General features: G+C 55.4%; 3 protein-coding genes across 6 annotated transcripts; 1 reads left to right on the forward strand and 2 right to left on the reverse strand.

Annotated features, from left to right (window-relative positions):
- Positions 1–3518: 3518 nt before the first annotated feature.
- On the forward strand, positions 3519–31384 carry BCL2L1 (BCL2 like 1). Of its 3 annotated transcripts, none has more exons than XM_075011925.1 (3): positions 3519–3662; positions 5478–6154; positions 28695–31384. In XM_075011925.1, the coding sequence occupies exons 2-3, from the start codon at positions 5603–5605 to the stop codon at positions 28830–28832; spliced, it is 690 nt and encodes a 229-aa protein (XP_074868026.1). In that variant the 5' UTR covers positions 3519–3662; positions 5478–5602; the 3' UTR covers positions 28833–31384. The 3 variants fall into 3 exon arrangements, with proteins under 3 accessions (XP_074868026.1, XP_074868029.1, XP_074868027.1); XM_075011928.1 differs by lacking the exon at positions 3519–3662 and adding an exon at positions 4969–5005; XM_075011926.1 differs by lacking the exon at positions 3519–3662 and adding an exon at positions 4973–5027.
- Positions 31385–32218: 834 nt separating this feature from the next.
- On the reverse strand, positions 32219–44150 carry COX4I2 (cytochrome c oxidase subunit 4I2). 2 transcript variants are annotated; one of them, XM_075011930.1, is made up of 5 exons: positions 44005–44150; positions 42240–42339; positions 36720–36881; positions 33799–33930; positions 32219–32661 (listed from the first exon to the last, which is right to left on the reverse strand). In XM_075011930.1, the coding sequence occupies exons 2-5, from the start codon at positions 42334–42336 to the stop codon at positions 32525–32527; spliced, it is 528 nt and encodes a 175-aa protein (XP_074868031.1). In that variant the 5' UTR covers positions 42337–42339; positions 44005–44150; the 3' UTR covers positions 32219–32524. The 2 variants fall into 2 exon arrangements, with proteins under 2 accessions (XP_074868031.1, XP_074868030.1); XM_075011929.1 differs by having other exon boundaries at positions 42240–42336; positions 44005–44144.
- Positions 44151–47163: 3013 nt separating this feature from the next.
- On the reverse strand, positions 47164–57649 carry LOC142022428 (bactericidal permeability-increasing protein-like). Its single transcript, XM_075012257.1, has 15 exons — positions 57547–57649; positions 56911–57025; positions 55545–55673; positions 54387–54542; positions 53879–53942; positions 52536–52596; positions 52101–52192; positions 51253–51429; positions 50598–50657; positions 50086–50253; positions 49827–49894; positions 49204–49246; positions 48185–48248; positions 47988–48064; positions 47164–47205 (listed from the first exon to the last, which is right to left on the reverse strand). The coding sequence occupies exons 1-15, from the start codon at positions 57647–57649 to the stop codon at positions 47164–47166; spliced, it is 1419 nt and encodes a 472-aa protein (XP_074868358.1).
- Positions 57650–68207: the final 10558 nt, after the last annotated feature.

Consider the following 68207-nt stretch of genomic DNA (forward strand, 5'->3'; position numbering starts at 1 on the left):
GATGATTTTTAATACCTGGCTAGACCAGGGGTGGGGAACCTCCAGCCCAGGGTTCATTGGGGTTAGCCGCTGACAAACCGCCAGGATGATTTGTTTACCTGAGGGTCCACAGGCACAGAGCCCCACAGTTTCCAGTAGTTGAAGTTTGCCATTCCTGGACAATAGGGGCTGCAGGAAGCAGAGGCCCAGCTCATGGTGCTTCCCGTACCACCCATTGGCCAAGAATGGAGACCCATTGCTATTGGGACCTGTAAGCTGGTGTGTCTGTGGACCTCCAGGTAAACAAACCATCTTATGGCCCACTAGCGACTCACCCTTACCAACCACATGCAGCCAGCAGCACACCAGCTGCACACCACTTAGAGATGGCCAATTTAGATGGCTTGGTGAGGGCCCTTCCAGAGCTACCCTCCTGACTCTTTGCCAATGATCCTTTGCACCCACCAGGCCCTGTCTGAGCCAGGGAAGAGTGGGCACACGCCATCTGTGACTGAGGTAGCCCAGCCCTGTGGCTCTTCAGCCTGGTGCTGCTGGCATGCTGCCATCTCAGTTTTGGCAATGGGAGCAGATGCCCGGTTGGGCTGTGGGCAAAGCTGGCCCAGGTAGGGCAAGTCTCACAGGACAGAGGCGCGGAGCGCCTGCTATTGGCCCAGTCCCTGCTGTTGGCCCACCCCCACAGCTGCCTTGTGACATCACCGGAACCGGAAGACACTGTCTCTTTAAATCGCCACTTCTTCAAGGCGGTCACACGGGGTCGCCAAAGTCTGCTCTGACACAGACCCCACTCCCCCCCAACTTCCGTTGCGATGCGCATGCTCTTTACTCCTGCGTGCGCGGGCGCACGCGTTTGAAAGACCTGACCGGATGTTTCCACTTCAGGCGCGTGACGCATTCGCGCGTGCGCACTCCCCTTCCGGCCCAGCCCAAAGAGGGGGGCTGAGGCAGCCGTTGGGGACGGGGTGGGGTAAACGGCCACTGAAGTCCAGCGGCTTCTCGGTAATCTCTGCTACAGCGTCTTCTCCCGCCTGTTGAGCGGGCCTGGCAGAGACCGGCGCGGGGCGGGGGTTAGGCTGAGGTGAGGCGTGAGTGACAACGGGGTGCTTCCAATGGGAAGATGCCTACTGGTCCCGCCCCGTCCTCACCCACGTGGGATCGGCCTGAGGGCAGGCGTGGGGGAGGGGAGGGTATTGCAACCTCTCTCCTTCCGCTGCTCGGTCCCCTCCCGTCCATCTGCCGTGCGCCCGGCGCTGGCTCTGACTCTGAGTTGGGGGTGCGGGGCGCTCTCCCTGGCAGGGTCTGTGGCTAGAGCTAATCGCGGGTCAGGGCTTACACGCGGCCATCCGCAGACCCCCTGGAAATCCACTGCTCTCTGTGCTGTACTCGAGGGTACAGATGCACGTTTTGTACCTGGAATCCTGCAAAGTTGCAGATACGCACTTTATCCCTAGGTATCCGGGTGCTTCAACCAGTTTTTGTATTCATGCAGGGCCCTACCCATAAGCCTCTGCATGTGTGTCCTTTTTCTCCATTTCATGACAAAAGAAAGGAAGGGATCTGTCAAATGACTTCCGAAGCCAAGAGAGTTGGTGTTGGGAAGGCAGAGGGGCCTGTGCTTAGCCCATTAGACCACCCTGCTGCTCTCAGTACTGAGCTGCTACTCTTTGGTCAGAAACCACACTAGCCGTTCAGCAAAGAAGCCAACTCCTGTGGGCAACCAAGTTAGAGGGAGTTTCTGGTAGCAGAGAGCCAGCAGCAGCCACTAATTGGTACTTCTCCCATAGCCATGGAATAAAGAAGGTCCCAACAGCCTGCCCTGGATGGTTCTTGGAGCACATGAAGAATCTGACCCCAGTAACAAACTTCCAGCTCCCAGCATCAGTGAGTTTCATCTGTAGGATTTTCTTCACAACAAAGCAGCGCAGTACAATAAGAATTCAAAGATCACCACACTTGTGGTTGTCTTTCCATATTTGCTGTATTATACAAAACTTTCTAGAGCCAGGCACTCCAAGCTACCCCTCCTGAATAAATGCCTGCCCGCCACCCCCCATTCTAATTCAATGTCAACGATTCACCAGAGACTCTGGAGCTGCTGCTGCTGGAGACTTCACTCTGACTGCTGCCACACACTTTTCCCACCAAGCAGCGGGGTGCATATGCAGAGCAGGTGGACTGTACTCCCCTCTTGTACGTCTCGGGAGGAGCCCCATTTAAAGGCTCCAAAAGCCGCAGGGGGTTGGCCACACCCCTGTTCACCACAGTGCAGTGTCCTATTCACCATCTGATGTGTGGTGAATGTGTTGAACCCTCCCTGCAATAAAGGATGCTGGAACTTCATCCTCCCTTTTTTCAAAAAGCAACCAAGACAAAAAAAAGTGTTGCTGATTCACATACAAGACTTAGCGGTATATAGGGGCATAATATTAAATGAGCTTTGTTAATCCCAACGGATTGTGCCACAATTACTTATCCTCAATCTCCCTTTCAAAATATATGTGAGACCCATTGGAAAGGTTATGAGATGCCATGAGATCTAATCATGCACACTGGTGCGGGTGGGTAGCATTCCTGTAGTCAGCAAAGAAGTATGAACTCTTGGTTTCTCTGAGGTATAAAGATTGCAACACAGGCAAGACAGGCCACTTTTTACCATCTTGCCATTTTTTGAATGAGTACTTACTGTAATCAACTCTTTCCTTGTTCCTCAGTTAACTTCTGTAACTCCAGTTGAGTCTGAAGCTGAAGGCTACACAGAAATGTGTCCAGTACACAGCAGATTTAAAACAAACAAACAAATAAATAAACAAACTGCCAAAAGCCAATCATTCTGAGATGTAAAATGATGCAATGGCTCCCAGTTCATTCTGGTATATAAGAACAACCATAGTGAGAAAGACCAATGGTCCATCTAGTCCAATGGCCTGTCTTCTTACAGTTGCCACTGTCAGATTCATAAGCACAAACAAACAGAGTGGGGCAGTTAATGAGCAGCTCATTCCTGTCATCCAGTCCCAGCTTTCAGCAGGCAGAGGTTTGGTGATACCCAGAGCCTGAGACTGCATCCCTGACCACTTTAGCTAATTGCCATTTGTGGACTTATCTTCAGGAATTCATCACAAGTATTTTTGAACCCAACTAATAAGTCAGACGTTTGAATATCAGTCTTTTAAGAAACACTAGTGCCCTAGGTGGCAGTCCAGATGCAACTTGCAAGAGCAAAGCCTCCTCAACAAAGTTTTCAAGTGGAATGCCTCATCAGAGGATCTAAGAACTAGTCCAAGCCTGTTTGCCAGGAGAATTAATGTAAAACAAAACTACATTTAAAACCTAGATCTTCCGTGCAAAGTCTATTTGGCACCCAAATGTTGTGTTGAGGGAATAACCACAAATGCTGGAGAGAAAAAAGCAGCTTGCTATGTATTGAGTTCAAAAGATCTGGGCGCTGGAAAGTGGGTGGGGCCAGGGAAGGGTTAGAAGACCAGTGGGGGAGGGACCTAAGGGATGGGGAGCTGTGCAATTCAATGCATCTTGTTGTGGGAGAGCCAGGGAGTAGCCTAGTGTGTGCTGAGTCAGTAGCTGTCTCTCCTTTGCAGCTGATCCATAAGAGGCATTGAACTGAGATTTCCCAGGCCAGACCTTTCTCCCAGTAACTACTTTAGAGAGTGAGTATAAACACGGATGTGTGTTCTGTCTCCTGTATGTGTTCTGTTGGGGAGCCTATGTATCCTGTCTATTGTTACAGATCCTTGTGCAAATGAGGCGAGGCCACCCTCTGCTGCTTCCCCTTGTGTAGGACCTAGGCTAGGCTTGGGTATGGTGGAAATGGGGCAGAGGAAAGCTGCTTTTGAGATAAAATGCTGTTAAGAAAGAGGATTGAGATGAAGGTCGCTTCTGTTAGTGACTCAGCTACCTGGTGGTTTCTCTATGGAACTATAAAATTTCTTAGTACAGCTGGTTTCAGAAAGCTCTGAATATTTACAATAACACAAAACCCTGGAACTCTTTCCCCTATAGATCGTGACTGTATCTTTGCGATGGTAACACATTGAAAAGGGATGTATGTGGGGCACATTTTGGTAGGATTATTTCTGTCCTTATTGCTCCTTGGTTCTTTGGTAATATTTCAGGGTTTCCCTCAAAACCCAAGTGTGCCAAATCTCTCTCACTTTTATATAGTGACAGAGAGATAGCCTTGTTAGTCTGTAGTCTATCAAAACAAAAAAGCAGTTGTGTAGCACTTTAAAGACTAACAAAATTAACTTATTAGGTGATGAGCTTTCCTGGGACAGAGACGCTTCTCCAGATCTGTAGCCTTACCAGAACAGACTCCATGTGTAGAGCACAGAGGTCCAAAAATGATCAAGGTTGACAAATCAGAAAAATTGTTTTGTATGTGAGTGTATGTATTCCTTTTCCCTTGGAATCCTCCCTCTGCACTTATTAACTGTATCTGAAGTAATGCAACATAGATTTAATGTGCTTCTAATCTATTACATGACTTCCTCTCCCAGTCTTTGCTAAGAGAGTAGCTTTGGGGGTGTGAACCTATAACTGGCATTCCAGTACAACACATAAGAAGTCTGTTACAGATTTGGCAAAGTTATAGTGGCACTCAGATCCGGAAAAGAGGAACTGTGCACCTTCAGTGCACCTGGAAACTGGTGAAACTCAAACCAGGGATAATCCTCTCTGGAATAGAAAAGGGGAAAATATGCTATAAAGCTTTAAACGCCTCCCAGTGCAGGCTGCCAGCTGCTATTGTTCATCTAGACTGAGCTGTTGTAATTATTGGAAAATGTTACTTGACAGGAGTGAGAGAGGGCTGCATTGTTCTTTTAGTGCGCAAGCAAATATTTCAAGGGCTCTCACCCCATAGTACCGGTCCCTTTAAAAAAAATCAGGAAGAGCTTTGATCTTCTCTGGGAGGCGGGGAGGAAAGGGGGCGTGAGGGAGGGTTCATTGCGTTACTGCAGCGGAGCGGAGCTGCATGCACCACTCAATCAAGGTAATGGAGGAACAAGCGGAGGGTGAGCTCTTGGGGCTTCAAAGCCTCTTTGCTTTCAAATATCCAGGCTGCAGGGTGGTGCCATCACTTCAGCAAGAGCTGCTTTTTCTTCTCAGTCTTAGGCTGAGACTCAGCAGCTGTGGCTGGCCGGTTACTGAGCCCTTGGTGACCTTATGCAGAGGTGTGGAGCTCCTCAACCCTCTGTGCAGCTACATCACAAAAGGGATCTCAGGCTTTCCTGGTTCCCGTAGAGGTGGCTGAACTGACTGCATTTCATGTGCATGTGACTTGTGGCTGTTTCAAAAGCAAGTCCCAGGGTTTTCAGCCAGTTCTCATAGAAATGGATGGTTTTCCATCAGTTTTCTGAGGTTCTGCCTAGTCTCAGTTTAGGAAGAAGCTAGTGATGTTTATGCTGCAAATGTGAGTATAATCTTGTGTTAATGGTTTACTTGCCTCTCTTTTCTCTCTGCAGATTGTCTGCTCAGCATTCTGATGTTTGCCTTGACCAGAGAGGAAAGCAGAGCGTGGAACTGGTAAGCACCTTGGTCAGCTTGTGTTCTGGACCATGGACTCAGTGAGAATCCACCTAATGTGAAAATGTCGAACACTAACAGGGAATTAGTGATTGACTTTCTCTCCTATAAGCTATCGCAGAGGGGACACAGTTGGAGCTGGTTTGAGCGGGAGGATGAGACCAGGACTGAGCCTGCAGAAGAGGCAGAGATGGCAGGCGTCCCTAATGGGAGTCCATCCTGGCATCCGGGTGCCAGCCACATAGTGAATGGGGCTGCTGGGCACAGTAGCAGCCTTGAAGCCCATGAAAGGGTTCCAGCACCTGAAGTGAGGCAGGCCCTGAGAGAGGCAGGAGACGAGTTTGAATTGAGGTATCGAAGGGCTTTCAGTGACCTCACTTCACAGCTCCACATCACCCCTGGCACAGCTTACCAGAGCTTCGAGCAGGTGGTGAATGAACTCTTCCGGGACGGAGTGAACTGGGGACGCATTGTGGCTTTTTTCTCCTTTGGAGGAGCCCTGTGCGTGGAGAGTGTCGACAAGGAGATGCAGGTATTGGTTGGACGCATCACCTCCTGGATGACCACTTACCTGACTGACCACCTTGATCCCTGGATTCAGGAGAACGGCGGTTGGGTAAGAACATGTCTGACGTCTAAGGGGGCCACGCTACCCACTCATATCACCTTATTGGAAGCTATAGTATGAGTCTGATTAAAACATAGCTGGCTGAATGCCTCGTGCATGCTAGTAATTGTTCTAGGTGGCAGTAGTGAAACAAACGCAACTGTAATTGGCCTTGTCCCGCACATTCAGTTTACCAGGAGGGGTCACTTCATTGTGGCAGAACAAAAGGAATTGGTACATGCCTTCCATTCAAGCTTGTCTGAATCCTTCTTGCTTCTTGGCTTCCTTGGAGGTTGGAGAAACCCTTTTGGCATCCCCCGTAATCCAGGCTTGCTCCTGAGATGGAAACCCTTGTTTCTTGTCATGTTTAACAATGGTTGGAAATTCAGCTCAGGCTGAATCTTCCTTCCACCTTAGTTAATGCAGCAGTCTTCAGATGCCCCAGGTGAGCTTCGAAGGCCTCCAACTCTGGAGACTAGAATTCAGCTATGATTTGCTCACCAATTAAGTGGGCCTTCTTTCCCAGGGCATCTGTCCTCCGCATAGGTAGAGAATTGAGGTGCATGTCTAGAATACAGAGACAGCAAAAACTTTTATTACTGTATACCTGGCTCCAGTCGGAGTTGATTTTCACTGCTGTTCTGTTCATCAAACTTGCATACCCTTGTAATGGAGTTGTGTGAAGATGAATAGGTGTTTGCACCAGATGGCTTGCACTCAGGAACTTGTTCAGTCCAGGGATTTTGCCAATGGAAAATGTATGGCCTGGTGCTCTCATTTACTCCTTGTTTTAACCCCTGCATTCTAGTGGCTGCCTGGTAGTGAAGCCTCACTTGGACAAGGAGGACAGTGGGGCCTGTACCAGGACAAGGAGGATGCTTACTAACATTTCAGCAGCGGAACGTTGTTTCCCTTCACCTTCACCTTCCCAGCCCAGCAGACATGATGAGTAGCTCCCCCGAAAGCTAGAGGAGACTTGAAGAGGTGTTGGGTAGTATGGAGATAAAATTCTTTAATCCCAGCCTTGCCCTGCACCTGCTTCTGGCACAGATGAATTTGAACTGTCCTTTTGGAGCTCATGGAAGGCCACCCACCATTGCCTCCAGGGTAAAGTAAAGTTGCTGAAGCGGCAGAGAGGATGTGCACCCAGGCCCCAGGAATGCTTGGAATGCAATTGCCCTGGGGCACTGCCTGGGGTGTAGCTGCCCAAACAGACTGAATTTTGTTTTGCTTTAATAACCAGGATTCTCATTGAGCTGCTCAGCAGGCTGTCTCTGGCCCATTAGCTCTCTGGCCTTGTAGATGGCTCTAGTAGCAGCTGAATGCTGGATTTCATCCCTCTCCTCTCCAGCTTTGGCTTTTAAAAACAGAGATTAGTCGTGGAATTGGGCGATCAAATGGAAGTTTCCCAGGCTCTATGGCTGTTGCTGTGGGTGACAATTGGGTGGTATCCTGGAGACCTAGGCGATAATGCAATCTGATTTTGTAAATGAACTCCATGGGAGATTTAGATTAAATCACTGATGGAAAGTCACTGGTCTCTGCTTGCTGGAAATGCAGTACCCCTCCCCCACCCCGGCCAAGTAGCACAGCTTGATTCCTTTTGGTCTGAGCACAAATTCATTGTTCAAAACAAATATTTGTTTAGTAGATTGCATGAGGGGCAGGATTCCTTGTGTCTGACACACCCACTAGCTCCTTCTCTTAAGATGGCTATTAGCCACTCTTTTAGGTAGACAGAGAGGCAGCTTTTGCTCTGTTGGTATCCTGTGTGGTGTTTCTACCTGCCCTGGCTGGTTCATTTGGTTTGTTGCAAGCTGGCCAAACTGTGTGACACAATTAGTTTTGAGTGGAGGTGGTGCAGATGCCCAAGGAGCAGTCGGGGCTGTTTCCATAGAAGAATGTGGGGTGAAGCTGTAACTGCCGACAGGTGGATTTGAACCTTCGACCTCTGGAGCTCAGTGCATGATCCTCTACAGTTTGAGCGACCCTCTACAATTAGAGCAAAAAGTCCTCTGGGTCTCAGCTAAGGCTGTAGAGGGGGACTCATGCTTTCTCTGTGTAAGTACCAGAGGGGTAGCAGAGTTAGTCTATATCTTCAGAAACAAGAAGTCCTGTGGCAGCTTACAGACTAAGAGATATTTTGGAGCATAAGATTTCATAGGCAAAGACCCTCTTCATCAGATGCATGAATAAGTGGTCCAAGTGCCACAATATGGGACAGTGACCTGCACCTAGAAGGTGTGTGGGTTAGACAGCTGTTGTGCAGTCCGTTACTGGGGCTTCAAACCAGACACCAGTCTAGGAATTTTGATGACACTAAGCAGTACTTTTGCCTGAAATTTCCTCATCTTGTTCCCCTTGTTCAGCTCTTCTGCTAACAATGGTGCCAGTGTTAAAACTGCATCACAGCTGATTGTAAAAGTTTGGTAATCCTCCTTATGGGGTGGAGAGTTATGGGTATCTTTGCTTTCACCTTCCCCTGATTTTAGCTTCAAAGGGAAATGTTTGACCTCTCCCTAGCTAGTTCTGCCATTAGCCTTTAACCTGTGAGTGCTCCTCCTGGCCCAGTGATGTAGTTTGTCTATAGCTGGCCCGTTTGCCCAGGACTACTGCTCACCTTCAGTGTGTGTGATACCTGCAGAGCTGCTATTGCTTGGCTGCTTCAAACAATGCTCTCACAAAAAGGTGCTGGAGCCAAGTCCCAAACAGAGGAACGCAAGTTCTGGCTGGCCTGTTCCTGGCATGTACCTAATGTTTGTTTTTTTTAAAGAATGGCAGCATTTCACTGCTGCCAGTCCCTGAGAGAGGGCAGGAGTGGTCGTATCACACAGACTTTTCAAACAGAGGTTCCTGGCTTCCTGGGGCTAGTGAAAATGAAAATGAAAGGGCTGCTGTGGAGCTTGGGGTGGAGGGCTGGGATGCCATTATCAGAGAGAAACCCCTGCTTTCTTATACTGGATATGAAGAATGCTTTTCTGAGAGGTCTGCCAGGGCTGCGAATGATTCATGATGAGTGACTTATTTCAATGTCAAACAGATCTGGTCAGAAAGCAAAGGCTGGAATTGGAGGCTCTGGCAACTTCTGTGCAATTCCATGAATAAGTGGGTATTGTCAAATATATTGCTGTTTGCTGATGCTGGCTGTCCTGTCTTGTGATTGGGGCATTGAGCTCTGTCCCATTGGAGTAACACAGTCCGTTCCCTCAGGTACCGGTTTCCTGGATGCTTCTGCCAGATGGCGTCACAAACTATCCCTAATGTGTAAAAACCAAGGCGGCAAAGAAATTGAGGATGGCTCGGGGGAGTATCCTGAGACATAATGGGCAAAGATTCAGCGAAGGAGAGGTTGCGGTTCAGATCTCTCACTGGAGAGAACTGTTAGTCTCTGCTATAGTGGAATAGTTTCTCAAGAAAAATTAAAGCCAAGAGAATTATCTGAAGTCCCCTTTCCTCTGACCTGCTCAGATTTTTCCAGTTACTGAATGGTAGCCAAAATGGGCAGAACCCTGCTGAGTCAGGGTGACCATATTTTCCCAGAGGAAAGACAGAATGCCCCATGGGCTAGCTGGAGGCTCCTCTCTACCCCCACCCCATTCAGAGCCAGCCCAAGCCCTGCCTCCCACTGGGTTCCCTCTCGCTCTCTTTGCACAAGGCCAGCCAGTCCAAGACACTTACTGCCCACGTGTTTCTCTGGCACTTGGGGATGGCTGGCTCCAGCCCCTCTCTCTAACGCTTTCTCTACGCCTGGCTAGTGTTGCCGCTCACCTGCCCTCTGCATGTTCATCCCTGCCCCACTAGGGGTCACATCCCACTTTTTGGCAAAACTGCATTTGTTCCAGTTTGCTCTTGTCATCATCAGCTGGCAAGAGCCATGGGATGAATGCCCAGTTGTGCCAAAGAAGCCAGAATGGCCTTAAAAAGGGGCCATCTGGTCACCCTATGCTGAGTTGCATTGTGGCAGGATGGCGTCCTCTGTCTCTGTGTTGAAAACCTTCTCCAAAATGGGATTATGGAGAGTCCATTTTCTATAATGTGTTTTTTTACTAATGCTGGGAAATGACAGACATTTGTTCACCCTGTCTTCTTTCAGAGAGAAAACTCGAGTCATTGCAGCTCACCCTTCAGGCAGGCTTTTTGCTCCTCTTGATGTTGACTCCTATAATTCAGTTCCACTCTGGGACTTGGGCATAACCAGGCTGAGGCATTCATCTCACCCTCTTAGAGACTGAAGGGGTGGACTCAGTGATAGAATTTGTGACTTCACTGTGTGCTGATGCTAAAGCCATACTTGTATTGGATGAGCAAAGCAGATATGTCTCAAGCTCACCCTATGCTGATCTCAGTTCCTAGCATGTAGAACTCCCATTGCAATCTAAGGAGCTTTGTGGCTTTAATTATGCCTATTTTGAGTTTTCTGTTTGTGCAGTGAGAGGTTCTGTGACTGATCAGACAGCTTGGATAACAAGGGTCTGGTGTGTAGTTTACACTGCAAGATTAACTCCAGTTAGAGTAAGTATTGATTTAAATAGCTATATTGCAAGTTTCAAAGAGCTTTATAGAGTCCACTACATTTTCAAGGAACTGCAGCTCTCTCTAGGTGGAATGCAGCTGTTCAAGACGCAGCAATACTGTACAACAGATCAATGACTTGGAATGAAGACTGAGCACTCAGATACCATGGTGGTAGAAGAATGCATTATTCTTATTAAGATACAAGGCAAACCCATGTGGGCCAAATACAATTATGCAAACTTCATTGCGGCCAGTGGCCAGTATCTGTACAAGAATTAATACTCAGACTTCTATATAGAAGTGCCATGGGATCTTTAGTGTCCATAAGTGGGTATCTTGGCCAAAAGAGAGTATCTCCAGGTACATTACCTTTGACTGGAGACAGGTGTAGGGTGTTCAGAAAACAGCACATCTTTCCTCTTCCTGACACTGAAGTGCTCTCTAACTGTAAGGCTCCTGCATTATCAGACAGTAGGCTCTCCCTAATAGCTTTCTGCTTCCTGTCTTTCCAACGAATATCCTGCTTGTTTGTCTAATCTGCATGCTATCTAGGGCTGGGGAAAGATGTTTCTGTAGGAATCACCTTTTAGGTCAAATAAATATTTTTCTGAGTACCAGATGGTTCTCTTCCTCCCAAGGCCTGAAGATAGTCTTCTCTTTGATTAGAGTCAGTCTTGTGGTCACCCTTGTGTGGAGCAGCAAGGGTAGATCCAGGCACTCCCTGCTTGACAGTTCTCTCTCCCAGAAGACCACATATGAGGTAGAGAAGCAGGGTGGCCGGTGGCAGATGGGGCACTCTGAAGAATGGAATTGTTTGAAATCTCTGCTCAGCATGCAGACCTTTGGCATCTTCTCAAACTGATTCTGAGATGGGAGCCTTTTCTGTACAGCTCTTCAGGAAATGCCATTGGAATGACTTCTATTGCTGCTTCCTGTCCCAGCCCAGCAGCAGAATTCCTGCCTGTTAAAAGTGAAAGATGGAAAGAAATCTTTGTAGACTTTCACTCTTCACCTCACTTCCTCAGGTTCTGGCTCTCATCTCACCCTACCTTTTTTCCCTATGCAGTGTCTCTCTTTGCGTTGTAAAATTTGATGACATTTTGTGATCAAAGCAGGAATCTGCATGTTTAAAACTCTCTCACCCCATTCTTCTGTCATTGACTTGTTCAGGGTATGTCTACTCTGCAGCCCTATTTTGAAATAACACAGCTACACACAATGCCTTTCAAAATAGCTCCCACTGTTTCAAACCAGAGAGGTAGCCGTGTTAGTCTGTATCTGCGAAAACAAGTGCTGTGGCACCTTATAGACTATCGGGTATTTTGGAGCATAAGCTTTCATGGGCTAGCGGGTCTTTGCCCACAAAAGCTTATGCTCCAAAATATGTTAGTCTATAAGGTGCCACGAGGCTTCTTGTTGTATTTCAAAACAGCATTTCTGGACACGTAGCACTATTTGGAAATAGTGCCATTGGAGCCCATTATGGGTTATTTCAAAATAGCGCTATTCCGTGTCTTAATAGCTCCTATTTTGAAAATAGGCACTATTCCTCCTGCATTGAGGCTTGCCAACTTCGAAATAATGCACCCGCTGTTTCAAATTTATTTGTGCATAGTGTAGATGTTATCAAAGTTATTTCAAAATAACTGTGGTGTAGAGGTACCCTTGGTGACTTAGAGCAAGTCCTTTAACCTCTTGGGATCTCAGCAAAGTGTTACCCCTGTTCTTCTATCATGCATAGTGGACCGTGAGAACTCATGTTTGAGAAATTCTGTGAAATCCTGGGATTCAAAGAACAAAGTACTCTAAAAACACCCCAACATGCATTTCCCATCTGTTTTGCACTCTTACTGATTCTCAGCTGCTCCTGTTAACTTTAGTCACCCTGAGTTGTTTGAAACTGGAGTTCAGGCCCTGGCGGTGAGCTGCCCTTGGTCTTTGCATGTCTATACTATTGAGATGCCATGTCTGACCCAGCCAGAGTGTCACCCCCCACACCTTTCCACCTTCTGTGCCTGAGCTGCAGAGCCATGCATCATTTCTGGGTCCCTGACTGTCAGGAATGACATAAGCTTCCCTTCGTGTAATTTGGAGGGGATCGCGCACAGCAGGCCCTCGTGGGGAGTGTATGCAGGGGAGGCTGAGTGGTGATGTGATGTTTCAGGTCCTTTGCAGCTCTTCTGTGCTCCCCACACCTAGTTGAGTGAAAGTACCTGAGAGAACCGGGGTGCTGCTCTAGTGCAGATATCCATTTCTCAAGCAGCTCATGGGCCTGCAAAAGCTCTCTCAACTTCACAGCATCAGGCCCATTAGCCTTCTTCCAAAGAAGGAAGTGTGGCCTCGTCTGAACGCACAGGGTGGCTTCTGTTGTGTTCTCTGAGGGGGGGGGGGGGTGTTCGTTGTTGCAGCATTCAGGTGTGGGGGGTGGATAAGGTTACAGTTTGTCACACAAGCAAAACAGCCCAAGCTGACTGGAGGGCAGAACCGTTAACAGATGGCTCCAGCTGGGGGAGCAGGTGTGGGTTTCATGACAGGAAAATTTGAAGAGAGACATGTTGATTTTGAATTCAGGAGGCCTGCAAGGTTGTGTGCCTGCTGCCCCAGCTTGCAGGCTGGCGAACTGGGTGACCTAAATCTGGCACAGAAAACTACTTGCTTTGATTTTATTTTAAGGCTTTTCACTTATTTTTATCCTTGCCTTTATTTTAGGTAACGAGCAAATACAGGAGCTCCGTAGTGCTGGGAAGGGCAACCTGCAGGCGGAACCTCCCAGTGCAGCTCCTCCATGCAGCCGGCATCTTTACAGTGGCACGTGTTTTCTCCCAGCACATGCTCACGTGTACTGAGCCACTGCTGTCTCTTAGGAGCCCTTTAATAGGGACCCAAATGCCTCAGCGCTGGTGCCTGCCTCTAGGAGAGGGAGGGAGGAGTGAATGGAATTTAAAGGTCTCTTCTGAGTTTTAAATAGAGAGGTTCCTACTGCCCTTGGGATTATTTGAATGCAGTGGCGGTGGTGTTTTTCCTTCCTTAAAGGAAGCAGTTAACTAAACGTGGAGCTGAATCTACTCTCCTGCTTTCGGTGCGCTTCCTATCCTGTGGGCTAGCTTGCAGCCATTTCCCTCTTCCCACATGAGAGTGTCAGCAAGGAGCAGCACCTGACTGGAGAGGGAGCAGGATGCTCAAAGAAGGGCAGTGGGCTGGGTCTAGCCCCATGATAGGAGGAGGAGCAGCCAGTTTCTCCTTACCCCTGCCCTTGGCCTCCAGGTGCCATTCAGACTTGGAAGGCAGAGGCTTGGAGGTAACGTTTGCAGTAACATGGAGTCTGAGAGAGATCAGCCTGCAGCTAGGGCTTTTGAGTCAGGATTCTGTCGCTGGCATAAACCGTGCGTGAAGGGATGGCAGTGATGTGTGCCGCGAGGTGCCGTGCCCGTGACAAAGGCAGCAGCTGCGGCTGGGGTGGCTCGTTGGCTGGAAATAGAATTGTACGCATGGGCAGAAGAAGGGGAACGAACAGAACCGGCTGTCTGACAGCACAGGTGTCTGAGCACCTGGAGACCCCTTCCAGAACGTGGAGAAAGAGGGAAGAAAAATGAAAGATTTCTCCTTACCCCACTTCTCCTGCTGTTGATACCAGTTCAGTCTGTCACGTGAAATCAAGGGCTCCACGCTAAGCAGCAAAGGTGAGAGAAGCACAGGGCTCTCTCTCAACACCCAGCCACACACCGGAGCAAGCTGCCAGGATCCCCATTGTATGTGGTGGAGTTAGAGCAAGGCCTTGTTTGACTGCTGCAAGCCAGGACTGATCTGCGCTGTGAGGAGGGGAGCAGCAGGGCGTCTTCCACTCAGATGGTCCCTTCCCCTTCTGGAGCCTTTCATGGTTGTGATGGACGTGATCTTGGTCCCTCTCAAGTCCTTGGGAGTTTTGGCATCAGTGGGAGGAGGACAATGGCCTCCAGCTGGTAGTAAAACTGGGGTGGTGGAGTTGTCTCAGGCGGTGACGGTCTCTGCTGGCTAGCGATCCCTGGCCAAGAAACAGAGGCCATGTGTGTATGATCACGAGTAGCCCTCAACTGAAGCCCTAGCTTCCTGCATTGAGGACATCTGATTCTGTACACCCATGGCCATAAGCACTTGCTTATTCCACCCTGAAGTGATGGGCTCACCAGCCTATTATTGGATGAAACAGCTCTTTGCTTCCGGTGAGTGACTAAGACCCAGAGCGTAGCCCTGCCAAGGATCCCTCTCCTGCTTCCGCAGTTTGCTTTGTGCATATTAGGAAAGGATGTCGTTTGGCTGCCTCTGCTGTTGGTCAGGAGGTTTCTTTCTAAGTGACTTTATGGGCTGAATTACTGGAGATTTCATGTGGATTAACAGGAACTAAATGAGTGCAACTCCCTCCCTGGCTCCAACTCTGTCTTGAGTGGCATGGTGGGGGGATGGGTTCTGCTCAAGAGTTCTGGGGACTTGGCTGAGAGAGAAGGGCTGAGACAGCCTATTCAACACCAGAGTGCAGAGGTGTGGAAAGAGGAGTGGGACCTGATTTCTCCTCTGTCCCCAGCCCCAGCTGTTTTCCCAAGGTGTGTTTTTTCTACAGCAGTAAGAGGCATAGCAGCATGTTCTGATGGGCAGCTTTTCACTCGGGGCGGGGGATGCTGAAGAAATGATGAGATGCTCTGGTCACAGCTTGAGAGCACTGCAGGGTGTGCCTCAGCTCAAGCCTCAGAGAGTGAGGAATATGGTCATGGTGTCAGGGTCCAATGAACCCCAAAGGTGGTTGTCCTTGCAAAAGCTGCATCCTTACAGAAACTGTTGCTTCATACCCAGTTCTACAAGGATACAGGCACTGTCTTAATGCTCAGTAGCGAAGATTCTGACTGGGTGCACATGTGGCAGGGTTCCTCTTTCTGGGTGCCATGTGCTGTAACCTGGGTCTCCCCCAAAAGGAGGTGCTTGTTACACAACAACTTCACTAGGCACATTGTCTAGGCTTTGCACAGTGGTGAAACTACTGTGCAAGACTCAGCAAGAGAGTGTGGAATAACAACAAGCTGTACACTCACACCAAAATGCAAGTCTACAGAGCCTGCATCCTCAGCACCCTCCTTTATGGCAGCGAGACTTGGACCCTGTATGCCCGCCAGGAAAAGAGGCTGAACGTCTTCCACTTGCGCTGCCTCAGGCGCATCCTTGGAATATCATGGAAGGACAGAGTGACCAACACCGCCGTCCTCGAGCAAGCTGGAATCCCAACCATGCACATCCTCCTCAGGCAGCGTCGACTCTGCTGGCTTGGCCACGTCCACAGGATGAATGATGGAAGGATTCCAAAAGACATCCTGTATGGTGAGCTAGCCTCTGGCAAAAGACCTCCCGCACGCCCCCAGTTGCGCTACAAAGATGTCTGCAAGAGAGACCTCAGAGAGGTAGACATCAAGCTGGCCAACTGGGAAGAACTAGCAGATGACCACAGCAGATGGAGGCAGGGGTTACACAAGGGCCTTCAGAAGGGCGAGATGAAGATCAGACAGCTAGCAGAGGAGAAGCGAGCGCACAGAAAGCACAATAAGGACTTGCCAGACACCCACTACATCTGCAAGAGATGCAGCAAGGACTGTCACTCTCGTGTGGGCCTTCATAGTCACAATAGACGCTGTAAATGAAGTCCTCAATTGAAACTTTAAAGGGCGCTATCCATAGTCTATGCAGACTGAAGGATGCCTACTACATACATGCACAGTGGTGAAACTAGACGAGGAGTCTCCTGCTGCCCCATATGCCTCTCTCACCGAAGGGTAACGGACTTGTCTGCCCTTTTGGCCCTCAGACACCATCTGTCTAGTGGGGAGAAGCTGCATAGAGACTGTTTTCCAAAAGGCATTAAATGGGTTAGGCCAAGGAAATGCAATCCCCTTCCCAGCAGGTGCTAATCTCCGGAGTGGATGCGGCGTGACCGACATGTTCCTCGCTGTCCTTTTGTATTATGGCTCCCGGTTCTCCCTCTCCTCTGTGCTCCTGGTACTGGGTCTGGTCTGTGCCACTTCTGAGGCACTCAGCCTAGATGATTCTGAGGCAATAACTTTCACTGCTGGAAGTTGGATGCAAAGAGAGTTAGTCATTCATGCCAGCTCTTGTTTTGCTGCACCTCATATTAATGTTTCATCCGATAGCTGGTTCCTCGCAATAGAGAGAACACTTCTGTCCTCTCCAGTCGCTTCTGCTGGGTACAGAGCAGCTCAGGCTGACTCAAGGGATGCAGAGGGGGCTGCAGCTCTCTGAATAACCCCTCTGACACATTTGAGAAATGCTGAAATTGCTGCTGAGCTCATATCCTCTCTGAGCAGTGCAAGTGTGTTATAGGTTCTGGGAAGCTGGTGATGAAACCAGTTTGACAAGCGTCCCTGGCAGCAGGGTTAGGAATGGAATGTGCTAGTGACTGTTTGTCTCTGGTTAGCCAAGTGCTGGCATTAGCTGTAGCGTACATTGAACTCTGGAGGTTTATTGTACTGCCCACTCCAGTACCCACTCTGGTTCAAGCCCTTATGCAAACTGGAACCGTCTGTGCACCTTTCCTAGTGCTAGCTGGGGTCCTGCTGGAGGGAGGGGGCAGGCGTTTAACCCTTTGTAGTTTACCATTTCCCAGCTTCTTGGGAGGGCAGAGGTTTTATCGCTACATGCAGCTCTGGGTCACAGCATCCTGGAGTTTGACAGTGATTGCTGAGGACTCAGGGGTTCACATCACTGCTGGCTGCTTCAGAAAGGACCCAGAATTCCCTGCTATTGTAATTGAAATTAACCAGCTGCTTCCATGTAGGTCAGTCATTTGCATGACAGTTAAAACTGAGTCCCTGAAGCATTTGCACCTGCGGAGCCTGCTTGTGTGTCTCCTCACCCGCCCATGAAAGCTGGGGGTGAGTTACTGACAAAACAGTACAGCAAAGCCGCCCCCTGTGTGCAGCAGCTCCAGCCAGGGGATGAGCCTGGCTCTGATGTCAGATTCTCCTGACTTGAGAGTGGGAGAGGTGAAGGCTGCTTATTTTCTGTACTGTTTGGAATGCAAGGGTGGGGCTGTGTGCCAGTGGCAGTTACAACCGCTTGGCTATTGCTCTGCTTGACTCTCCATGTCCAGGCCTTGAGGGATACCTGAGCAGCCGTGCAAACATGCCAGGGGCTTATGGGGTTTGCAGCCTGCCATCCAGATCCATGGTGGGGAGAGATGGAGCTGTGGACCTTCGGGCTCACTAGTAGACACGTGGGAACCTGCTGAGCTGTGTTTACAGGATTCTAGCTGCAGCTTCTGGGAATACTCCTGTTTTCGGTTTGTCTTTAAAGTCCCTTTCCCCACTGAGCTTCGTCGGCAGGTTTGTACATGCCAATCCCACATGGTGAGCTGGGAGCCCTCAGGTAAAGGGCCACTGTTGTTTCTGGGCTTTGTTGCACCGGGGTGTTTCCTATTCCATACCCTGTTTCGTGTCTGTATGAAACCATTCCCAAAGGCGTGTTAATCCATATTCTAATAGCCTCTTCTGGCCACTGGCTGGGATGCATCATACATTAACACAGCTGCTGTTCCAGCTACACCAAGAGCCTCATTTAAAGGAAACAGTATCCTGTGGCCAACGCACCAGGGTATGGGACTCAAGAGCCCTGGACTTTGTTCTTAGCTCTGCCCCAGGTTGTCATGTATAGGACTATGAGCTGGTCACTTAAACTGCTTTGTGCGGAAATTTCCCCATCTAGGATCATAGTGATCTACATCGTCAGCTGGCTAGGAAAGCTATTTCGTCTCTGGACAGTGCTTTGAGACACGCAGGTGAGAAGCCTCTTGCCTTTGCTGACCTGGTTAGGGTGTTTTGCCGACTCCCTTTCCCAAGCTGACCTTGTTGGGTTGGTGGTGAGAGCCGAGTGTGGCGTTCACCGTGCTGTATGTTCGGTCACTGCATTGGAACAGTTCCTGTCTTACAGGCTTGGACTGTAAATAAGCAGGAGCAGCAGTGGCAGAAGGTGGGGCCCTTGGACTGGTTTATTGCCTGTTTCCTTTAGCGTGGAATGTTCTGTGTGAAAGGCTATTGAATTGTGGTTTTTTTTTTTCGGAACCCTGCCCAGACTTGCTCTGCAAAGGCCCAAGCTTCCCTCCCTGTCATCTGCTCCCTCTTCCTCTGCCACAGGAGGGACTTCTCTGCTGTACAGAGAGAGGGCTAAGTGACCCATGTCACAGCAAGGAACCTTTCTTGGTGCCCAGACCCCTGCTGCTCTCCTCTGTATTTCTGTCATGGCTCAGACAGTATGTTGCTACTCAAAGAGACTAGACGGGGATTAACTCCCTATAACAGCTTCCCTCACCTGGCCTTGCAGAATCCTGCTCGTCACATGAAAAAGGAACTCGGTGTGCTTCACTTGCCTCAAACTTGGCCCTGGCCCCAATTTTACTATAATGAATGCGACTAATTTCCTTCCCACCTGTCTAGTGTTAGCGTTTCCTGTAGTTACCTAGACACAAGAGAATGAAAGTAACCCAGCTAACAGGGTTGGCATGATTCATAAAGCAATACTTCCCACTAGTTTCCAGATGGGGACGTGAATGCCATTATCCTGGTCAAATTTCAAATCTGATAGATTATTTTTTATCTACTGAGATGCTACTTTTGTGCTCAGTTGGCGACACTAGGCTTGTGTAGCATCATCAGCATTGTATAAACAGCTGCTGCATCTCACCCCAGAGGTAGCTGCATTTTGTGGTGGGTGAGGTGATTTGGTAACTGTCTGCTTTACACATTGAAATGGATATACAAAGTGTTCGTGAGAGCCTTCAGCATGTCCAGCTCGGTGCAGGTGTAAGAGGGGTATCATGCTTTCAGTGGTGCAGGTGGAAATGGATATGCCTTTTGCTTTGGTCCCTGGTCAGGTGAGAAATGCGGCTGTACAGGTATCAGATCAGATGCACAAGGTCTGCTGACCATCCAGGCAGCAAGGAGGGTGGAGGTGGCAAAAACAAATAGGGGGGTACTAACCTGCACTGCTGAAGCGTGGATGGTTCCTGAGTGACTTAGTGGTGGGGAGATACCTCGCTTCCTATTGGCATAATTGCTGTTATATTTCACCATCACCTCCTGCCCCACCCTGGTTAGTATATCTGTTGAATCTTAGTTGGGGAAGGGTGAAATGCAGCAGGAGTCTGTTGTAAAACATTCTATCCTTGAGAGGGTGAGGTAAGTTAGTATTTAATGTCAGGGCCCTCTTTGTAGCAGGCTGTTGCTATCCTAGAGTCATCCTTTGAGCAACTCAGGAATTTCAAACATTTCCTTTCCCATAAAGGTGACTGGGGGAGGCCAGAAATATCTGGACATGTCTGGACTAGTCTGCGGTCCAGAACATGGGGTAGAAGATGTTGCAATTGATACTTGAGGGGCTTGACCTCCAGTATAAGGGAAAAAAGGCCTTAGGTTAGTGCATGAACTGAAAGGTAACCAGGAGACCTGTACTTCCTTGGCCTCCAATGTGTCCACCAGATCCTGAGCTAAAGCAGTCTTGTCCCTCCTGCTCCCAATCTGGGCTTGCTAAGCATCAGGGATTTGAGGTGGGATGGGGAGCCAGAGCCCCATAAGCTGTGTCCGGATGGAGACCATTAGTGACTTCCACCAAATTCCCTGGCTTCTGCCAGCACATGGACATGGAAGGGGATGGGGCACTCTGCTGTGTGGCCCTGGGTCAGAGCCCTGCCAGTTGCATGTTGGCTAGTTGTGGGTGAAGAGGAGGGGTGCTCTGTGTTCCTCAGCTGTTGTCCGTCCCTGCCTGTAGTGCCTGATAGCTCCATGTATTCAGCAGATGCCCTTTATCTCTTGCTCAGCAGACCCTTTTTTCTTAGAAATAAGCATTTCAAAACATGTCTAATTCCAAGAAGAATTCTCAGGATTTCTACAAGCTCAGAGACTGATACAATCAAACCTAGAAACAGAATGCCAGGCCAGCCTGCCTGCTTCATCTCTCAGGCCCTAGTGAAGGCACTTTGTTATATGGGTGACCTCTTTCTGGCTCCCTGTAGCAGTGCTGCTTGGTAGGTTGTCTGTGCAGCTGCCCGGTGTCTTATGGGGGAAGGGCCTTGGCTTTATTACCAACTCGGAAGCCTTATTTTTGAGTTTCTTCAGTTTGTGCTAGTTTTCGGTGCTGGGTTGGGATTGTGACTAAACCCCTTAGTGCTGCACATCTGGGCAAATATGGCAGCTTGTTGATTGTGTAGCTGTGCTACCACTCTGCCTGGTAATCACCACCCCTGCCTGGAAGCCTCATGAGAGGAGGGCAAGTGGGTGCTTGGTGATTGTGGAGGAGGAACAAGGATTTTCCCCTTTTTTAGCATTGGCTCAATAAAAGAATCTCCACGGTCTTGATTCCTCCCCCCAGTGCTATTGGTTGCCCTAAGAACAAAGGCCTGGGTGTTTCCTGAGAGGATGCAGAAATGGCAGCATCTGGGGAAAGGGTGGGGGTGGGCAAGGCTGCAGTGCACCTGACCTAGATGCTCTGTAGCAAATGGCCAGAGACCGTGCCTTTGTCTCCTCCTTTATTCCCTGTCGTCTGTTCTCAGCTGGTACTGCCTCCTAGGCAGATCAGAGAGCCGTGGAGCTGCGAGGCTACAGGATGACTGTATGGACCCCTCTGTGTTGCCAGGGACACGACAGCAAGTCGAGGGGGTTGAATATGTCTTACAACATGTACGGTTGGGGGGAGGGGGGGGCTGGCAGCTTTACGTGGAGGTCGGAGTGGCAGGATGATTGGTATCCACACAGCGTGGCTGTTGGTGGGGAGGAGCTTGTGCATTCCTGCCCAGCATCCTGCTGGGGAATCAGTAACTACTTCCTTGGGAAAACAAACCAGCAGTCAAGTAGCACTTTAAAGACTAACAAAATAATTTATTAAGTGATGAGGTTTCGGGGGACAGACCCACTTCTTCAGATCTGTCCCACGAAAGCTCATTGCTGAATAAATTGTTTTGTTAGTCTTTAAAGAGCTCCATGACTGCTGGTTTGCATTGTTCGAATACAGACTAACACGGCGACCTCTCTTTTGCTGCCTTGGGAGCAAAGGGCTTCCCCAGCCCTGCAGCTCAAACTGTTTGAGGCTTTTGGGTGGGAGTCAGTCATAGCAAATGACCCAATAGAAAGGACCTGGGCATCTGCAGTATGGTACAGAGGGAGCTGAACAGTGATTCTCGTCAAGCAAGGCCAGAATTTTGTTTATCCGCTCCTGCGCTGCGTCCTCCTTTTCAAACCCTTTCTTACATTAGGGATATTTGTGTACTTCCACTAATGCCTGTTTTGTGTGATCCTCCAGCCAGTGCTGAGTACGCAGGAGCTTGCAGTGTTCTGTCACAGTCCTGCTGTCTTTCAGTAGCTATCAACAGAAAGCGAATTTGTTCAGAGTGTAGTTTATAAAATGCGTTAGCCGTTGCTTTGCTCTCTTTCACCCGTCACCTACAGTCAATCACACGTGGCTCTTGCAGACCCGTGACCTCTCGAGATGGGACGCATGCTTGGACACTGCACGCTGCCTCTTGTCCTTTTACTTAGAGAAAAGAGAATTATTAAGGCTGACGTGCCCAATGTTTTAAATTTTCAGCCCTGGCAGGGAAAAAATCTCTCCCTTTCCAAAACGCGGACTGCGCTCTTGCAAACATTCTGATGTTCTAGCTGGGCACAACTGCCAAAGAATTCAGGGCTCTGCTGCTCTTTTATCAAAAAAGTGTCATGTTTCCTCTCCCTGCTGTGAGTAGGTAGGCCATTGGAAATAAACCTGAATCTTAATCTGTTTCTCTTTGGGCAGGATTCTTAATACATCAGTGCCCTGTCAGCTCATCACAGCAGTGGAACAGGAGATACAACACTGACAGGGTGCACAAAGGAGATGGTAGCCTAAAGTGAAACCTAGTGGCCTTGCATGTTCCTTCAAATGGATGGGAGTTTTAGACACACCCAGTACATCCCTTCCGAAGAGAATGGTGAAGAATCACAGAATCACAGGGCTGGAAGGGACCTCAGGAGGTCATCTAGTCCAGCCCCCTGCTTCAAGCAGGATCAACCCCCAGAGTAAGGCTAGAATGTTGCAGTACGTGGTATTGTGTTAGCTGAAGTCCATGCTGCCTGGGAGATGCTTTGTACCTAGAATCCACTAATATTTTATTTCATTAGAGCAGTGTTTTGCAATCCGTAGGTCATGGCCACCAGAGGGACAAGGGCGGCCAACAGGAGACTCTAGTTGAAAGCTATTGAAAATTTTATAACAATCTCAAGTTTTAAAAAACAAAACCTTTGTCCCATGCACACCCTGAGCCTTCAAGGTCAACTATTTCCTGTCAGCCTCTACACACACTATCAGGGGTTTATTGTTATCAGTTACCTTCCCTATGAAAACAAAAAGGCACTCCAGGAGCACTTTAAAGATTAACAAAACAAAAGAAGTGGGTCTGTCCCACGAAAGCTCACCACCTAATAAATGATTTTGTTAGTCTTTAAAGTGCTCCTGGACTGCTGGTTTGTTTTGATAGAATAAAGACTAACACGGCTCCCTCTCTGTTACACTTTCGCTCTGACTTTTATAGGAAATAGTAAGGGGTGTGTGTGAAAAGTTCGACATGGGAAAAGGGGTCACCAATTCGATCCAGCTGAGAAACAGCCTTTAGCGTGTGTCTGAGGCTGCAGCCAGAGAGTGACACCTGGCTTGGGCTCTGTCTAGCTGGCTGTAATGTGAATTACTTGTTTGAGCTTTGCTGCCCTATATAAACAGGAATGAATTTGTCTTTGCTAATGGGCCTGAGAGGTAAAATGATGCCCGTTTTACAGGAGGACATTGAGGCAGGAAGGGAAGTGAGTTGCTCCAGCTCACAGCAAGAATTACTTTTGGCTTTGGGATGTTGCATAACCCCCATCTGTTCCAAACAGGTCATTGAAAAACTTGCTTTTGAAGTTGTGCATTTATCAGTCTCTGCAGCGGTCTTGTGTGGCAGCCCACAAAGGGAAGGTCCGTGACAAATGAGGGAGGCTTCAGGCCAAACTCAGCCCTGGGGCCAGCAGGTGCAAAGCCTCAAGGCCTCTGAAAATATCCAGATCCCTGCTTACTCCAAGCTGGAATTTAGCCACCTGTGAAAATCTTAGCTTGTGTACACAGCAGCGGGGGAAGGCTGGGTGCTCTGCAAAGTGCTGTGATGGAGCAGGAGAGGTTTGAGGATGTCACATTTACTGAGTAATGGGGGAAGTGAGCTGCATTTTCTATGACATGGGGAGGAGCCAGTTTTGAAGCAAATGGCTGTGCTACTTGTCAATCACAGATGTAGCTTAGGAGCTGAAAACCACCCAGCTAACCATGGCAACAGTCACAGCTTGTCTTGTCTGGATGTTAATGGGGACGTTACCAGGTGTCCCATGCAGTTCCTTGGCGCAGCTGTGGGACTCGGGAGAGCCTCTAGAGGCTCAGGCAGAGGGAGGGGATTTGGCAGTGAGCTGCCGCCTGTCTGATTTCTGTGCGTCGCACAATAAGGCGTGACACAGACTCGGTCACTCCGAGCTTATCTGTGCTGCTCCAGACTGGCTGGCTTACTGCAGCCTTATTTATTCAGGAGAAAAGCCTGCTGGGAAAATGGCAGTCTGAATATAATTAACACCCAGCTCGGGTGGGGAAGAAAGGGGCCCTCAGCCTGGGGCAGGTTTATGCAGAGCACAACGCTTCTCATGGTGCGTTCTGGGAGCAGAGCTGGGGCCCGTCGGTTGCTGGTGGAGTGGGGTGGGGAGATGCTACGCTGGTGAGCTCTCCCTACCCTTGTATTGATTCTCATTCACTGGCCTCCTTTGGTCTCCAGTCCTGTGTAGTGCGGTTTGTGCAGCAGAAGAGGAGCAGGCCTGTTTGCTTACCCAGTAGCCTCGGGTTTGCCCAGGTCCCTGGAATGCTGTGCTGGGAGGTGTTTGCAAGGCTGCATTCCTGCTTTGATCTGCCCGACAGGCGTACTTGGTAATTGATAAACCTCAGGGTGGGCCGGGGGTAAAGTTCTCCTGGAATCTGGCTGTGCGCTGAACTTGGACCCCTAGCTCCATTGGAGCTGGGTTTGGTTTAGAGCTCCTGCCCTGGCAGGTCCCAGGATCTCTCACAGACAGCCATGCAGTTTACCTTCTGCAGCAGGAGTTTCTCATCTCCCCGTCCCTACCTCCATAGACACCCAGGATCTGACTTGTGCTTAGTAGGGAGGTATCTGAAACCCCCTTGTGAAAGGCCGTTGCCTCTGTTGACTCCAGCAGGAATTCGGCACTTGGCCCAGGGTACCCAAATCTGACTCACATCGTGTTGCTGTATCAGAAGAATCTCTTGTAGAACCAGTGCCATCCCAGTGGGTGGGGGTCGGTGCTCTGCTCTGCACATGGAGCTTCCGGCTCTTCGGGGTGGGGCTCATTTTGGAGATTTGGAGAGTCTTGGTAAGGGGGATGGAATTGGTGTCCCGGGCAGGTCTGCGACTGTTTCCATGTGCTCTTGGCCCAGGGGATCAGCAAATGCCCCAGGCCTCAAAAGGCATCTTCTTGAGGTCCCCTCCAGGCCTCCAGTTCTCTGATCCTTCTGGGCATCAGGCCAGGCAAAGGTGCTGCCCGCCTTAGTCATTCTCCGATCGCAGGCCAGGCTTTGCTGGTGCAGGTGCTGTAGGCTGGTTGGGCGTGAGGTCAGGTTCTTCTCCCTGGCCAGGCTTGGCCTCTCACCAAGACAATGCCGGGGTGTCATCCAGCTGCTTTCCTGCGGTGACTCCTGGGAATGTCACTTCAAACCTTGTTGTGTCCATTGCGCTCAACCCTGTGCTGCCCCGGGGTGAGGCTGCATCTTTGAGTGCTCCAAGAGGGCTGAGTATGTATGTACCACCCAGGAAGTGGGTCTCACAGCCCTACTGGGCAGACTTGTGCTAGCGTGAGCCCCACTAGCCCCTAACCACTGCACAGACCATGAGATGAAGCTGTGGCTTGGGTCGTGCTCAGGCTGTGTGGCCTCGTGAGGGGAGGGCTTCAGAGACTGCAGTGGTGCGGGGGCAGGAGTCCTTGGGAAGAGGAGCTGTGCGGGAGGAGTGGTGCAGTTGGGAGTGTGTTGCTTAGGCACTGAGGCTGCCCAATGTGCTTCCTTCCTGCCCCCCCGCCCCCCCATCCAACCCTCGGTGGCCTTTTGCCCCCTTCTCTGACTTACCTTCCCAGGTGCTCCCAACACTCTCCCTGGTTCTGTTCTGTCCCTTCTCTCCATCCCTGGCTCCCTATGCCGGCACACTTTCAATCTGTGTGTATTTCCCCATTCAGATGTGAGGGGACCCGCTGCTGGCAGGAGGTGCAGGGCTGGGAGGAAGAGTCAGTGCCCTGCGTGGCTGCATTCCTGGCAGATGCCTCAGATTCCCCTTTGCCCTGACACTCCTGGGATCTTGTTGGCTCAGATCGCCCCCTTGCCCAGAAATGACTTCTGGAACTGGACAGTGCTGCAGGCTGGGCACTGTGGGCAGGAGTGGAGCGGAAAGGGCCGGCGTGGGCCAGGGCCACCGGCCGAGGGCAGGAGCGGAGCGGGAAGGGCCGGCGTGGGCCAGGGCCACCGGCCGAGGGCAGGAGCGGAGCGGGAAGGGCCGGCGTGGGCCAGGGCCACCGGCCGAGGGCAGGAGCGGAGCGGGAAGGGCCGGCGTGGGTCACGGCCACCGGCCGAGGGCAGGAGCGGAGCGGGAAGGGCCGGCGTGGGCCAGGGCCACCGGCCGAGGGCAGGAGCGGAGCGGGAAGGGCCGGCGTGGGCCAGGGCCACCGGCCGAGGGCAGGAGCGGAGCGGGAAGGGCCGGCGTGGGCCAGGGCCACCGGCCGAGGGCAGGAGCGGAGCGGGAAGGGCCGGCGTGGGCCAGGGCCACCGGCCGAGGGCAGGAGCGGAGCGGGCACAGAGCAGACAGTCACAGAGATGTGGGGTTTGTTCTGAGAGTAACCGTAGCGAACTGGGCGCCTGTCAGAGGCTGGTTTGCCCAGTCCAGCAAACAAAGTGCAGCTGTCTCCTGGCTTCTTCCCCCCACACCTCCTGTGCTCAGCTGTGCTCGTGGTGCACCTCCTGCCCTGCCCGCGTGGCGTCCTCCCCCTGACACATGCTTCTCTCATGACTGGTCTGGCGCTTCCCCCTTTGCCCTGCTACACAGTGGGCGGGGGAGTGGGCGGGAGTAGGGAGCTTGTGCACCCGTTCAGTGCCCTGCCTGAAGAAGTATGACATCCATGGGGCCTCCTGGGGGAACATATGCCAGCATCCCGCCTCTGCTCCTCTCCCACACCCTGTGCTGCTAAGGAACTCCAGCTGACTGCGCCCAGTGCTGCTGGTGCCCTGGTGAAAGGCAGCCCCTGGCAGCCACATGGCCAGCTGAAGGCCCCCACGGTACGGGGCGCCTCTCCGATCTCGGCAGGCATAGGCATGCCCGATGGAACGGTAAAGGCCTGCAGCCGGGGGGCTGCATTTGGTGCTCGTTCTGAAGTGCCTCGTGTCCTTCCCACCAGTGGGGCTCGTTGTGGAGGCCAGGGAGGAGCTGACCCATCCCAGCCCTCTGGAGGGCCAGGGCTCCCTGCTGTCAGGCAGCCTCCATGTGCCCACACTGCAGTTTGGGGACCTAATCTGAGCACTCTGTAGGGCTCTGCTCTTGATTTCAGCTTCCCTGGGGTGTTCTGCCCCCACCTTCCCCAGGAGGGAGGCTCAAATGGGCCAGCGGTGAGATGGCAGGTGAGTGGGTGAGCACTGGGTGCGTTATGCAGTGAAAACGCGCACCGTGCCCTTAGTCCTGCCCCTCCGTCCCGTCCTCGGCAGCTACCGCTTGAACATTAACACACGAGAAGTGTTGTACGGGGCAGAGATTAAACACGTTTCACATCCCAGCCGTGTGTTGGCACAACAGCTGGTGTCAGTGTAAAACACACGAGTTCCTGGCAGTGGGGGCCCTGGCACGTGCCAGTAGCAGAACTTGGGCAAAGCGCTTGCTCCCTTGTTCTGTTGCTTGGACAGGCTCTGCATTCATTAGCTTGTCTCTTTCTCTGTCTGAAAACAGACACCCCACTTTGTCCAGGCAGTAGGACAGTTCTCAAAGGCCACTCCAGACTCGGTCGCTGGGCACAGGCCTCGCCCTTCTCTTTTCTGTGTTTTGTTATTTTTGGCACCTTGGGAAGTGGATGCACATTTGCCCCTCCTCCGTGTTTTGCAAGCCCCCCGCAACAGGAAAACACTCATTGCTCTCTTCCCCTGTGCTGAAAAATAGATTCCGTTGTCTTGTCCTCGGTGAATGTTCTCAGATCTTTCGTTGTCCTTCTGGATTGTCCATCTGGGTATGACCGAGTTCTTGTGAATGGTAATAGGCGTTTTAATCCACACGGTCCCTCATGTTCTGTCTCTTCCGCGGCCTTGTAGAGCAGGGCCCAGGCTAGGTGCGGGGGACCTTCAGGCAGGAGGAGCTGGGTAAAAGGAATGTTCTGAGTGTCTTGGCTCTGCTACTTCTGGAGCCTGGTACAGGGCAGCTCCGTCACAAGGCTCAAAGGCACTGTCAGTACCTGCTCTCCTGCCCAGGCAGTGCTGGAGCAGTCAGGGGCGCGTGGCGAGGCAGCGAATGAGAAGCACACCACCACCTCCCTCCCACCCCGCGTGCCCTCCTCAGCAGAGGTGGATGCTTGTGAGGCTGCCCGTGTCCCTTGGGAATGACCTTGTGGGTGTTGTCTGGGGAGCTGGTCTGAACTCTCCTGGCACAGTCAGTCTTTGGCTGGCACGAGCTGCATCTGTAGCAGGAGGGTTTGCTGGCACGTCAAAGCCAGCCGCGCGTTTCTGGGGCAGACCAGGCCAGGCTGCCTGAGCCGTGGTGTGGTTACCCCCTCGCCCGGCGCCTGACTCTGGGGAGCAGGGCTGGTGACTCCAACCCGGGGGAGGCCCCCTTGTCTCCATCACTCCTGCCTGCCACCTTTTGCTGTTGGGTGTTGAAATGTCAGCTGTGCCGGTGGCCCCAGGGTTCTGCCACCCCCTAACCCTCTCTCTCCCCCTGCAGGAGCGGTTTGTGGATCTCTACGGGAATGATGCTGCTGCCAAGAGCAGGAAAAGCCAGGAGCAGTTCAACAGGTGGCTTCTGACCGGGGCGACTGTGGCAGGAGTGCTCCTCCTGGGCTCTCTGCTGAGCCGCAAGTGACCAGACACTGACTCCTCCCGCAGTGCCCAGCATGGCCCTGGGCCCACGGCAAAAGGCCGTCACACTATCGTCCAGAGCACCGTGATCATTCCAAGGGGCAGCTCCCCCTGCCTGCAGCCCGGGGGGTGACTCTGCCCCACAGCTCTCTTCTCGCCCAGGGGCCACCGTCTCCCTTTTAGCCTGGTCTTCACTGACTGGGGGTTTTAAAAGTCCCGGAGAGCAAGGCAGCTGTTCTGCAGGCTGCTCCCATTAGCTGCTGGAGACCACAGCCTGCGCCCCATCTCCTCAACCAGCCACAGCAGGGGTTGGTGGGGGAAACATGCTTCCCCTGGCCTGCTAAGGGACGCACCGGCTTTGTGTGGGTGTGGAGGTGTTTCAGGGTAAGGCCCAGCAGCACCCCCTCCACGCAGCTCCATCCTCACTGCGAGGGTCATGTGCTCCCTAGCCAGTGCTCCCCATCTTGGAGGCTCTTCTGGGCCATGGGCAGTGAAGGGAGGCGGGCAGAAGGGGGTGTGCCTCAGCAGAGAGGCTGGGGAAGATCCATTATTAACCCTTGATGCAGCTTCCCCATATGGATGGCCTGACTGCGCCACCATTGCTTGTCTGTTCTGTGCGGGGGCTGGAGCAGGCAAGAGGGGCCTAGGTGCAGCCAGGGCCCCTGGCCTGACCTCAGCAGACCTCAGACTGTTTCTCCAAGCTAAGGGGTAGTTTACAGTAGCAAACTCCCCAGCCCTGAAGGTTCCCACCCCTCCCATGCTGCAGGCGACTCTTCCCAGAGCCAAGCGCTTCTGCACGGGCCTGAAACCGCTCTGACACCACTTCCAGCTCCAGAGCTCAAGGCTCTGTCCCTATGACGGCTGTGCCCAGCCCTGGGCACTGTGCTAGAATGGGTGTCAGAGCCGGGCCTGGGCGCAGTGGGGCCCTCCTGCTGTTCTCTCCCTAGGAATGGAGATTTCTGCGGTGGATTATGCTGTGCTATCTCCTTCCCTTGTGCCCGAGGCTGCAACTTCCCCCCACCCCCACCAAGCAGATGCCTGTGTGCCTCTGTTCAGCTGCTCAATAGGGCAGTCACTACAGGTGGCGGCTCCAAGCGTGGGCCTGGGGTTACAACGCAGGAACTCGCAGCTCAGCGTCCCGCTCTCTGGGGTCCAGGCAGGCCTGAGTTTGCTCTTCTTGCCTGGAGTCCCCTAGCTAATGCCAGGCAGGGGACTCGCAGCCTGAGAAGAGCACTGAGTCAGCAGCAGTGCCACGGAAGGTGTTTACGTTGGGCTAATTGCTCTCTGCCTCAGTTGGCCTTGCTCTCTGGAGAGCCTGTGCTGGCTGCTGCCAAAGCAGCTTGCAGCCAGGGCAGAAGTAAACACTGCTCCAGGCCAGGCAGGAATTCAGTAGATGCTGCCCTGGTGGTGATGAAACAGCTTGTTCTGCCCACTTCCTATGCACAGCCTGGGGGTAGCAGCAGCGCCTGCCTGCCTGTCAGGCAAGTTGGGGGAAGAGAGAGGCTGCCCCACAGGGAACAGGCAGGAGCAAGGAGCTGTAGCATCCTGGGCCAGGGTGAAGTAGAAGCCTGATCTCTCAGGAGGTGAAGGAGCCTGGACGCTGAATTCAGCTGAGGCACAGAGAGTGGCCAAGGTGGCCCAGGGGGCCGGAGAAGGAAGAAGGCTTTCCGGGTGGGTTCTGCGTAGCTGAGTTCCGTCTGGCCACGCTCTAGGGGAGAGCTGACCTGGCCCGAGGTGTGTTCAGAGCCAGCTGATGGGCCCCAGCCAGCTGTCGGGTGTGTCCCGCTCGCTCGGGGGCTGCACACAGTGCAGAATACCTGCCCAGCTCTGGGCCCCGCTGTGGTTTTCAGGACAGCACTGGGTTTCACATCTCCAGTGTATATTCGCTGCATCCTCCCAGAGCGCTGCAGCTGCTTCAGCACAGGGACCTGCCCTGCTCTCTCCACAGTGAGGGTTCTGGGGAGGAGCTGGGCCACGTGTGGCCCTGCCCCTCCTGTTCTCCCCTGCGAGCTGCTGGGTCCTGCAGGCGACTGACTGACTGGCAGCGTTCCATCTCCCCAAAGCATTAACGCGAAGCTGGCTTCTGAAAGGCCCCCGCCTGCTGGGAGTCCAGCTACGTGCCTGCCAGCCTAGTGGGCGGCTGCTCCTCGTACATGCTTCCTGTGCTCTGCTGTACATACCCCAGAGTAGTTTTTATTCATTTGTGAATATTCTAATGCTATTTTTGTTAACTGTATGTCTGTATTTATGTGTGGTGCCAGTTCCCCCTCACGCCCTGTAGGGCCCCTCCTGTGCGCTCTGCACGGGGCAGGCCCCAGGGCTGAGGAACATTCCCCCCTCCGAGAACTGGGGCAAGAGAGCAAGTTCCCACAGACACTAAGACCCCACTTTGCACTCTCAGCTCCCGCCTCTGCCTCTCACTGTGCCGGGCAGGGGGGCTTTGCCCCCGCCGAGTCCTGTGGGTGTGGAAGTCACTCCCGACAGCTTGTGGCAGACATTGGAAATGCTTTGATTCGCAGGTGGAGGCTGGATCCTATTAATAAACTGTTGATGGAGCTGCGTGTCGGTCTGTGAGTTCTGTCCCTCTGCTCGCTGGTCTCTCTCGGGCTTTAAATTTCCCTGCCAGGGTGTAGACAGGGCGCTGGCTGTTGACAGCAGTCCAGCTCTGCTGCGAGCAGGTGGAGGCGGCATGGTACAGAAACACCTGCGTCCTGTGTTCCACCCGCTGGTAAACCCCCTTCCCACACTCGAGGTGCCAACCCAGACTGGCCTGCGCCAGCACTGAGTCCAATGGCAGAATGGCCTGGCCCGGGGGGGTGAGCGGTGCCCGCGTGGGCTTCCATCCCTTCAGAGTCGGAGGTTCACCAGAGCCCAGCATTAGGCGCTTCCTGGGTTCCCATAGCCACGCTGGCCCTGTGTTGCTCTGCTGAGTCACAGCCGAAGCACCGTGCTCTTCCCTGCTCCTGAGCTGCCAGGAGTGCTGGCAGGTGCTGTGAGGCGGTAGCTGAATGGCCTGCACTTACGGCGGCTCTTCTGGGTGACCTGTGAGGGAGAGGCTGGAGCCTGATGCTGCTGTGCAGCTGGGTGGCTGGAGCAGGACGTGCCCAGCTTGCTGGCTTCGCTCCCCTGACTGCACAGACCTAGGCCTCTGCCTGCCGGCAGACAGAAACTGCAGCCTGGGGAAGGGAGCGGAGGACAAACCGAGTCTGCTGGGGCCAGCAGGTGTTGCAAGGAGCTGCCCCAGGCTGAACTGGGTCCCTGCTGTAGCACAGGGCGCGGCAGCAGACTGAGGAGGTTGGTTCTGAGGGGAAACCAGCACACCCCAGCGTCTGAGAACGTCTCCTCCCTTCCCCTCCCTGTGCGGGTACAAGGCAAGCTGCACACACCAGATTCGTTGTAGTGTTTATTCCCTGTGGGCCAGGAATGGGTGGTGCGAAAGGCTCATTCACCGGAGAAGGGCAGGGCTGTGGGACGGATGCCTGAAGGGACAGGGCGGGGTAAGGCGGAGACCAGAGCCAGCTCACTGCCCTGGGCCCAGGCGCCGCAGCTGAGTTGGCACAGGGGTGGGTGAGCTTCAGCTGAAGGCACGAGAGGGACGGCTGGGATGGGGGTGACAGGCAGCTGGGGTTTGGTTCCCCCAGAGCCCCGGCCCCTTGCGGCTGGTGAGTGGCAGTGAGGGCTTTGGAAAGGGCCCCTCTACTTCTTCCATTCATTCTTGTCATAATCCCATTGGGCAGAGAGCCCCTGGATGGGGTTCATGCGCATGTCCAGCATCCTCTTGAGCTGCTGCGCCTTCCACTCCTCGGTCAGGGTGCGCGGCTTCTGGGGGAACACTGCGGCCGTAGGGGAGGGAGAGCTTAGCAGGCTGTGGCACCCAGTAAGCCCCTCCCTCTGCTTCCTCACCCGGCCTGGGGCTCCACCCAACTCGCCAGGCCTGCCCGGCATGGCTGGACCCCGAGGCCGAGCTCCCGCAGCCCTGCCTTAGACGAGGGCAGCTGCCACCGAGTTCACTGGGGCTGCGTGTGTGCCTCCCTGGCCCCCCTTTCCCTCCCTGTTCAACACCAGGCAGGGCTGGGACAGGTCCTGGCTCAACGGCCTTATGGGGGCCCCAGCCCCCGCATGGCCATCTCCTTCTAGCTCCGTGGTTCGAGCATGGGCCTGCTAAACGCAGGGTTGTGAGCTCAATCCTTGAGGGGGCCATTTAGGGATCTGGGGTGAATAGATGGGGGGGAGGGGGTGCTTGTCCTGCCCAGAGGGCAGGGGACTGGGCTGGACGGCCTGCCCGGGTCCCTTCCAGCTCTCTGAGACGTGCCTCTTGCTGTGCATTTAGCTCTGCAGCCGGGGCGGCTTGTTTACTCCCAGCTGGTCCCAGGGCAGCAGCCGCAGCCAGAGGCTGGTCCTGGGCTCCGCTGCTCAGGCGCCCTCTGCTGGCGCACGGGTGGCGGTCGCTGCAGGCTGCTGCCCCAGGTGAGGGCTTGGCGGGGGCATCTGTGGCTTGAAGGAGCGTGGGGCAGCCTGCGGCCTGTGTGCTCCGGGGTGGGCACAGCGGGCTGGAGGCAGCGGCTGGGCGGGGCTGAGAACGGGCCCAGATGGTCGCGTCTCACAGCCGCGGGCTGCAGCGCAGCTCTGCTCCGCCAGCTCCCTTACACCCAGGGCCAGGAGCCAGGACCTCCCTCCCCAGCCAGTTCCATGCCCTGCTCGTGGGCTGTTGCCCTATCCCAGCACGTGGCTGGTGTCTGGCCAGCAGCAGAGCCAGCTCCCGAGCGACAGGGCCCAATCTCAGGCAGCTCTGGCTGGGGCAGGAGGTTCCAGGCCCAGGCTGCGGGGATGCCCTAGAAGAGGATTACTGGGCAGCGGGGACCTGAAGGAGGAGCGAGCCTCTTCCTAGGCAGTAGCTCGGGTCCCCTCAGCCCAATCCCTTTTGCTTCCCCACACGTTGTCCCACCAGTGCACGGTCCAACCCCCCTTACCGTAGACTTGCTCCCACCACACGATTAAGCCAGTCAAGCTGAAGAAGAAGAAGATGCCTCCCAGCACCGTCTTCCATTCGTTGGAGGGCCTGTTCATCTCCGCGAAGGTCTGGTCGAACTTCAGCCGGTAGACTAGAGAGACGGGAGGGGGGCAGAGGTGGCTCAGAAGACCCCCGGCCTGCTCCAAGAGCCGCCCCCTAACCCATGCAGGAGTGACTTGAGAACTGTTAACACAGGCCCCAGATCCCCTGTGCCAAGGGAGCTGCAGACAGTGCAGGCAAAGGCTTTACGTCAGAGACCCCCGCCCCATCCCATCAACTGCTACCACGGCTATTCCTGTGGCCAAGCCTGCGTCCACGCACAAGCCACCCTGCCTTTCCTGTGGGGATCTGCGTATGGCTTGGAAGGCCGGCTCTGGCAGCACATGGAGAGCAGTTAACAGGCAGGTGAGAGACACAGTCCAAGCTTTCAGTCCAGGGAGAGAGCTGAAATCACAGGGGCTGGGATATGGCCCCGGGACGAGGGCTGGCAAAGCAGAGATGCTGGCATTCCAAGCACAGGGACCGTAACGGGCGCCTGTTCCGACATCGTGGGGTCTCGCACTCGGGCGGGCTGGCTGCACTATGTCCGTATGTCCACGTTGGGCCTCTAAGGGCACTTCCACCCCTGTGTCCAACAGGGGAAGCATGAAGCTCCAGGCTTCACGCTGGTTTTGGGGAGCTCCCATCTCCGCACTGCTGGAGCCCCATGGAGGAGCCAGGTCCTGGCTCTCTTCATCTAGCCCTGTTCTGAGCAGCGCTAAGCACCAGGAGGGTGTGGCCTGCAGGGCCCATCCACCCTAGTGCAGCTGCTGAGGGCAGTGAAGCTGAAACTGGATGCGGCTGAAAACTGAGGACTAGTTTTTCTGCTGGAGACGCACCTGGAAAATCTCTATTACAGTTAGGGAGGAACCCGCCTGCCCCCAGCCCAGGAATGGGGCAGAACAAGGCTGGGCAGGCTACAGTGGTCTGGGAGCAGTTCTGCCACCTGCAGGCTATGGGACCTCAGTAAGGAATGTCACACCTCACTGGTGCTTTGCAGTGGGGGTGATGCATCCCAGGGCTCGTTCCTTAGCCTTTACAAGGCCCTGATACACTTGGCCAGTGAGTGCTAGAAAACCCCAAGATCAGGGTTATGGGTCAGCCCCCTAATGGAGGGGGAGGGAAGGGCCTAGTGGAGGGGAGACACGGGAGGCTGCTTTCCCCCACTGGCTAAGAGCCATGCTGATTACACAGCTTAGTCCAGTTCATGGATACAGGTGTTACGCAGCCAAGGCAGCAGCCCTTTGTGGCTACCTGCCCAGCTCTCTTGGGGGGGCGGGGGGTGTCTCCCACACTTGTAGCCCATCAGCCACAAGTCCATCTAGAACCAGGGGCTTGGGGGAGCCTGCGCATTTCCTGCACTAGCGGGGGAAGTGCTGTTCCCATGCACCTGACTGTGAGTTTCGTTCCTGCCAGTTTAACAGTTGTCGGCAGGTTGTCACGTGGGCAGAGCCTCCTCGGACTAGCTCACGTGCAGGCTGGTGCGAGGTTTGCTCACTCCCCAATGACTGGCTGCATTCACAAGGCACAGACTGGACTGTTTGCCTGCTGTTGCTTGGGCCAAGGCCTGGCAGGCAGGCTTTGTCTGGCCACTCTTGCGCTGGAGTGGGCTGGGCTGACCCAGCACCCTCAGGTCAGTAGGGGGGCAGCAACCTTGAGGCATTAGACCAGCTGGTTTACCTGGTATGTCAGTTACAGGCTGAGCAGAGAAAGCACATTACAAGGAGGTTAACTGAAATGTAGGGAGCTGCTCCCTGGCTCTGACTTTTCAGAGACTTCGGGGCCTCAGCAACTTAAACTCCTGAGTTAAAACTCCCACTGGCCTGGTTTGATCACTGATTGGAGGCCTCGCACCTGTGGGAGTTAAGGGCCGTGTCTACACGAGCCCCAAACTTCGAAATGGCCACGCAAATGGCCATTTCGAAGTTTACTAATGAAGTGCTGAAATGCACATTCAGTGCTTCATTAGCATGCGGGCGACGGCGGCGCTTCGAAATTGACACGGCTCGCTGCCGCGCGTCTCGTCCAGACGGGGCTCCTTTTCGAAAGGACCCCGCCTACTTCGAAGTCCCCTTATTCCCATGAGCTGATGAGCCGGATTGCACCAGGTGAAGGCAGCAGGACTGGGCAGGCTGCAGCTTGCAGGATAGGGCTCAGAGCTAGGGCTGTCTGTGCCAGAGCTGCTCTCAGTCAATGCCAGAAGCCCAGGACTTCAGGTCCAGACCAGCGGGGATCCCAGGGTATTTCTCAGCAATTGCCTGCTCAGAGCTCATGAGGGGTGCTGAGTTCCTGCCCTTCCACTGAAGCAGACCTACAATGATGCTGGGCTGTGGGAGACCTCCAAAGCGGTCGTCACGGGAGGTAAGGTTACGGTTTCCCTGCGTGCAGTGGATTAGCTGGTTGGAACATCTCTGAAAAGCCACATCCAGTCCCTTGGCCAGAATGGGGCATAGGGTGCTGCCTCTGCACAGCCACTGTAAGCTACCTCCCACGGCCCAGTTCCCAGCACAGCCACAGAGCCCTTTCGCCAGGCTATGGACTACAGGCCCAGAACAGGCACTCCTGCCCCTAGCAGACCCCTGAGAGCAGCAGGGCACTTGCTGGCTTCTGAGGCCCTGGCCCACCCCGTTCCCAGGACCCAGCAACGCCCCCCTTGCTCTGCCTGCCGTGTCCCAGACGCAGCCCTGCTCAGTCCCCAGGCAGCCCCCCTGCAGGAGCTGCATGCTGCGCAGAGAGGAAGGGAGGGAGGTAACTGACCAGCCCCCCCCGCACCTGGGTCCCACAACCTCCCTCCTCTTCTGCTCCCTCCCCATCGACCAGCTTCCGCGCCCGCCTGCTTACGGGCCACTTTCTCCTCATTGCTCAGCTGCTTCCAGGACCCTTTCTCCTTCTCCTTCAGGGCCTTCTGCTCGGCGCCCAGCTCCTGCTGGTACGGCACGTCGGGCAGGGGTATGCTGCGGTTGTCGTAGTACTGGGACACCGACATGTCTGCCTGAGTCGCCACTAGAGAGCGAGATGCCAGAGACCTGCCTCAGCACAGCTCCAGAACCAGCACCCTTCCCGCCAGCTCCCCCATTCCTTGGGGCAGGTCTGTCCAGGTTCTGCACAGCGTCCTCTGCCTCTGGCCCAGGGCTCCTGGGAACTTGGCAAGTCTTGTTCCTATTGCTCCAGCGGAGTAAGGCACACAGCAGCTAAGGGGTTAACAGGGTAACACAAGCCCAGTTTGTGGCCACTGGGCACTGGTGCCATCGTGTGGGCACACTGGGAACAGCGCTTTGAACAGCCCTGCAGGGAACTGGAAACTGGGTTTGTGGCTCCTTCCCATCTCCTCCTGCAGAGCAAGCAGGGGAGAGAGGTGACTACCAGGAGTGCCCCGCTTTGGCCTCATGTCCTGCTGATCTCAGGAACCCCCGAGGATGGGGTGTGTGTGTGTGTGTGTCAGAGACAGCGAGACAAGGGCAAGGCATTAAATGTCTTTTGTGTTCAGTTTGCACCGTACAAGTCATCAGGGACCAGACGACTAACCTAGAGCCCCTCAGGGTCAGCAGCTGGGATCTGACACTAAAACACCGAAAGCACAAGTTAACATTTACTTAGCAAAGTCGGCTGGCTGCAGGTCAGTGGGGCCTGCTGAAATACAGCCTAGAGTGGTGTTTTGTAGTCGGGGTGCGTGCCTCCTTGAAGGTACACCATGGTCTTCCATGGGGTACATCTACTCCTCTAGATACGTGCCTGATTTTACAACAAGCTACACTAGTAAAGTCAGTACACTCTGAAAGTTCATTCAGACAGCGACTTGTTTCTACTGCTTCATATGACTCATGCTGAAATGTCAGTCTCCAATATTTCTATTCCAGATGGTGGAAAGTCGGCACGTTTTCACTAGTCATCTTCTGGGATATTTTTGCATGTTTTGGTACGTAAGTAGTTTTTAAGTGAGATGTAACTTGCTGGTATGCACAACAAATTTTACTCCTGCAAAGGGTACAGTGTCTGGAAAGGCTGAATGGTGCATTTTTCAAGATCTCAGCTTACCTTGGGACCGTGTTTCTCAAGCAGTGGTACACGAACCTGTAGGGGGGTGCAGAGAAGGCTGGGGGTACTTCATTTTTTTTTTTGTTTTGAATAAGAGGAACTTTAAAAAAAAAAGTTGAGAAACCCAGGCCTCAAGTACTTAAGGTACTGGCTGAGTGATCAGCAAGTATTGGGGGTAGCTGAGTTAGTCTGTATCTTCAAAAATAACAAGAAGCCCTGTGGCACCTTGTAGACTATCAGATATTTTGGAGCATAAACTTTCGTGGGCAAAGACCTGCTTCGTCATCTGACAAAGCGGGCCTTTGCCCACAAAAGCTTATGCTCAAGATATCTGTTAGTTTACAAGGTGCCACAGGACCTCTTGTTATTTTTGAGTTATCAGCCCTTCTCACCGAGAATTTGTAAGGATGGGAAAGAGTCCAGGGGACTAAATAAAGGCCAAAAAGAGGAACAAAGATGACCCAGGGAATTCTAGCCTGGTCAGCTTAACTTTGCTACCAGAAAGGTAACAGAGCAAATAACCAGTTTGTAAGTAGCTAGAAGAAATAAGGTGACAATCAATATGTTTTTGTCCATATCAAATCAACCTAACAGCCTTCTGGAACACAGTAACAATTCTTGGGCGCGTCTACACTTGCACTCCTCTTTTGAAAGATGTATGCAAATGAGGGGAACAGAGAATGCAAATGAGGTGTACATTTGCATATTCTTATTTGGAAAGAGCTTCTTTCGAAAAAGAAAGCCAGTGTAGATGCTGCTTTTTCAAAAGTAAACCCCATCTTTGAAAGAATCCTTCTTCCCTTTATTTAATGGGAACATAAGAACGGCCATACTGGGTCAGACCAAGGTCCATCCAGCCCAGTAGCCTGTCTGCCGACAGTGGCCAGTGCCAGGTGGCCTGGGGGCGTGGACTGAAGACGATCAAACAATTTGTCTCCTGACATCCATCTCCACCCTCTGACAATCAGAGGCCAGGGACACCATTCCTACCTTTGGCTAATAGCCTCTTATGGGCCTAACCTCCATGAATTTATCTTGCTCTTTCTTAAATTCCATTACAGTCCTAACCTTCACAGCCTCCTCTGGCAAGGAGTTCCACAGGTTAACTATGTGCTGAGTGAAGAAAAACTTTCTTTTATTAGTTTTAAACCTGCTACCCATTAACTTCATTTGGTGTCCTCTAGTTCTTGTATTATGGGCACAAATAACTTCCCTCTCCACACCTGTCATAATTTTATATACCTCTATCACGTTCCCCCTCAGCCTCCTCTTTTCTAAACTGAAAAGTCCCAATCTTTTTAGCCTGTTCTCATACAGGACCCATTCCAAGCCCCTAATCATTCTAGTTGCCCTTTTCTGAACCTTTTCCAGTGCCAGGATATCTTTTTTTAGGTGAGGAGACCATATCCGTGCACAATATTCAAGATGTGGATGTACCATAGATTTATATAGGGGAAGTAAGATACTCCTTGTCTTATTTTCTATCCCTTTTTTAATAATACCTAACATCCTATTTGCCTTTTTGACTGCCTCTGCACACTGCCTGGATGTTTTCAAGGAACTATCCACCATAACTCCAAGATCTCTTTTCCGATTAGTTATAGCTAAATTAGCTCTCATCATATTTTAAGTATAGTTGGGGGTATTTTTTCCAGTGTGCATTACCTTACATTTATCCACATTAAGGCTATGTCTACACTAGCCAAAAACTTCGAAATGGCTATGCAAATGAAAGACACATTCAGCGCCTCATTAGCATGCGGGCGGCCGCGGCACTTTGAAATTGACGCGGCTCACCACCGCACGGCTCGTCCAGACGGGGCTCCTTTTCGAAAGGACCCCGGATACTTTGAAGTCCCCTTATTCTTATCTGCTTATAGGAATAAGGGGACTTCGAAGTAGGTGGGGTCCTTTCGAAAAGGAGCCCTGTTGGGATGAGCCGCGCGGCAGCGTGCCACGTCAATTTCGAAGTGCCGCGGCCGCCCGCATGCTAATGAGGCACTGAATATGTATTTCAGCACTTCATTAGTAAACTTCGAAATGGCCATTTGCATGGCCATTTTGAAGTTTTTGGCTAGTGTAGATGTAGCCTAAATTTCATTTGCCAGAAGGAAGAAGGGTTGCATTTGAAAGAAGGATTCTTTCGAAGATGGGGCTTATTTTTGAAAGAGCAGCATCTACACTAGTTTTCTTCTTTCGAAAGAAGCTCTTTTGAAATAGCAATATGCAAATGAGGTGCATATTTGCATATTTGGCACCTCATTTGCATTTTTATTTCCCTCATTTGCACACCTCTTCCGAAAGAGGAATGCAAGTGTAGACACACCCCTTGTGACTAGGAGAAAAGCAGCAACTATGATATTGTTTGACTTTAATAAGGCTTTTGATGCTGTCTTATGTGACCATCTCATAAGCTAACTAGGGGAACATGTCTAGAGGGACCTGCTGCAAGGTGGGTGCCGAACTGGTTGGAAACCCCTACTTGGAAAATAATTCTCAATGGGCTGGATTCAGGCTGGACAGGTCTGTTGAAAGGGGTTGCTTGGGAATCTGTCATGTGCCTGATTCTAGTCAATATCTTCATCAATTATTTGGTTACTGGCATAGAGCCCTCACTGATAAAGTCTGTAGGTGATACCCACAGGGTAGCTGGAGATCAGCAGAATTCGAAATGACCTTGGCAAACCAGAGAAAAGGTCAGAAATAACCAAGACAAAATTCAGCAAAGACAGATACAAAGTACTACACTGAGGGAGGTAAATAACAAATGGGAAGGAGCTGCCCAGGAGGGAGTACTTTGGAGAGGAATCCAGGGGGCACAGAGGATCTCAGGCTGAACAGGAGCTACCCATGTGATACTGTTGCAAAAAGCCTTCTGGGACATTTAGCAGAAATGTTGCAAGTAGGACCTCAGAAGCGATTCTTCCGCTCTATACAGCACTGATAAGCCTCACCTGGAGTACTGGGCAGCGCGCTTTGGGGAAGATGCGGCCAAGCTGGAGAAAGTCCAGTGAAGAACAACCAAACCAATTAAAGGGAAACGTGGCCAGTGAAGGAAGAGTTGGAAAAATTGGGTTTGCTCCATGCAGAGAGGGAAGGCTGAAGCAGCGCTTGATTACAGCAAGTTTCAGGCACATAAAAGGTTGTTACAAGGAGGATAAATTGTTCTTGCGATGGGTTTAAGTCGCAGCCAGGGCGGTTTCGATTGGTGTGAAGAACTTCCTGGCAGGGGAGTTTGACTCTGGGACAAATGACCCTGGTGGCTGTAGAACCTTCGCCATGGGGGGGGCATGTTGAAGGGCAGATAAAACAACCCCGTCAGGGATGGGTAAGATAACACTAGTCCTGCCATGGTGCAGGGGCCAGGGTAGATGATTTTCCCTAAGTTTGTGGTGGGGTTAAAGGACATGTTGGGAGAATGCTCACGCCTTAGCTCGCACCCTAACTGAAACTTTAGCAAAGACTGTGTTTATCCCAGGTGTGTCTTCGGCGTGAGTTACTCATGTGCTTCACGTTTGCCCCAGTCTGACTCACAATCTCTCTCTGCAGAACGGTTCAGCTGTCCCCCCGGGGGTGCACTATTTTCTCCACGCAACCATCTACTGTCTAAAGAAGCAGAGAGGAGCAGAGAAAAGCCCACTGCCTTTTCAGGCCCTCTTTCTGCAGTGCCAAGAAGGGCCCAGACCTACTTGCCAGGTCACCCGCTTAGTGCCTGTGTGGTGCTCTGCGGCCTAGAGAAGACGGATGCTGGGGAAGGGCTAGTGTAAAGGTACCGACTCCCATGCTGCAGGGCGGGAGCCATTTGCAGGCAGTGGTCAGGAAGGAATCTGCCCCCCATGTCCCAGCTGTGATGGGCAGGGCTGGCCACTCAGGTATTCCCAGGAGCAAGTGGCTCTGCTCTGGGCACCACACCTGCTGTGTCAGTGGAGCTGTGCTGCTCCTTGGGCCCCAGAGTGCAACCTCCGGCCTGAGCCGCCCTGGGGCGCCAGCTGCAGGACAGGCCCTGGGCCAGTCTCTGGACCTCTGAAGTGCCAGTGGCTGTGGCTGGGGGCACCGGCCGCATCAGGAGCTGGGAAGGGAGGTCCCAGAGCCCCGAGCTGGGGGAAGAGCATCAGCAACACAAGGACCCTGGTGCAGCCCTCCAGAGGGAGCTTGGGGAGCCTCAGCTCCAGCACCCATCTCCCTCCTGTGCCTGGCGTGGACACCGGAGGGGCTGCCCCTGCCGTGGTCCCTGCATCCCCAAGGGAACAGCCGGAGTGGGGACAGAGACAGCCATGGGCTCCAGGGCTGGCTCGAGGGGTTGTTCGGCGAGGGGACGGCTCTTACCATGCCCGCCATGGTCATGGGCTGCTCTGAGGCTGGCAGCACCCAGGACGCCTCTCCTGGCCAGAGTGCCCACCCGCAGGGCCGGCAGCGACAGCATCTGCTGGATCCAAGCATCAGGAGCTCAGTCAAGTGGGTGAGCTGTGCGGATGCCCCCTGGCTGCCCCCCAGGGACCCACATCCGACTGCCGCCTCACCCAGGAGAGCAGAGTCGCCCTCAAATCCAGGACCTCCTGACCAGCTTCCTGCCCCCATGGCCGGGAGCCGCGAGTGGGGTGTGCCTAGCAGGCTTGGGGGGGGGGGGCTCTTTGCTCCCTTGCGGGGGGCAGCACAAGGGAAGGCGAGGGAGCCAGACCGGGCACTCCTGTCCCCCCCGCCCCAAGGCAGCTTCTTCAGGCTCGTGGAGGACAGCACCCGGCTCAGCTAACTCTGCTCTGCGACGAGGTGGGGACGGGGTGTTCAGGGCCTATCTCCCGGGAGCCAGGACAAGAACAGCAGCCTGGGAACTGGCACAGGACCGAGCCCAGGCACCTGGGTTCTGTCCCTGGCTCTGCCGCTGACTCCTGAGGTGATATCGCTCGCCCCGTGCCTCAGTTTCCCCAGCAGTGGGTCACATGTGCGCAGGGATTCGGGAGGGGCAGGCAGAGGCTCAGCGAAGGCAGCCAACAGATCCCTGCTCTTGGTTCTGGCAGTGCCCAGCCCAGCCCACGACTGCGTCTCCAGGCTGGCTGGAGGGGCTGGGTTTGTCCAGCTCCAGCCCGCGCCCGACCAGCCCCATTCTCCTGTTATTCACCAGGCTGCTCTGCTTCCAGCCTCCTCCCCCGCACTGGTGCCAGTCTCTGGCCCAGCTCCCAGGGCCCTGGATCACAGCTGCTGGTCCCATGCCCCGTGGGCAGGCAGGCAGGGGAGCAGGCCTGCTCGCTGCAGGCTCAGCTGCCCCTGGGGTGCCATCCTGCCATCGTCCCCATGCCAGGCAGCTCAGCGTGCGGTGCCAGCTGGCCGGTTGTATGGCACAGGGCAAGCCCAGCTGTCCTGGCTTTTACACCTCACAGGCGCTGCCCTACTGGCCTGGCAATGCCAGCCTGACACTAGCCATGCCCACGGCACTGAGGTGGCACAGCTTGGCGCTCGCTGCCTGGTGCCCAGCCACAGAGAGGGCTCTGTGTCCTTCAGCTCAGTGCATCGCAGCTGGCTTAGCCCCTGTGCTCTAAATAAGGCGACTGGGGCTAGGCAGGGCCCCGTCCTGTCTGACCTCTACCAGCAGGCACAGCTCGAGGACTGGGCAAAGGTACAGGGACAGCCCTGCAGGTCACGGACGCTGGCCCCAGCCTTCGGTCAGTGCCAGGGCCAGGTGAGCTGCTCCCACTCTGTGGGGGGGGGGCACCAAGTGCCCCAGATGCTGATGCCAGAGCAGAAGAGATCCCCCCGAAAAGCCTGGAGTGCCGGGGAGCCTGTGGTGGCACAGATACCACCTCCGTCTGGCACTAGGGGCCCGCCCCGGGCTCCCTCCTTCAGCTGCATGGGGGCTTTGCAGCCGGTTTCCACCCAAGGCTGTAGGAGCAAGAGCTTGGCCCCCAGGCCCATGGCTCAGACACAGGGCCGGCTCCAAAGTGCAGCCGGAGCAGGGCAGGCGCTGATCCCACCCCCCGGGGCCATCCTGCCCCTGCGTTCACAGCTCAGAGCTGGGCCCGAGAGGCTGCCGCTGGGCTCAGCGAGCTGGCAGTGCCGGGGCCCTGGTGATGGACCAGGCAGGGCCGCCCGTACTTACTGCAGGACGAGGCAGGCGGGCTGCAGCCAGCTGGGAAATGGAGGCGGCAGGCAGCCCCGAAGAGCAGCTTGTGCTCGTTTCTGGGCCTGGTGCCAGCGCACACTGGCCAGGCCAGCAGAGACTCTTATTCTAGAACGACTCAGCTGCACCGAGGCGGGATTGTGGGAGAACATAGCAGCCTGGTGACCCCCGCCCCCGGCCTGCCCCCTGTGCATGGCCCTCTGGGGGGGGGCACCCCAAAATCCAGCTGCTCATCTCCCTGCACCGCCCCCCCATATCCTCCAGGCTGAGCACGTCAGGGGGTAGCAGCAGGCCTGCTGGCTGGCCTGGAGCCCTTGAGCAGGCTGGCAGGGGGCCAGGCCCCCAGCAGACCCCCCCCGGCCCTGGCAGCTTGGAGCCAGCAGCGCTGTAAGAGTCCCTGCCACAGGCGGCTCAGGCAGGGGGGCTGGCCCGGGGGCGGTGCAGTGGCGCTGCACAGCTGACGCAGGCAGGGCCAGGCTGGCTGGGGCCCTGTGACCCAGCAGGAGGGTTGCACGGCTGCCAGCTGAGGCTCCCGGCCTCCACAGCCCTGCTGTCACCCCGAGGTGCTGGGGGGGTGCTGGGTGCTGCCCTGGAGCAGTCCCTAACTGCTGCTAGCTGTGCCCCGAGCACCCCCCAGAACTCCCTCCCAGTCGCGCGGCAGGGGCCGTCCCCAGCCTTGCCCACTGAGGCAGCCTGGCTTGGCCCAGGGCTGCCAGGGGAGTGCAGCAGGCCTGGGGCTGCAGGACAGCTGGGTCCTCCTGTTGCTGCCTCTCCTCCCCCAGCTCGGTGGCTCTGAGCCCCCGGCTCCCTTGCAGCCCCGGGGCAGGGAATGGGCAGCGGGCGTGGCTGGGGAGAGGTGTGGAATGGCCCCTCGCAGCCATAGCCAGCCCAGCACGAGTTAGAGCAGCCCAGGGGCTGCCCTGTGTACGCCAGGCCTGGACCCAGAGCAAGGCAGTGCAAAGGGGAGGGGTGGGGAAACACATCTGTCGGGTCCCCCTCCTTTCCAGCCAGCAGGGGGGGACCAAAGGTCTCTGGGGGAAGGAGAAGAGCTGAAGCCAACTGGTGCGGGGCAAAGGAGGAGAAACAAACAAGGTGGCGTGATTGAAAAATTCAGTTTTACTGACAGAGACACAAAATGCCCCACCCAGCCCAGGGCGGCAGCTGGCACCAGCGGAGGCGACGCGGATGCAGGAGGTGAGGGGAGTGACGGGGCGTGCGCGTTCTCAGGCTGGCTGGTGCTTTGCTCCTGCCAGCCACCGCAGCTCAAGCTTTGTGCAGCACATCGCTGGCTCCCAGCACGAAACCCCAAGGGCAGGAGGAGAGGCCCTCCGTGCCTAACGACAGCAGCTGCGCGGTGGAGTCACTGCTGGCCTGGGAGCGCTGGCTGCATGGGCCTCACAGCCCTCCCTGCCCCACAGGAGGGAACAGTGCGAGCGAGTCCCCTAACAGCACTGGGTGTTGGGGTTCGCTGGGTACACCCTGGAGCCAAGGCCGTGGCTGCTCCCTACCTGGTTGAGTGTGATGTGGGGATTCACCAGGCTGAGGTTACAGACACGGGGTGTGTGACAGACCAAGCAGCTAACAGGACGACCCCCCCCGCCCCCGCCGGGCTGGCTGTACCCTAAGCTGGCAGGTACCACGTCTGTCCCTGAGCAAACAGCAGGGAGAAGCCCAGCTGGGTTTCAATCAGAGGCGGCCGTTGGAAGCTGGGGGGGAGAGCGGGAAGGCAGCCAGCCTGTGCTGAGGGGGGCCTAGACCCCAGATGGGGCACCCCTGGGCTCCTCTCCCCAAGACGGGTTGGAATGACTGTCCCTGCTGGCTGTACTGACCCCTCTGCACTGCACTGGGCCTCTGTCCATTAATACGCCTCCTGTTCTACCTGCCGACTGAGAGTCACTCCTGCCTGCGGGTGAGGTGCAGGGCCTGGGGACCCCCGAACCCCATGACACGGGGCCAGGGGGATCCCTGTCAGCTCCTCCTGGGAGACAAAAGGAGCCCTGTACCCGCAGGGCAGGGACACAGGGCCGGACAACAGGGCAGCACTCACTCACCACTGGCAACCCGACCACCCGCAGCGAACGCTTCAGCTGCTCTCCAGGCTTCAGCTGCAGGCCACAAAGCCAGCCAGGTGAGCTGCTGTGGTGCAGGGCAGAGCCTGGCTCACGGGGCCGGCCGGGCTGTGCCCTCTGCTCCCGGGTCTGCATGGGCCTGGGGGCACAGGAGCTGTCTGTGCTGGGGGGCTGCGAGCCAGCTGGGCAGTGCAGGGCCAGGAGCGGGCGAGGGTGGGAGAAGGGCGCAGAGCTGCGGGGAGAGAGGCCGGGTGGGAACGGGAGTGACTGTGGCAGGGCGGGCGACAGGCTGTGGCTGAGTGTCCTGTGTGGGCCAGGCTGGGGGGAGGCGTGCGGCTGTGAGTGACAGGTGCCCTGAGTGGCGCTGCCCTGCAGGTGAGCTGCCAGCCCAAGGAAGCTGTGCAGGGGGTGGCGCCGTGCTCCTGACCGGGGCAGGGCTGGAGCAGCTTCTGTGCCACTGTGCCCCCTGCACCAGCCCGTGTGCACCCTCCAGGGCTCTGCAGTGCGCCAGGCAGGCCTCTGGCAGCAGCGTCAAGGGACCAGGGCTCCATTCCCCCCCACCCCCCCACAACAGCAGGGCTCCTGCCGTGCCCATCTGCGAGGCCGTTCCTGGAGACGCTGCTTCCCCTCGGGCTCCTCCGCGGTGCCCTGCAGCCCAGGAGAGCTGGCTCCATTCCCTCCCGCTGGGGGCTCCTGCTTCTCCTTCCTGGAGGCGCCCAGGGCTCAGCTGACTGCCTCTGCTGGCGCCTGGCGTCCCGGGCACATGAGCAACGTCGGAGGAGACACGGAGCCGTTCCAGCAGCCTGCAGCCGGGTGAAGGGATGCCAAGCCTGGGGCACTGGGACCGGTTACACTGTCTCTGTTCCCAGGCAGGTCTGCCTGGCGATGGAGCCTGACGGGTGCAGCGCTCAGAGGTAGCCCAGAGCTGTGGGGAGGCAGCACTGTAACAAGCAGCGTCCCAGGCCAGCGCCGGTGCAGGATGCAGGAGGGGAGGGGAGGGGAGCCCTGGGGCACATACGTTCTCTGGCCAGGCAGCAGCTCTCTCCTGGGGGCTGTCAGCCACGGCAGCTCAGGCCTTGTACAGCACATCTGTGGCTACCAGCACAAAGCCCTGTGAAGCAAAATGGCAGGAGGAGAGTCCCTCTGTGTCCAGTGACAGCAGCTGGGGGTGGTTTCACTGCTGGTGTAGGAGCGCTGGGCATGGGGGGGTCCACTGCCAAGATAGGTTTGAGCGAGCCCCCTGCAGGACCCAAGGCCGGGGGGGGGGGGCTAGTGAAGGGGGCAGAGGAGCTCTCACCCTCCACCCCCACTGAGTTTCCTACCAGAGGTAGGCTCACAACACAGGTGCTCACCCCAATGGTGCGCCCACCTATGTGATGAGTTCTGTGCAGTTCTCAGCCTCCACAGGACACTGGGTGAGGTGGACCAGCGCTCTTACCACAGCATGGCCATTCTAATGTTTGTCTACCCCCCGGCAGAACCCACCAGAGCCCACTCCCCTCCCAGAGCTGAAGGAGAACCCAGGAGTCCTGATGGGGGTCTCTCTCTCCTTGCAGAGTTAATGACAAAGGAAGACATTACCTTACAAATCTAAACCAAACCAGCGTCCCTCAGGTGACTTGCCTCAAGCTGTCAGAGCACGTTGGCCTGAGAGCTGAGCGGACCGAACGTTTATTTAATTTCCCTTCATCACCACAGGACTTAGCTATACGGCTTCTGTCTGCTAATTGCTAAGTGAGCTACTAAAAATCCTAGAGGTTTTCAGGCAGCCCCTGGAGTCGCAGTTAAAGAAACCCCCTACACCTGAAACAGAAGCTGGCCAGGCCCCAGGCATGGGGGTTCCCAGTGCAGACACGGGGTATACCCTGGACCCAAGGCCACGCAGCTCCTTACCTGGTTGATTGTAACGTGGGGATTCACCAGGCTGAGGTTATAGATGCTGGGCAAGGGGAATCCTTCCTTCAGCTTCTCTGGGGAGATGAAAGGAGGCCTGGTTAGCCTGGGGGGACCCAGCGCCCGAGGGCAGCCGGGAGGGGGGCTATGACCCCGAGGGCAAGGACTCAGGGGTGGGGAAATGCAGCAGGACTCACTGTTTGCCATCGGCAGCACAACCATCCGCAAGACGAGCTTCAGCAGGAGCTCCAAAGCCTTCCTCTGCAGAACACAAAGGCAGCTGTTGAGAAATGACAGGAGGCAGAGCAGAGCCTGGCTCCCTGGGGCCAGAAGGGAGCAGGGCACAGCCCAGCTTGGCAGGGCCAACAGTGTGCAAGGCAGAGCCTTTCTCAGTGGGGCTGGCAGGACTGCACATGGCATAGGACATGACCTGGCCGGCTGGACCGTACACTGGTGCAAGGCAGAGCTGGGCTCCCTGAGGCTGGCAGGGTGCAGGGCAGAGCCTGGCTCAATGCGGCCAGCAAGGCCATGCCGTCTACTCCTGCGTCTGCGTGGCCTGACAGCGCAGGAGGGAGGAGCGCTGTCTGTGCCCTGGGGGGGGTGGCGTTTGCCCCAGAGGGGCAGTGCAGAAAGGAGCTGCGTGTGCAAGGGGCCAGCCGTGCGAGGGCTGACAGCGATAGTGTGGGAACAAGGGCGGGTGTCTCCGGGAAGAGGCATAGGCTGTGGCTGAGCAGATACTGTTTAGTGGGAGGGGCGCATTATGCAAACAAAAAGCAGTCAAGTAGCACTTTAAAGACTAGCAAAATGGTTTATTAGGTGAGCTTTCGTGGGACAGACCCAAACGTGAGTGAAAGCTCCAAGCACGGCCGTATGCACGAGCACAGTGTGTGTGCGTGTGTGTGTGTGTGTGTGTGTGTGCGTGCGTGTGTGTGCGCATGCCGGGAGGGTGTGCAGCGTGCGCACACACCCATGTACGTATGCCTTGAACGGGGGCGTGCACCGGGGGCGTGCTGCTACCTGTGAGCTGTTTGGCTGCTGTTCTAGCATCCTTAGCAGTCAGAGCTCAGCACCCGCCCGTCCTCCGGCCAAGCTCCCCTTGCAGTTCAACGGCAGCTTGGCCTGAGGAAGGGCAGCGCACAGCAGGAGGGAGTCCTGGAGGATCTGGGTCCTGGGAAGCCTGGTCCTCCTGCCCCTCCCTGCCGTTGGCATGGCTCACCTGGACTGAGCCCATGTGGGGCCGCGCCACGGACATGCTGAAGCTGTGGGAGACACAGAGATAAAGCTCAGGGCTGAGCAGGGGCTCCCCATGGGCTGCAGAGGTTCACAACCTCCCAGGGAGCCAGGCCAGGCTGCCAGGGGGCAGCTGACCTCAGGAGATACAGGGCTCTGGCTTGGGTTTCCCAAGACAGCTATGAGTCTTGGTGGGAGCTGGGTGGAGTGAGGTGCCCACCTGGCTCAGACAGACCCCTGGAAGTATGGGTATCCAGCTGGGAGGTAAGGTCCTAGAGCTGGGCTATAAGCCCCGGGGGCAGGGTTCCCGCTAAACTTCTCCATCCACGTGTGGAATAAATTTTGTTCTGTGCACTGAGAAATGTGTGATGTGCACCACCAATAGTAACACAGGCTGCCGGCTGTGGGTGCTCTGCCAATCAGCTGGGCAGCACCTGACTCTCTCCTGGGTGGCTGCCCAAGTGCGCTGCTCACAGGGAGCCCTGCCCCGGGGATCTAATCTCTCCTGGTCGTGGGCCCTGGCTGGGCTGTAACCTCTGGCATTGGGTGGGCCTGGCAGGCACGTGTGGGGAAAGGGGAGGGGAGGCTGCAGGCAAGCCCCAGACTCACTTCCTCAGAGCTACGGAGCCTCCGACCTTGGCTGAGTCGAGATGCAGCTTTCCCGCCAGGCTGGCGTCCTGTCAACAAAGGGGGATGTCGCTCGGAGTCCTGCGATCACCAACGGCTGCTAAAAGGGGGCCCCAGGCCTCCAAGTATTCACGCCCGCCACCCAGGGTCCCAGCGCCAGGGCACAGGTCCCAACGAGCCAAGTCTCTGGCTGGGCAGCTGGGGCCATGCAGCCGTGGCCCAGGCCGTGCCCAGCACTTACCAGGTCCAGCAGGAAGGCCTTGGCCAGGGTGGCGTTTGGCAGGACAACGAAGGCCTCAGCTGTGCCAAACAGGGCCAGGTCCAGGCTGCCTGGCCAGCAGGTCAGCAGCGGCTGCTTGCGAGCAGACAGGTGCAGTTCCAGGGGCATGTTGGGGTACAGCCTCTTCAGCTGAGCCAGGGAGAGGCACAGAATGGCCTGTAAGCTAGATGGACTCAGCTGGGAGCCTCTAGGACATGGGAGACCATCCCCCCCAAGCTATGCAGCTGCAGCCTACCCCCCCGTGTGTGCACAGGGATACCCTCCCGCCCCACCAGCACACAGCCTGGCCCCAGGCGGGGTGTGGTCTTTCAGCCCCTCTGGAAGGCTGGGTCTGCAAGCCCAGCTGTCTGGCTACATGCACCTGGTGCCCTGCTCAGGGCTAGGGTTGAACCCAGATTCAGCACCTGGTGATGCATTTGCCCCAGGGCCAGGCGCAGTGTGGGGGGCGCTGGGGGCTGCTCCAGCTGACTCACCTCTGGGAAGAACAGCCCCAGGCTCCTGGTGTTCAGCCGGAAGGGAGAGAGCTTGGGGATCTGCAACGCAAACACAGGCAACACACCAGGCTGGGGGGAGCGTGGCCAGCGCCTGAGCAGCTGCCACCTGGGGGAGGCTGCCAAGGGGCCGGGCGGCTTCTGCCTGCCGCGGTGTCTCTCACGCCCTCCAGCCGCCACTTCTGAGCAGCAACACCCCTCCCCCGACACCCAGGATGATGCTGAGCCCAGAAATCCTCCATCCGGCCGCCTGCAGTGAGCACCTGCCCAGCTCCCCCAGGCCAGAGACCTCAAACGAGGGACCAACCTGGGACAAGCCTCCCGGTCCCCTCCGGCAGGGCTGAGGCACGTTGGCTTTGGTGCTGTAGATTAACAAAGCCTCCTCCCGCCTCCAGCCAGCACCGAAATCATATGGCAAAAGCTGCTGCAGCAACTGGCTGCCGTGGCCAGGAAAGATCGGGTCCCCCGGGGAGCAGCGCTCTTCTGGGGCTGCCAGAGGGAGGGAAGCGTTCACCGCCCCGGTCTAGGAGGACGGGGGAGAGGTCCTGGCAGTTCCTTAGGCAAACTCCCCTCAGCCCCAGCCCAGAACACTGAGTCGCCCCTCTCAGCCCGCGCTGCCGGCAGCCCCGCACCGTACCATGCTGTCCGTGAAGTTTCTCCGCAGGGCCCCCGCCGCGAAATAGACCCACGCAGCCGAGTTGGCGGAGAGCTCGGAGAGCCCGAGCAGCAGCATGCGGTCCCCCTGCTCCGGCAGCAGGAAGGGGGCAGGGGAAAAGGGGCTCCCTCTGCGCTTGCCCACGCCATAGAACTCCCCCTGGAGGGCCGGAGAGAGGACGTGTTAGGTGCCCTGCCCCAGTGTGGGGCGACGGCTGGGTCCGGCCTGGGGCTGAGTGGGCACTGGGGCGAATCATAGGAACTGCTGGCCAGTAACGTGGCTTTGGGAGTCGCCCGCCTGTGCTGGCTCTCAGGGCAGTTGGCAGAACAGGGGCTCTGTCGTGCAGTGTAAGGCAGGGGGCGTGGCGGGGCACCCTCTGGCCTGGCCCAGCTAGATGGCAGAACAGATACTCTAAGGTCCCTGCGGCCTGTGTGAATGGATGAAGGCATCTTGGGGTGCCTGAGACAAGCTGGAAGCTACAGGGTCCATCACTCCAGGGCCAGGCAACCAGCCCCAGCAATGAGCTGTTCAGGAGTAGGTGCTGGCCCATGGAGGGGCCAAGTCTGGGTGGAGATCAGCCCCACCTGCAGCTCCGCTCCCCCACGCCTAGAGAGAGCCAGTGGGGCCGCACTCTCCACAGGCAGCACACGCCAGTCGCAGACCTAGACTCCCCCTGGGCCCCAGCTGACCAGCTTGTCCCTTGACAAACAGCGGGGCTGCTCTCGGCTCTCCTGCTTGGCCCGTGCCCTGCTCCCTGGGCCAGAAGACATCCACAGTGGGCTGGGAAGTTCTCCTTATCCCTGAAGGATGCGCCCGGCAGGCTCCTGTACCTTCAGGTCCATGTCCCCGTGCTCCCTGGCAATCACTGGCCTGTTGACCAAGGAGTAGTCAATCGCAACAAAGGGGTCCAGCTGGGCTGTGACTGAAGAGAAGCCAGGGTCAGTGGCACACTTCAGCACAGTCCTAAGCAGTGAATCCTCCCATCCCCCCCAGGTCAGCAGCGCCCAGACAGCTGGTCCGAGTCAACCGACGCCTGCGAGAACAAGCGGGGGACCAGTCCGTCTTTGTCATGACTTCTTAGTCACCGGCTGAGTTGAATCCGCACCCTGGATTCAGTCTAGGCTCAGCCTGAGTTGTGTGTCCTTGTGCTGCTGCCTCACACCCGGATTCTGCACCTGTGAATTCCTGCTATTTACCACAGTCGTCAGCCAATGAATCCCATCTGCCCCACGTTGCTGTGGGGCTCTGTGGCTGCCAGCTCCTACCTTGCATGGTCTTCAGGACTTGCTCCAGATCACCGATCCCTTTCCTGAGCTCCGGACAGAGCTGGATGGAAGAGGGGAAGAACGTGTGAGACGCAGGAGCCCCATCCCAGAGAAAAGCATCGGCCGGGGCCCTCGCGGGGGGATGGAGGAGCTGCTTCAACAGCAAAGCAGGATCAGCCTCAAGGAGAATGAGGAGGTTGTGGGCCTACTTTATAGCCACCTCTCTTTAATCGCCTTCCTTCCTTGTCGCTAGCCCAGGCTCAGAACGCTCCTTTGGCTGTGAGTCTCCACTGGAGTTCAAAGACAAACACTAATACCATCGTCACCCGGGAACTGCTTCGCTCTGCCCCAGGACAAAAGGGCGTCCAGCCCAGCACATGGGAGCAGGAATGGTATTGCAGCCTGTCTTGGGGCTCGGGGGTCCCCAGGCTCTGTGCCCCATCCGCAGGCAGGAGTGACTCTCACTCGGCAGGAGAACAGAGGGTTTATTAGCCAACAGGGCACAGCGTCTTACAGAGGTGTCAGTACAGCAGGCAGTGACAGTCATTCCAATCCCTGTTGGGGAGGGGAGACCCCGAGGGGACCCCTGAGCCAGGGCCTTGCCCCCTCCTTGCTCTCTCGCTCTCTTTCTCCCCCAGACCAACTGCTCCCCAACTCCCAGTTCCAATTCAAACCCCTCAGGCTCCAGCTCCCTCTTTGTCTGCAGCCCAGAGGTGTCACCTGATCATACCCTCAGCAGGAGCCTCACACCCTCTGTGAACCACACACCTATCCCCCACTACGTCACACAGCCATACTTCACCCTGGGCATCCAGTGAATTAGTCAGGCGGCCTGAAGTAACCTGCACAATAAGGCGAACGGTCACAAAATGGCCAATACCTCCCTTCAGTGGCGTGTTCCACATGTGAGTACCAGCCTCCCACTGCTGCCCGCGAGGGGAGTTACTCCTGTAGCTCAAGTGAGAAGGGTCCTTGCGGCTAAGCCATGGTCACAATATCAGAGAGGTAGCTGAGTTAGTCTGTATCTTCGAAAAGAACAAGAAGTCCCACGGCACCTCATAGACTAACAGATCTTTTGGAGCATAAGCTTTTGTGGGCAAACACCCGAAGCGCTTTCTATGAGGTGCTGCGGGACTTCTTGTTGTTTAAGCCATAGTCAGAGGCTCACTGCACAGGCGCCTTGCACTCAGCAGCTCCCCAGGCAGGGAAGAGTTTGTGGCTTGGGGAAAGGCCGGCAAGGACGAGGCTTGTTCAGCATTTGCGGGTCTCCCCCTCCTCTGAGTTCCCGAGTCCCGGTAGAAAGGCCTGGGCAGCTGCTGTCAACAGGGTAAATGGACACTCACCTGCTTATTTACTTCGTAGCGCAGAGGGGCCTGGAGAGCCCCTGTGAACAGGTTGTACAGCCAGCTGTGGGGAGAGGCAGCGAGCGCGGTCAGTGCTGGGCGCGAGGTTTGGGGAGGGGCCCCCAAAGCACTCAGTGCTTGCCCAGCTCCAGAGACGCTCCCAGTGCTGGCTCAGGCAGTGCGGGGAAATCCCTCTCTGATTGCTCAACCGCTTCCCAGCCTAGAACGAGACCTCACTGCCCTGCGAGTGCATTAGCCCTGTAAGCCTGGGCTTATCAGTTCAGTCCCAACCAGCTCTGCCGGCCAAGCCACTGGGTTCTGCTTTTGCACAGTGGGAACGGACAAGGAGCAGGCATGGGCTGGTGGGAGTCGCAGTCGTGATGTGCAGGGTACAGGGACTCTCCCACGCGTGCTCCTTTGCCAGGGGGCTCATGGCAGGAGCCACCGAACTGAACCCAGCTTGGGGGAGCAGGGAAGGAACAGAAGGAGCTCAGAAAACCGGATTCACCTGGCTCCACCATGGAACTTCACGTGCAACCTCCCGATGCTGGAGCGGCAATAGGCGGCCCACACCTGGGGACGGCTGCGCTCATCCCAGCTCAGCCCCAGCTCGGTGGAGAGGGACAGGTCAGTCACGCGCACGTCAAAGGAGCCGCTGTCGGGGCTGGGAAGGGAGGAAAGCACAGGGCAGCTTAGTGCCTGCCAGATATGGGGCTGGGGCTGCCCTAGCTATGGGCCCAGGAGAGCAGAGGGTGAGTGGGACCAGCAGAGAGAGAGAAGAGTGCTAGCTTCCTGCACGGCTCCGTAACGTGCTCCCTCTGGGGTGCGGGGAGCAGGACCTCCAAGGCCCATCCAGGCCTTACCCGCTCTGCTCAGCTGCCTGCAAGGCGGCCAGGTGGACCAGTGGTTTCTGCAAGGCCATCTACCTCCCTCAGAACTGCACTCAGCACCTCTGGTCCAGCAGTGCAGAGCCATCCTGTCCTTCGTCTGCCTTCTCCTCCCTCACGCCAGAGCAGGGCCTGTGCAGCCATGGGGCCAAGGCTTGGCAGGAAGCGGGGCGGGAGGGGAGGTTCCCTCTGGCTGCTTCCCCTCCCATCTAGCAAAGCTCCTGCCCCAAGGGCCGGGTGTCAGGAACACGCCCCAGGCCGTGTCTCTGGTCGCCCCCCAGGCGCTCTACAGCCGCAAGGGAGAAGGCATCTGGGGCTCCCTTCCTCGGGTGCCTTTACTAGGGGGACCACATTTGCAGGTCCATTGACCAAGCTGGGAAATGAGGGCTCTGGAAGGCCATCGCTGCCTGCGGTGCCAGGGGAGCTGAGGAGCTGGTAGCTCTTGGAGGACCCACAGGCGCTCCCAGCACCGGCAGGGAAGCAGCTGAACGTTACCCACCCGGGGCTGCCTCACCAGGCCCCTGACAGATCCTGCGCCAGTGTCTCTAGCGGCAGCACCAGCCCACCTGCCCCATCCCACAAGGCCACCATCAGGGCGGGCGCGTCACCCAGAGCCCCCACCCAGCCCAGCAGATCACAAGTGCAGGGGACCCAGTTTGTGCGATAGGGAAGACCAGTGCACAGTGTCTGCGCCTTGCTGGCAGTGTGAGGTCCCATTGTCCCCAGGGCTATGGGTGGGTCCCCCATGGCCTCACATCATGGCACAGACCAGCCCTTACATGGACAGCGCGGTCACTCGCCAGGCACCGCTGAGCAGGATACTGGCGTTGCTGACCACCAGCCTGATGCCTGTTCCCTCCGAGAAGCTTACAGATGACTCCCGCAGCTGCAGCTCTTGAATCTGGATCCTGCACAGCAGTGGCAGCAGCAAGACACCGGTCAGGCTGGCCACTGGGCAGCCCTATGCAGCCCCAGGAACGGCTTGTTACAGCAACCTTGGGAACTTCCAGGGCCGTTGGCACCACACTGAGCTGTGGCTGGCTGGGAGATGGACTCCCGGGCTGGGTTCTAGGGAAACTGACAACACCAGCAACTGGACGTATGTGTGTGTGTGTGTGTGTGTGGGGTGGGGGGTCTGCACATGGCTGGGGTATCAGTGCACACACACACACTGCAGGTGGCTGGAGGTGTCAGTGTGTACCTATACACTGCGTGTGGCTGGGTGTGTCAGTGTGCACATACTGAGTGTGGCTGGGTGTGTCAATGTGCACATGCACACACTGCATGTGGCTGGGTGTGGCAGCATGCGTGCACACGCAGGCTGCGTGTGGCTGGGTGCGTCAGCGTGCACATACACACTGCGTGTGGCTGGGTGTATCAGCGTGCACACACACACACACACTGCATGTGGCTGGGTGTCCATGTGTGTATGGAGCTGTGCATGTACCTGCGGGTGGGAGCGTGTTGGGCCGTAATTGTCAGGTGAGCTCAGCATGCTGGTGCTGAACCCTGGGGGATCCAGCCTGGAGCGCGACTAGATGGGCTCCGTTCTCCACCCTTGTGAGCAGGGAAGCAGCACAGCTGTTAGCACCCCAGGGACAGGCACATTTATTGCAACAGCATTGTGTGTGTGTGTGCATGCGCGTGTGTCTGTGTGTGTTCATGTCTGTGTGACACAACACACAAATGCTCTCACAGAGACACTAACACACACAACACTGTTGCAATAAAGGCGCTTCCACCCGCCACCCCGTTGCTAACACCTGCGCTGCTTCCCTGCTTGCAAGGGTGGGACCCCACACTCCTGACTCCCTCATTGGCCTGCCTGCCCTGTCAATCAGCCTGACCTGGCGTTTTATCCGTTCCACATTGGTTCCGGGGCCTGTCCATCCTGATTTCTCATTGACCCACCCCCGTCTTTTGGTAGTGGGAGAGGCTCAGCCAAACACTGCCCCCAGCTTTGCAGTGGGGGGCTGGTCTCCCCTTCCATATGGGGGGTGGGCAGCAGCACCAACCCGGCTCCCTGAGCCCGTGCCCATCCCCAAGTGACACAGGGACCCAGGAGTCCCAGGGACGGAGCCGGTCCGGGAGCCCCACGGCCTGCGCTGCTGGCCCAAGCCCAGGGAGAGGGAGCTGTGCTCTTACCTGGCCACGGAATAGCCCACGTCCCCCAGGAGAGGGATATTGTAGGAACCATTCAGATCCAGCACATGCTCCTTCTGCAGCAGGGACTTCAGCACCTCCAGGCTGAACTGGCGACCTAGAATCAGAGAGAGGGACGGGGTCACAGCAGGGCCCTTGAGGAGCAGCCGGGGTCAGAGCAGGCCCTGGGGAAGGGACGTGATGGGGTCACAGCAGGCCCTGGGGAAGGGACGTGATGGGGTCACAGCAGGCCCTGGGGATGGGATGGGGTCACAGCAGGCCCTGGGGAGCAGCCGGGGTCACAGCAGGCCCTGGGGAAGGGACGTGATGGGGTCACAGCAGGCCCTGGGGAGCAGCCGGGGTCAGAGCAGGCCCTGGGGAAGGGACGTGATGGGGTCACAGCAGGCCCTGGGGAGCCAAGCCAGGTTATCCCCATTCCGTTCATACAGCACGTGCTGCAGCAAGTGGTGCGGCTGGTCCCAGAGCATGAATTTCCAGGGACAGACGCCATCCCTGTTGGCGGCTTGGGGAACAGCGGAGCCCTGGGGGTGTCTCCGTGCAGGGAGGCCTGGGGCTGAGAGCAGAGGCCACGACTCGGGTGGAAAACAAAGACATTGATAGCTATGCAGATCCACAGACCATACTGCAGGCCCTTCTGCGTTACTCGTCCTTTCAGTCCGGCGTTGGCTCCTTCTGCCCGAGAGCAAATGCCCAGCAGAACAAAGACAAACGCCCAGACCATCCTCTGGGACTGGCCCTGGGATCCTTCACCTCCTAGAGCAGGGAAACAAAGGCGTGCCGCCATGGGCCGTGGGTGGAGGCCCAGCTCCACTCCTTCTATGCCTACCAGAGTCCAGCCCCCACATTGGGCCCACTGGTCCCTGTTCTGCGACCCCAGTGTGCTTCGTTATGGCTGCTTCTCTTCCACCAAAGCTAGCACATCCTGCCCCCTCCGCCTGTGCTGGGCAGGCCCAGCTCCCCTCCTCCTGGCTCCCAGAGTGACCGGTAGCCCTGGCATCCTCCAGCCCTGGGAGCAGCTGGGCAGCCGCACCGTTGCATGGGCCCTGGGCAGGGACACCACAGCCCCAGCTCCCAGAGCAGCCAACGGGAGCTGCCAGGCAGGTGCACCACAGACCTGGCCTTCTCGCAGCTAGCAGCATGCGATGGTGCAGCCCTATCGCCACCCACCACTCCGCATCCCGTGGAAAAGCTCCAGGCCTCGGGCTGCCCAGACAGGGCGGCATTCCCAGCTCTGCTTCAGAACATGACTTAAGGCCAGTCCTTTGCTGCAAGAGCCATGTCCATGGGGATCCGCTCATCTTGCTCCTCCTGGAGCTGTTGGGCAAGAACGAAGAAGACCCCCAAAACCTCTAGCCAGTACCTCTGCTCCTGACAAGAGCTGTCACTCCACGCAGAGGGCTGCAGTGCGCACCTAGGGATCAACCCAAGACATGACCCCACATTTTATACAGGCCACTGGCTGGAAAGGACATGCTGATGTAATGGGACCAGCAGGGTTTGCCCCTCTGATGACCTGGCAGGAAAGTTTTATCCTCTGTGCTTCCCCCCAGTTACTAATACTTGCAACAGAGCTGCTGGGAGCACCACCGCCCGTGAGGCTATCACGATATTACAACAGCCTGCAATCGAAACCCTGTCCTTTCCCCGCACAGTGACTCACAGGGGAAACCAAGAGAACAGCCCAGGCAACAAATTGGCCTGTTTCCCTCTGCACAGCTGCTTGCAGAGGGGTTTTCTCACACCAGCTGTTGGGGAAGTAGCTGTTCTTTGCAAGAACCTGGAATCCACACAGGACAGGCAGGTGCTGGAGGTTCAGTGCTCACTGTTTGCCAGGTGTTAATCACTCCTCTACCTGGGCAGAGCTGACTTCATGTGACCCAAATGGGTGCTCATGGTCCAGGAGCAAACCCTACTGTGACAGTCCCTGGACAGAGCAGCCCAGGTCTGTCTAGCCAGGACTCTGACAGGGACAGCCCCCCATGCAGCTGAGGAAGGTGGGGTACTCTGCTCAGACCAGTTAGAATGTGGTATTACCTGGGATACCCTTGCGCTAGGTGCTGTACACATCCACGTACATGGTACCTGGGCAGGCCCCAGAGTGGTGGCGGCGGTAAGAAGCAGGATGGGGGTCCTGGCCCAAATCTGTGCATAACACCAACAGACCCTGGTTGCTAGCGCCAGCACCAGGGATAGAACCTGCGAGCATAGGGTCTGAAGCCCTGAGCTGTACCACATGAGCTAAAGGCCAGTTGGTTCTCAGCTGAGGCTGCAGAGCAGAGACTTCACTCACCCCAGATGAGGTCTCAGTACCTCTGGGTACTACATGAGCATGACTGAGCTCTCCATGCACCTCACTGGCAAGCCACTCCCTCCCTTTGGGCCCTCCTGTCCTCTTGCTGTGATAGCGCTGTCAGTGCCCACCAGGGCTGCTTCTCCTCGCCCTGTTGTGGGGCTGGCTCCTGCATCAGGGCTGCTCCACCTGCAACCTCCCTGTCCCACCTGCTCCACCTGCAACCTCCCCGTCCCACCTGCCTCCAGACCTGCTCCGAGCGTGGAGAGCTGCAGAGGTTCAATGGTGGCCCAGGAACGGCTTGGCCAACACGCATGCCTGATACATGTGTTGCCACAACTGGAGCCAGGCACGAGTGACTCGTAAGACAGAGCAAAGGACCAAACCCTCAGTCCATTCATTCACACTGACCAATTCCAGCACTCCAAGGCCTGGGGCCAAGAGCTGGGCAAGCCCAAAGAGAGACAGAGCTGTGGGAAACCCTGGGGGTGGCCTTCCCTCCTGCTAACCTGTGTCAGCTCCTGAGCAACTCCTTTCCCAGGCTTGCATCCAGCGAACTGGATCCCTGCCCAGGGAGCGAGATGAGAGAATCACCAGACTCGGGAGGATCAGGGCCCGTCACCTCTCGCGCAACTTAATGCCAACTAGCCGCGTGCAGTTGGCCTCAGAAATCACCAGGAAGATCTCCAAGGCAAGCAATGGGCTTTGGCATCGTCAAAGGGATTCAGGCTGCTGATTTCCATGGTGACCAGTGTGAGAAGGTGCTGCAGGACCTCTGAGGACTGGGCTGTGGTGCCTACCTACATGGAAGAGGAGCATCAGAAACCCTTCAGTTGGAGAGTGCTACAGCAGATGATCCAGGGTTGGGTCCCTCCTGGTGTGGTTGTCCCTCTCTGGCTGAGGGACACTGTGCTTGAGGTACACCCCAAGTGGGCTTTTAAATATCTGAAGGAATCAGAACCGCTGAGAGCCAACCCCAGAGGCTGACATAGGCTGGGCTGAGGCCAGGGCGCATTTGGCTGGCTGCTCAGCTCCTGGTCTGACATCTGCGGGAGCTGGGCCCCGAGATCTGACCCCTAGATTGTCAGCGCCCACTTCCCTGGTGGCAGAAATCAGCACCCGCCGTGCCAAGGTTCCTGCAGCCTGCTCCTTTGCAAACCTGCCTTTTGCAAATCTCACCTGGCCTGCACTAGACTGGCCTGCTCATCCTCGCTAGAAAAAGCCCAGCTGGAGTGGAGTCATTGGCTGGCTCCTCCTCCCATGGCTCTAGCCAAGACTACGGAAAATTGCGTGTATCCCCCAAACTTCTGAGCATCTCAAGCAACTGTCCCTTCCTAATAACATGCCTGCCCCAGGCTCAGGATGCTTCACTGCACTGAGTGAGAGAGGCTTCCCCAAGTGCCCAATTCTGGGCGCTGCATTTCAAGAAAGAGGTGGAGAAATTGGAGTGGGTCCAGAAAAGTGCAACAAGAATGATCCAGGGTCTAGAGAACATGAGCTATGAAGAAAGGCTGAAAGAACTGGGCTTGTTTAGTTCGGAAAAGAGAAGATTGAAGGGGGACATCATAGCGGTTTTCAGGTATCTAAAAGGGTGCCATAAGGAGGAGGGAGGAAACTTGTTCTTTTTGGCCTCTGAGGATAGAACAAGAGGCAATGGGCTTAAACTGCAGCAAGGGAGGTTGAGGTTGGACATTAAGAAAAAGTTCCTAACTGTCAGGGTGGTCAAACAGTGGAATAAATTACCTGGGGACGTTGTGGAATCTCCATTGCTGGAGATATTTAAGAACAGGTTAGATAGATGTCTATCAGGGATGGTCTAGACAGTACTTGGTGCTGTCATTGAGGCAGGGGGCTGGACTCGATGGCCTCTTCAGGTCCCTTCCAGTCCTAGTGTTCTATGATTCTAGGCGAAGAATGCCTTGTGCCTCCAGCAATGTCCGAGGGCTTTGCCCTGCACCCCATCCTACCAGCATGACAAACGCTGCACACCTTGTGTGTGGGCAGGAAGCTGTCAGGCTTCTCCTGACAGCCCAGGTCTCCTGGTAGAGAGACAGGAGCCGAGCACAGGTTCTCAGGAGCTACCTGCCATATTGGCTCAGAACATTCCCTGGCACGTGTCCCCAGATACCATCTCGAGAGAGGAGGAGGCTATCTCCAGAAGTCATCCTCCCTGGACACACCTGACTCCCATTCTGATCTCCAGAAGGCTGCCAGCCACCAGGCACGGTCCCAGCCCCTTTGTGGTTGAGAGATGCACCATGACTTCTGCTGCCCTTGACCACGGAAGGAACCTTACTCTCTGCTTCGATCCCTGGCTCTGCTGGCTCACTCGAGCTGTTTGCTTGGACTCCCTGAGCCTCATTACCCCAGCTGTAAAACAGGGTCAGCGTCACCTATGCACAGAGGTGAAAGGAAGTGGGTGCGCCCCGGGGTGTGGCTCCACCATGACTTGCTGAGCTGCGGGGAAGGCCGGTAGGAGCCATGTGAAGAACTGGCAGCAACCCCAGTCGCAATAGGACAGTCCCGGTAAGACATTTTCAGTTACTTTTGCCCCTGCCGATGCACCTACTGCCTCGTCCTGGTGAGATGAACCAACTTACTACAGCAGAGACCGAGGGCAGGACACCCGGCTCCGGTCCCTGCTACAGCCTGGGCAGTTATTGCAACTCCTGGGAGTAACTCAGCTGCCCCCACTCTTCTTTCTCTTACTGACGCTCCACCTGCTCTGCTGGGGTCACCCAGGCAGCAATTTCTCAACCCCATCACTCTGCACATCTATGGACTGACAATCACCAATGAGACAAGGCCCCTACTGTTCAGCATCAGAAACGTGGCTGACTTAGTCTGTATCTTCGAGAACAACAAGAAGTCCTGTGGCACCTTATAGACTGACAGATCTTTTGGAGCATAAGCTTTCATGGGCAAAGACCCACAGGCCACCATCAGGGTGGGCACGTCACCCAGAGCCCCCATCCAGCCCAGCAGATCACAAGTGCAGGGGTCTTTGCCCATGAAAGCTTATACTCCAAAATATCTGTTAGTCTATAGGGTGCCACAGGACTTCTTGTCGTTCCCCTAGTGGTCAGGCGCTCCTGGTTGCCCTGCACAGCTAGGTGGGTACAGATCCACTAATAGGAACCCTGAAGGTGAGGCTCCGTTGGGATCCCCAGTCCCTGGCTTCATCCTTCCCTGTAGAAGGAATGATTTTGATACCTGTTTGTTGCTTGTCTCTGACGTCCTTGCAGCTTCTCAACGGGCTGATTTCGGCGTTGGTGTCCCGGCACCAGGATAGTGCTTGTTCCTTGAAACCTGTGTTGACACTCAAGCATTCTCAAGTTCTTGATGGTCTGGTTGAACCAGAAAGGCGCCAGCTTGCTCCTAATGGCCCCAAGACTCACAGTCCCGGCCTCTCCAGGTGAGTCACTGCTGGCCAAGCCAGCTAGGAGAGAGCTGAGCTTTTGGAAGAGCAGCAGCTGCTCCCCAGCATTGCAAGGAAGCGTGCGCTGCCGCAGGGCCTGGCCTGGCTCGGCTCATTGGGGGTGCATGCCTAGGGGGCCAGGTGTTGTGTGGCTGGACTTTTATACTGGGCCTGGAAACCATTTATATGTCCAGTGTGGCTATTGGCCCCAAATATTGTGCTGGGGGGGGGCATGTGAGGTGTCAAATGAAAGCTGAGGATGCCCTGAGTCTATGTAGGCTACTTGTGTGTCTGTATCGTGTACGGATGTGAAGTTATAGGTGGTTAGCTCTGCAGCTGGGTGAGAAATGTTTTAGTGCTGAGGTCTGCAATGGGAGGTGGAGCTCCACCCCAGCCAGAACAATAGACTGAGCAAAGGCCCAGCCCACCAACACCTACTGTGTGATCAAAACAAAAAAGCCGTCCAGTAGCACTTTAAAGACTAACAAAATAATTTATTAGGTGATGAGCTTTTCTGGGACAGACCCACTTCTTCAGACCATCGCCAGACCAGACCAGACTCAGTATTTAAGGCACAGAGAACTGAAAATAGTAATCAAGGTGGACAAATCAGAAAAATATTATCAAGGTGAGCAAAGCAGAGAGTAGAGGGGCAGAAGGGAAGGGGTGAGTCAAGAATTAGATTAAGCCAAGTATGCAAATGAGCCCCTATAATGACCCAGAAAATTCCCATCCCAGTTCAAACCACATGTTAATGTGTCAAATTTTAATATAAAAGAGAGTTCAGCAGCCTCTCTTTCAAGAGTGTTGTGAAAATTCCTCTTCAGTAAGACGCAAACTTTTAAGTCATTAACAGAATGACCCACTCCATGAAAATGCTGGCTGACCGGTTTGTGGATCAGGAGTGATTTTATGTCTGTTTTGTGCCCATTAATTCTTTGTCTAAGGGAGTTTGAAGTCTGTCCAATACACAAGGCATCTGGGCATTGTTGGCACATGATGACATATATGATGTTAGTTGAGGAACATGAGAATGTGCCCATGATTCTGTGAATAACCTGGTTAGGTCCAGTGATGGTATCTCCAGAGTAGATATGTGGACAAAGCTGGCAGCAGGCTGTTGCAAGGTAAAGTTCCAGGACTGGTGTTCCTGTGGTATAGACTGTGGTTGTGGGTGAGAGTCCTCATAAGGTTGGGAGGTTGTCTGTAGGAGAGAACAGGCCTGTCACCTAGGGCCTTCTGGAGTGTGGCATCCTGATTAAGGACAGGTTGTAGGTCTTTAATAATGCGTTGCAGTGGTTTGAGTTGGGGGCTGTAGGTAATGACCAGTGGTGTTCTGTTCTTGGCTGTTTTGGGCCTATCTGACCAGCCTGTCCCACTTTGCCAGGCCTCCCCCAGGAGACGCAGAGGAGCTGGGAACTCTGTGCGAATCCCGTCTGTTTTTCCCTTATCTCCAACATGACGAGCCGCCTTCCTACGGCCCAAAGGAGGCACCAGGAGGGGCTCACCCAAGAAATGCTTCACCCAGCCAGGCATGAGGACGAGTTGGAGGGGGACTGAGTGTCCTACGGTGAACCCTTCCCAGGGCAGAAGGACGTTGGCCCAGGGCCCCAGAGATGCTGTGCTGCCGTTCGCAGGCTCCCCAGATGCATGTGCCCTGGCACCTGATGGGCCCGTTGCTCAGCCTTCAAACCTGGCCTCCATCGGGGGCGGCCCCTGGCTCACAAGCCAGCAGGGGAGACCTGGCTACAGTCAAAGCAAATGAGTGGGCAGGTTCCACGCCAGGGGAATGTGCACGCTCCAGTCTTCCAGAGCTGCCCTTAGCAGCAGTGAGGGGGGTTAGCGGAGGCTTCAGAGGCCAGATAAAAAAGCCATTTTCACCTAATTCGAATGCCCTTGAGTGCCAGGTCCTGGAGCCCCGGCACTCAGCAGCCTGCCCCTGTTGCGAGTGCTGCGTCCCAGACAGGCGGGAGGCGGAGCAGCGGCAGCTGCAGGAGCAGGATGTCGGACCGTGGGAGCTGGGTGCAGCATTAGGATGTAGCCCAGAGCTCCAGGGGAAGCCACAGCTCATTCCAAGAGCGGGAGCTGAGAGGCCTGAGAGAGGACACCTGCCTCAGAGCAGGGAAGGTTTGCCAACGCTGCTGCTCGGCCGCACGGCCCAAGGGGCTACACACACGGCTTTAGCTGGGCTGCCCCAGGGGCCGGAAATACAGAGCGCGGGGCCGTTCCATCACCAGCCGCAGCGACCTCATCACAGCAGCGCTAGGAAAGCCTCTGCCCTTCCACCGGGTACCCAGCAGCCCCCACTGACCACTGCCCCAAGAGCGCTCAGCTTCCCTGGGGCAAGCGTGCATGGCCAAATTCCCCAGGGCAGCTTTAGCTTGTTCTTTGCCTATGCCGCTGGGAGAGGAGGTGTATTGAGTTCAACTCAGAGTGTGACAACGGAGCTGCAAACACCCTTTCACACATACACCAGTCTGGTTTCTCTCCCTGGCTCCCTGCTGTGCTGTACAGGGAGAGTCTGCAGGGCCTGGGCGGGGGGGAACCCAAGGCATTCTGGGAGCTGAAGTTCCTTGGCCAGATTCACGCCTAGAGATCTGGTGTGGGCACAGCCGTTTGTGATGTGATCACGACAGTCCCGTCACAAACGGGACCCTGTGCATAATCCAGGCTTCGCTACCCAATCAGAACCCGACATGCCAGCCTGCATTGACAGACCCACCCGAGGCACTAAGTGCTAAGTCACATACGTGGAAGTGAGACCACCTCCTCACCAAGCATTAAGATGCCTGAAGAGGGCAACTCCTAAAAGGGACACAAAGCCTTGGCCCAGCGGGTTGCTCCAGTGTCCAAACCCTGCTAAAAGGTTGACTCCCTCCCTCCCAGATCAGAGACGTGTGCATCTTGCCAAGCCCGTCGGCCGGCCCGAGTCGCTTGTCCCTCCCACTGAAAATCCGGACCCTTTCGGCTACATGTTGGTGTGGGCTCTGGTCGCCATCTGCAGTTTAGTAACCGCCCCGTAAGTACAGGCTTTTCCCTGTCCATCGCTCGACATTGCGTTGGGGCAGACGGGTAGAGCGTGCTTAGTATTCCCCCTTAATTCCCCTCATAGCAGTGATTAAGCCATCATTAATGAAGCTTTTTTACACTCGCTGCTTGTCTCGTCTCTGTGCAACACTCATCCAGCAAACACCTTTTACTCCTGGAATAGCTGGCCCTGGAGCAAGGAAGAGACTACATTTCCCAGCATGCCCTTGGCCTCGAGCAATAGGAAATCAACTATGAACAGCCATGTCTACACTAGCACAACTAGTAGTGAGGCGCTGAAATGCATATTTCGCGCCTTATTAGCATGCTGCCAGTGGCGGCTCTTCGAAATTGCTGCGTTTTGCTGCTAAGTGGCTCGTCCACATGGGAGTCCTTTTCGAAATCCCCTTATTCCTAGCTGCTGATAAGGACCTCCTGTCTGGACGAGCTGTGCAAGAGCGAAACGCGGCAATTTTGCAGCAAGGCAACATGCTAATGAGGCCCTGAATACGCACTTCAGCACCTCATTAGTAATTTGCATGGCCATTTAGAAGATTTGTGCTAGTGTAGACATAGCCAACATGTCTTAGACACTGCTGGGCACTTACTGTCATGAAGCAAGGTTTGCTGTTACCTAAAAGCTATTTCATGACTACTAGCCTGTAGTCTTAACTGAAAAACACTGAAGATGAAGGTGGAATATTTTAAAATAGTTTTTTCACTCATGATATTACAGCAACAGAGAGGGAGCTGTGCTAGTCTATATACTATCAAAACCAAAAAAGCAGTACAGTAGCACTTTAAGATCCCAGAAGGTAATTTGTGTAAAACCTTTGTAACTGGATGAAGTGTTAGTATCTCATAATAAAATCGTTTTACCAATCAGTTTCCACTCACGTTTCATAACTTCTCTTACACACTCTAATTGCACAACTATTTTGAACTCCTTTATAATTAAAACATTTGTGGCCCACCTTTATAAAAAAGCCCTCCCACCCTTCCCCGAAATTCCTGAATCTATGTCTGCACCCACCCACCAGCACAGTCCCAGTGCCTTTCCAGCCGCTCAGCCCTTGTGTCCTGCCGCCTTTACTTTGGCAAGTTATGTAGGTGAATGCTTGAAAAACGCTAAGTCAGGAGCATGGCCTCCGGGGAGGGCTGGGTTGGCCACACCTCTTGTTAGCACCCACTTTTTCTCAGGGAGCCCTGGAGAAGGGAATGAGCCTCACAAACCCTCACCCCATCTGCCTGCAGCATCGGTCTCCGGTGAGGGCTGGGCATAGCCTGAGCTGAGCTGAATAAGCCCTGAGCAGCTCAGCAATAAGGCAGCATGGCCCATGGGTGCTCTTGTCTCTTGGGTGCTGAGCACTGATCACATCTCTAATGCCAGGCAGGAGGTTACGGTAGGGCCAGGCCCTGGGCAGCACCTATCAACAGCTCAGTGCCTCCTCCCACTTGCCATCCAGGCGGGAGTGGAGTTAAGTGGGCCAGGGGCCTTTCATCCGTCTCCTGAGGGACAGGGCCATCAGAGCGTGAAAGCCGAGTCTTTGCACCTGGCAGAGCCACGAGGGGGCTGAAAGAGCCAGAAGCCACAGGGACGGTGTTGAGTTTCAAAGGGGGCCGGCCCCTTTCATCAGCCTGCAGGAAGGCAAAGAAAACTTCCCGTCCCAGCTCATCCTTGCAGCCGCCCGGATCTCTGAGCAGCCTTGTCTGTCCTGAGCCCTAACTCTAGTCTGCTCTGGTTGGGCTAGAGTGGAGGCTGGCTCTGCAAGCCCAACCCCAGCATCTGTCCTGCCCCATCGCTGAAACAGGCTGGCCCCAAACACCTCACCTCAGTCGCCCTGTGCTGGAGGAGACACCCCTCACCCCTCCTTCCCAGGGATCTCTGGCCAGCCCTGCCCATCGGGCTACTTCTGGTCTCACTTCTCAGCAGTCTGGGACTAAGACCAAGCAGGTGAGTTGGGTGGGATGGGCACTTTTGCCACCCAGCGTGAGTGTCCCCCCCTTCTCAGTGACCCGCAGGGCACAAGCTGACCCCTGGTGCCATCTCAGGAGAACAACAGCATCTCTGGGGTTGGACCCCAGGGGAGCAGAGCTGCCTCGGCCGTATGGGCCACGTCGTTTGCTCTCTTCAGCGTTGTGAATGCCAGAGCTGAATTTTCACCCTGTGGAACCCAGCACGGGGCAGCAGCCAAACAAGGGAGGTGGGGAGCTGCCAGTCAGAGCCCAGAGGGCTAAAATACAGTGAACGAAAGGAAAGGACATGGAACTGTGTCTTCGCTCAGCCCTGCACAGCCCCAGGGCTGGCCATGCACAGAGTCCAGCAAGGCTCACAGCTCTGTACCAAGGAGGGCTCCTCAGGTATCAGCTGGGGAAACTGAGGCTCAGACTTTCCCAGGCTCATGCACCAGGCCAGTGACCACCACAGGCACAGAAGTTGGCTCTCCTGATGTCCCTCCCCATGCTCGGTCCTCTGGACACAGCACTCCTGGAGCAGAGGCCTTGTCCTCAGAAATCAAATGTGCTCCCTGGGGGAGGGACTGC

This window comes from Carettochelys insculpta, chromosome 17, assembly GCF_033958435.1.
Source record: "Carettochelys insculpta isolate YL-2023 chromosome 17, ASM3395843v1, whole genome shotgun sequence".
Lineage (NCBI taxonomy): Eukaryota > Metazoa > Chordata > Testudines > Carettochelyidae > Carettochelys > Carettochelys insculpta.

Coding starts and splice junctions, on each gene's coding strand:
- BCL2L1 (XM_075011925.1), top strand. CDS start 5,603: ATGTCGAACACTAACAGGGAATTAGTGATTGACTTTCTCTCCTATAAG. Junction 6,155..28,694: donor TTCAGGAGAACGGCGGTTGG/GTAAGAACATGT, acceptor CTCCCCCTGCAG/GAGCGGTTTGTGGATCTCTA.
- COX4I2 (XM_075011930.1), bottom strand. CDS start 42,336: ATGCTGTCGCTGCCGGCCCTGCGGGTGGGCACTCTGGCCAGGAGAGGC. Junction 36,882..42,239: donor CCATGACCATGGCGGGCATG/GTAAGAGCCGTC, acceptor CTCGCTCTCTAG/TGGCGACTCAGGCAGACATG. Junction 32,662..33,798: donor GTGGTGGGAGCAAGTCTACG/GTAAGGGGGGTT, acceptor CTACGGCCGCAG/TGTTCCCCCAGAAGCCGCGC.
- LOC142022428 (XM_075012257.1), bottom strand. CDS start 57,649: ATGGTCTGGGCGTTTGTCTTTGTTCTGCTGGGCATTTGCTCTCGGGCA. Junction 50,254..50,597: donor TGGGGCTGTTCTTCCCAGAG/GTGAGTCAGCTG, acceptor TCCCTGGCTCAG/CTGAAGAGGCTGTACCCCAA. Junction 48,065..48,184: donor TGTGCTGCCGATGGCAAACA/GTGAGTCCTGCT, acceptor TCATCTCCCCAG/AGAAGCTGAAGGAAGGATTC.